Raw genomic sequence first — 72,089 nt, forward strand, 5'->3', positions numbered from 1 at the left:
GTTTTGCCATTTTAATAATGTTAATCTTCTGATACATGAGCATGGGACATCTTATCTTTTATTTAGGGCATCTTTAATTTCTTTCAACGATGCTTTTTAGTTTTCAGTGTATATGTCTTTTCTTCTTTTGTTAAATTTATTTCTAAGTAGTTTTTTATTTTTGATGTTATTGTAAATTAATTTGTCTCCTTAATTGTATTTTTAATTGTTCATTGAAAGTGTATAGAAATACAATTGATTTTGGCGTGTTCATCTTGTATCCTGTAATCTTAGTGAATTCATTCTTTAGTTCTAAGAGTTTTGTGTGTGTGTGGCTTCCTTAGGATTTTCTGTGTCCAAATTATGTCATCTACTAATAGAGTTAGTTTTATTTCTTTCTCCCAATCTGGACGACTTTTATTTCTTTTTCTTACCAAATTGTCTTGGCTAGAACCTTTAGTACAATGTCACATAGAAGTGATGAGAATGGACATCCTTGATTTTTCCTGAACTTAATTAAGGGTAAAGCATTCAGTCTTTCACCATCAAGTATAATGTTGGCTTTGAGTTTTAGCAGATGTTCTTTACCAGATTGAGCAAGTCCCTTCTAGTTCTAGTTAGTTGTGTTTTTATTGTTTTTGTCATGAAAGAGTGTAGGATTTTGTCAAATGCTTCTTTTGTGTCTTTTGAGATGCTCATGTGTTTTTGTTCTTTATTCTATTGATATGAAATATCATATTGACTTATTTTTTAATGTTAAACCATGCTTATATTCCTGAGATAAATCCCACTTGGTGATGGTGAAAAATCAATCCTTTTCTATATATTGCTGCATTTGGTTTGCTAGAATTTTGTTGAGAATTTTTGCATCTATAGTCATAAGGCATTTTGGTATGTAGTTTCTTTCCTTATGATGTCTTTGTCTGGTTTTGGAGTTAGGGTACCAGTGGCCTCATGGGATGAGTCGTGAAGTGTTTGCTCTGCTTTTATTTTTATTTTTTGGAATAGTTTGTGAAGGATTAGTATTGCTTCTTCTTAAATATTTAATAGAACTCACCAATGAAGCTATCTGGGCTTGGGCTTTTTTTGTGTGGAAATGATTTGATTACTAATTCAATTTCTTTATCTGTTATTTGTTTATTTAGATTTTCTATTGCTTCTTGAGTCAGTTTAATTAGTTTTTGTCCTTCTGGAGTCTATTTCACCTAGATTATGTAATCTGTTGGCATATAACTGTTCACAGTATTCCCTTATAAACCTTGTACGGTACCTATAAATTCAATAGTGATGTTCCCTCTTTTCATTCGTGATTTCGGTAATTTGAGTCTCCTCTCTTGTTTTCCTGCTCAGTCTAGCTAAAGCTTTGCCACTTTTGTTAATATTTTCAAAGAACTATCTTTTATTTCATTGTTTTTTTCCTGTTTTTTCGTTTTCTAATTAATTAATTTCCACTCCAGTCTTTATCATTTCCTTCCTTCTGATTATTTTGGCTAGAAATTGTTCTTCTTTTTCTAGTTTCTTAAAATGGATTGTTACACTATTGATTTGGAATCTTTGTTTTCTTTCTTAACATAGTCATTTACAGCTCTGACTTCCTGTCTGTGCGCTGCTTTAGGTGCAACCCCTGTTTTGGGATGTTGTGTTTCTGCTTTCATTCATCTCACAAAATTTTCTAATTTTTCCCTGATCCATTGGTTATTTAGGAGTGTGTTTTTAATTTCCATATATTTGGAATATCTTAGTCAGTTTGAGGTGCTATGACAAAATACCACAGACTGGGTAGCTTATAAACAACAAAAATTTATTTCTCACTGTTCTGGAAGCTGGAAGTCCAAGATCAGGGTGCCAGAACGGTCAGGTGAGGGCTCTGTTCCAACTTCTTTTTGTATCCTCACAGAGCGGAGGGGCTAAGGATCTCTCTGGAGCCTCTTTTATAAAGCGCTATTCTCATTCATGAGGATTGCACTCTCAGGACCTAAACACCTCCCAAAGGCCCCACCTACCATCACCTTTAGGGGTTAAGATATGAACATATAAATTTTGGAGGGACATTCAGACTATAGCAGGCATTTTCCAAATTTCCTTCTGTTATTGATTTCTAATTTCATTCCACTGTAGTCAAAGAATATACTTTGTATGATTTCAATCCTTTAATTTATTGAGTCTTGTTTTATGACCTAATATATAATCTATGCTAGAGAATATTCCAGGTGCACATAAGAAGAATGTGTATTCTGCTGTTTGGGGGTATGGTTATTCTACAATTATCTTTTAGTTCTAGTTGGTTTTTAGTGTTGATACTTGTTAGTCTTTTGCCTAGTTGTTCTAACTATAATTGAAAATGGGGATACTGAAGTTTCCAACTATTGTCCAGTTGTCTATTTTCCCTTTCAATTCTGTCCATTTTTGCTTCATATATTTTGGATCTCTGTTGTTAGATGCATATACATTTATAATTGTTATGTCTTCCAGATGCATTGACCCTCTTATTATTTTAAAATGTCTTGGTCTCTAGTAAAAATGTTTGTCTTACAGACTATTGGTCTATGTGAATATAGCTACTCTAGCTCTCTTTTGGCTACTGTTTGCATGATTTTTCTTCTTCCATAATTTTATTTTCAGTCTATTTGTGTCTTTGAATATAAAATGTATCTCTTTTAGACAGCATATAGTTGAATCATATTTTGTATCCATTCTTCTAATTTCTTTCTTTTTGTTTCTAGAATATTTTTATTAAATGCAAATCTGATCATGCAGTTTTCCCATTTAAGTTAACCAGGATAAATTAAACAGGATAAAATCAAAACTACTTACAATAGCATATAGACTCATTAAAATCAGACCTTCAATCATCTGTGTTACTTTCCTATCTTTTTATCTTTGTATACTATGGGAGAATATATATAAAATAAATTTGCTACTTTAATCATTTTAAGTGTATAATTTAGTGGTTTTGATTACATTTGTAATGTTGTGCAACCATCACCACTGTTTCTAAAATTTTTCATCACCAAAACTGAAACTCTCAACTCAAACAGAAACCCATTAAGTAATTGTTCTCCATTCCCCTCAACCTCCAGTTTCTGGTAGCCTCTAATTTACTTTCTGTCTCTATGAATTTGCCTATCCTAGGTAATTCATATAAGTGAAATCATACAATATCTGTCCACTTGTGTCTAGCTTGCTTCACTTAGCATAATGTTTTCAAGGTTCGTCCATGTTGTAGCATATATCGGAACTTTATTCCTTTTTGTGGTTGAATAATTGCATGTATATACTACATTTTGTTTATCCATTCTCTATTGGTGGACACTTGGGTTGCTTCCACCTTTTGGCTATTTTGAATAATGAACCTTGGCATACAAGTATATGAGCCTCTGCTTTCAATTATTTAGGGTATATACCTAGGAAAGAAACTGCAGAGTCACACAATAATTCTATGTTTAATATTTTTAAGAACTGCTAAACTATTTTCTACATCAGTTGCACCATGTACATTCCTATCAGTAGTGTCTGAAGGTTCAAATTCTCCGTATCCTCGCAAACGCTTGTTATTTTCCTTTTTTATTCTAATTATAGTCATTCTGGTAGGGGTGATGTGGTATCTCATTGTAGCATTGATTTGTGTTTCTCTAATGACTAGTGGTGTTAAGCATCTTTTCATGTGCTTATTGGCCATTTGTATATCTTTTTTGGAGAAATGTCTATTCAAGTCCTTTGCAAATATTTAGTTGGTTTGTTTGTCTTTTTGATGCTGTGTTGTAGGTCTTCTTTATATATTCTGAATATTAAACCCCTATTAGATATATGATTTCTATATATTTTCTCCTATTCTGTAAGTTGTTTTTTCACTTTCTTGATAAAGCCCTTTGATGCACAAAAGTTTTAATTTGGTGAAGTCCAATTTGTATATCTTTTCTTTTGTTGCTCATGATTTTGGTGTCATACCAAACAATCCAAACCCCAATACTAAACCTCAGATCAAGAAAACGTAATCTTCTGTTTTCTTCTAAGAGTTTTTTGATTTTGATGTTATGTTTAGGTCATTAATCCATTTTGAATTAATTTTTTATATGGTGTGAGGCAAGGGTCCAGCTTCATTTTCTTGCGTGTGGAAGTCCAGTTGTTCTAGCACCGCTGGTTGAAGAGCCTATTCTTTCCCCATTGAGTATACTTGGAACCCTTGTTGAAAATCAGTTGTCCAAAGATGTATGAGTTTATTTCTGGACTATCCATTTTATTCCATTGTTTTTTCTGGGCTCTCAGTTTTATTTGCCTTGGGTAGTACTGGAATCATAACAATATTAAGTCTTCCAATCTTTCCGTTTATTTAGGTCATCTTTAATTTCTTTCAGCAATGTTTTCTAATTTTTAGTACAATTCTTTTACCTCCTCGGTTAAATTTACTCCCAGGTATTTTGTTCTTTTAGAAGACGTAAACGGTATTGCTTTATTAATTTTTTTTTTTGTATCTATATTCATAAGGGAGATTGGTCTGTAATTTTCTTTTCTTATGATGTCTCCATCTAGCTTTGATATCAGGATAATGCTGGCCACGTATGAAGACTTAGAAAGTACTCCCTTCTCTTTTATTTTTTGGAAGAATTTGAGAAGGTTTAGTGTTAACTTTTTCTTTTTTAAATGTTTGGTAGAATTCACCAGTGAGGCCATCTGATCCTAGGCTTTTCTTTGTTGGGAGTTTTTTGATTATTGCTTCAGTCTCTTTAATTGTTATAGGTCTGTTGAGATTTTCTATTTCTTTTTGAGTCACATTAGATAATTTATGTGTTGCTAGGAATTTGTCCATTTCATCTAGGTTATCTAAGTTTTTGATGCACAATTTTTCATAGAATTGTCTTACAATTCTTCTTGTCATTAGAGACACATTTTAATTAATAAAGAGAAAAATGTGGAATTTTCCTATTTCCGCAACTGTAAAGAAGAAATCTTCCAGTTTTTTATGTTTATTATGTCCAATCTTTCAATCATAACATTATCTTTTCTTGGGGTGACTTTTGGTGGGCAACCGTCATATACAATGTTGAATTTCAGAATCTGATTTTGGAAATTGTTGACAAAATTCTGGCTAGTGTAAGAAAACTTTATTCTAAGTGAAAACATTCAATGAATCCTCTTCTTTTACACTAGTGCAATGAGTATTCATAAGCAATATGATAACTGATGACTATATGTCGGTGGCCCATGATGAAATATGGAATTAAAGACGTTTTTTACTTTCATCCACCTTTCAGGGAATCCTGAAAAATACAGAGATAATCTGGGATAAATCTCTCTTATAACCTTATCATTTGATTATGCATTACAACCTCTCCACACACTCTTTACACACACATGCACAGAGTCCTAACCAGAGACTGGTGTCTTGACACAGTAAAAATTGTCCTTCTTTTGAAATTATTTAACAAGTTCCAGTGTAGAAAATTTCAACATAAGAGAACACTTGCCCTGGAACATTTGGATGAATAATTCTATAATAAGGAGTGTTAGACATTCAGATGTATTGATCTTTGCCCAGCTACACAAATTGTTCAAATGCTTAACTCTACCACCTGAACAGTATCCTGTCATGTCCCTAAACTGTTCAAAGCCAGGGTGATCGGTAAGTTTTCCGTTAGGTGATGAACACTGACTGGATGGTGACTCAGAGTTTCTTCCAATCTTAAGTTTCTATCATTTAAAATAAGTCTGTGGTGTCTAGGTTATGAGATCAAATTGTGTTTCTTTGTCACTGGAAATCCCCACTTCAAATTCTAAGAACAGGCCATTCAAAAGCTCTCACTGAGGCAACACAGTTAACAGAAAAGCATGACTTCATTTTGGCATGAATCGTCTTCAAATCAGGTCAGTGATTTAGATGTGAATGAGTGGATTGTTCATGGGCACCGGATCAAATTAGACTTTCATTTATTTTTAGAAATTCATTAGACAATTATGACAACCACAAAGGGATGTCTTATGACTGAGAAGTGCAAATTATAAGAACAGTAATATCCATTGTTAAGTGTGAGATGAAAATTTCTGTGTAGCCTACTCATTAAAACCTGCTTCATTTTACAAAATGTCTTTTGTATGATGTAGATTGCAGGTAAAAGGCACTGTACCAAACGTAATTACTAACTGTACAACATACTGGTAAATTTGAATTGTTTGAAAAAATGAATTCAGGTCAGAATTTATAAAGAAAATTGAAAATACCAAGTTCCTCTTTTACCATTATGCTCTCAGTTGTGGAAATGCACTACTTGGGTTTCAAATATGTGGAAACAGAAACTAAAATTATTATATACTTGGGATTTTTATGCCCACATTTAAGCAATTCAGATAAAAATACTTAATACTACCCTAGTCTAGGAGAAACGGCATGGGCTTTGTAGTCTGACTCATTTATGTCTGATTCTACTGCTTTTTGACCTTGAGCAACTCTCTTAGATTCCTCAGCCTTAATTAACTCATTGGTAAAATAAGAACACTAGTCTATTTTTTAAGACTAAAATATCAATTAAGTGAAAAAATATGTGTATAAAGTACTTGGCATATAATTGATTCTATATGAATATTAGCTAATTTAATGTAACATCACATAATTATGTGCATATCTGTAGATGGAGAAATATTAACATACACTTTTTTTAGAAACCTTCAGAACCATCACAAAGCAAAGGTATACTCTTAACAAAAGTACTTTTCATTTGCTGTTGTTAACCATTCCCTAGTAGCTTAAATCTCTCCCTTCACAAATTAGAAAAGAATGTATAAGGATTTCTAAAAACAAATCATATTGGCATTGAAAAGAGGCTTCCCTGGAGTTTATATTTGGTTGTAACTGAAATCCTCCCTTTAGGAGAAAATGTTAATCATTTGCCAGACTGAGAAACAGCCTGCTAACAAACTCACAGCCCACACGAAAGGGTTTGGTGTTTAGAGAAATTTTTTTTAAGTTTGAAATAGCAATTGAAGTTTCTTCATGCTTTTCACATCTAAGTTATTGAAGCAGCCAGAAAAAGAAACTTCTGAGTAGCATTATTCTTCCTTAGCTATTATGTCAGACTCTGGAGATATCTTCATGCTTTGTTGTAATTAAACCATTTAATAAAGAACGGTTTAGATAACAATACCTTTTTTTCCATTTGATGATTTCAGTGAAAATGCCTGTATAAACAGCTTTTGCAGTACAATTACATTGTACATGTTTGATCTGAGGAGTTTTTTGTAATCTGATTACAGTGTTTGTAAGCAAATGTTTCGTTTTATCTTGAAGAAATAAAACCAGGCAGCATTTATGGGAATTATTCAGATTGAAGCCAATAACTATATAAGGTAAAGTTACCAAGTGAGATTGTCTTGGTTTCTCACAAATACAATTCTTGGTCTTAGTTCTGTTAATTATGAAACCTGTTTCAGATTAATATTAATATCTATATAAAAATTGGTGCTATTGTGTTATAGGCTTTAGAGTCAGATCAATATGATCTCAAATCAGGGATTCACAGGATTCAGTTGGTATCCGCTTCTATTTTCTGAGACTGAATAAATTTATGGATTTGTGGAGGAGGAGGATGATTGACAATGATCATGATAGACTTGTTAGACGGGTCACAGATTAAAAAAACAACAACAGAGACTATCTGTGCTCCTTTTACAGCTGGAGATGACTGCTCAATTTCCTTTTCTTAGTGTGTTGTCTATGAGTGAGTCAAGTATAACCGTCACTAAAATTTCCAAGGCCTTTACAGCTAACACAGAAGCTGTGGTTTCCATTGGTCGTACCCTTGGGTAGGCCTGTAAAAATGGGAAGTTGTTAAAAAAAAAAAAAAAAAGGAGAAAACTGCATGAGTAGCCAAGACAGTAACCAGAAAGCACATTTGCATGCAGATTTCTCAGTGGAATAAACTTGTCAAGAAAACACCAAAAATGAAGTTATACTCGAATGAGGTTTTTTTTTTATGGGAATGAAATAATATGTTTAAACAAAGCAGACCCAGTGTCTGTGTTGTACCTGGGACCTTGTCTGAATACCTGTAGTAGAACAAGGAAGAGTGGGAAAGACCAGGAGGTCAAAATCACTCTACACCCTGTGAAACATAAAGCGCTGTAGGAGAAGACACTGCCCTTCTGAAACTCAAAGCGTAGGATGCCAAAGTGTAGCAAAAGTTTACATTCCAGATAAGCAGTCAGAAAACTCAGACAGTCAGAGGGTGGAGTGTTCTAGAAGGCGAAGGTATTTGTCAAGAACACAAGGCCACAGGTAGAAGGCAAGTCCCTTCACAAATGTCAGTCGGCAATTAAGAAGGGAAAGTAGGGACTAGAATGCTCAGCACTTTACTAAAACAGGACCTTAGGTATAAAGCATAAGATTGAGGTCAAGGGCAAATTGTCAAAATCGTACACTTTTTATGTCTTAACTGATGAGAGCGGATTGCATACTTTCAGTAATTTAGACAACAGATCAGCAAACTTTTTCTACAAACGGCCAGAGAGTAAATATTTTAGGCTTTGTGGGTCATACTGTGCTATCACAATAGATAATTTGTACATGAATGATCTTGGCTGTGTTCCAATAACACTTGATTTACAAAAACAGGAAAGTGAGCCAGATTTTGCCAGTGGGCTGTAGTTTGCAGACCCCTGATTTAAATGCTAGAATAGAAATGTTACATGTCACATGACAACTTCGGTCAGTGCTACTTGGGCTAATGTGGTCAGCATATTCTGTGCTGGATTTTGGAAACAGAAGAAGAGAGTGCCAGGAGTAGTGAGTTACCACACCCCATTTCTTCTCTGGCCTCACCTATTAGTATTCAACCCCATGCTTGATCCATTCAGCCACACTTGCTGATGTTCAAATGAGAAGAATTTACTCAAACATCCAGGAAATCTATAACCTCGGAGTCTTTGATCTTGCTGTTACCTTTGGTCAAAATACTCCTCTCCTAGATACTCTCCTTTAAATATTTGTTCAGATATTCCAATATTTGTCAGGGGTGTGTCAGTAAATAGATTTCGCCTCAGATGTTCAAATGAGGAGAATTTAGTCAGTAATCTACTTACACAGTGAGGAAGATTAAAGGACCAGGCAAAAAACGTTACACAGAATCTAACAAGAGCAGAAAGGGAGGATCAAGGGAAGAATCAGGGTACTCTGAGCTGAAAGAGCAATGAGAGAGTCGCAGTACTTGACTAAGAATCAAGAGTGGAGTAGACACTGATCTTCATTGACTTGATTTCCCTGATTTTGGAAAACAATCATGTAGGTGAACACACAGGATTGGGTAGAAAGTGTGTGAATCATCTCATAGCAGTCACCATCAGAGGACACCCACTGAGAGTAGATCCGAAACAACTGGGTGGACAGGGTGACTTGTTTAGCAAATGTCAGCCGGCGTCTCTCCTTGGCCAAACCTCTGCATGCACAATGGGCTCATGATAGAGGTAGCCATGGTGATGGCTGGCAAGCCCAACAGCGTGAGCTCCCTCTTACAAAGGCTGATATGGCTACTGCTGCTGCACAATAGCCATTGGGTTATCACCAAAGACCAATGCTGGAGACTCGATATGGCACTCTCTCTTGAGCAGACCAACCAACCACTTGGTTGCAAGTTCATTATTTTAGAGCTTTTCCAAAAACATTAGTTGGTGCTAAGCAGGATCCACGTGAAAGTCTGCTTTTCTTGCTCACAGTGCCTAGGATAGTACCGCTACCTAAGGGTTCACAGATACACTGACATGGGATTCTGTGCTATATAACCTCACGCAGAGAAACCTGTTTTATGGTGAAAGAGGTGTAACAATGAACTCAAGCCATGGCATACTAAATACCACATCACCCAAAAAGCTGTGGCCTGAGAAAATACTGAAATAGCCTTTTCAAAGTGAAGCTAAGCACAGACTTGAAGATAATATCCATGGGGTTGAGGTGCTGTCCTTTGAGATGCAGAAAGTACCTTGATTCGATGGTCATTTAACCAATAAGACACACTATATGAGTCTAGGAACCAAAGGGTAAAAATAGGAGTGTTCCTAATTCCCCTACTCACAGTGGTCCAGTGCTTAGTTTAGCCAGTCCTGAAAACAAGCATTTCTTAGAAATGTGAAGGGTTTGAGCAACTCACACCTATTGAGTTAACCCTTTCTAATACAGTTATTTAGAAATACGGAGGTCAATACTAGGTGAATATTAAAAAGACAGCAAGAAAACGTGAAAGTGTCTGCTTCTATGTGGTAGAACTGGGGAGATGCAGAGTTGAACATGGAACTCCTGGTTTGGGTAATAAATCTTATGGAGTGTCAAGTCCAGAGACATTATAGTTTTAGCCATACATATATACAGTTATGTATTTCTCGATTACACATACCCTAAATTAAGCTATTATCTCTTGTATATTCTTGATTGAGATTGATATCTTCTTTAAAATGTTTCTTATAATAATTAAACTAAGGAACAGTATTTTCCATGTTAAAATATTTCAGTATATTTAACACACTGGCTCTTTCCTAGACATTTTCTAATCTCTTCCTTGATTCTACTTCCATTTATGCACAATATACTATTCTTTGGAAAATCAAAACCATACCTTAATATTTCAGCATGCTTCTAAACGTTTCTGAATGTATTTAAACAAATAATTTATGCTATTTAATTAATCTTAGTTTAACATTGATTTTTCTATGCTTTTTAAAAAACTACAGAAAAAAACTACACAGATATTTAATATTATCAAAGGTAAGATAGAAAACCTTTTCAGACAGTATGCAAACTGTTGGAAAGAGTGTCAATAGAAAAAGATATGCAATTTTAAGTCTCTCCTTTGGTCAAATGCAACCTATAATCTGAGACTGAGCCTTGCTAACTACTTGTCAGAGTTTCAAGCTTTTGCACCTGAAAAGGTACTGGTTACATATAAAGATAAAGGTGATGGAAATGTAGCTATGCAAATCACACTGTGGAGAGAAGAATCTTTTCTGTTGTGCTTTTTACCGGCATATCCATTTCCTTTGCCAGAAAATCTTCTTTAGCATTAGGTAATCAAATTTACATTTGCCACAAAGGAGAGAAATGCTTTTGATCTCTTAACAGTAAAAGGATTCTAGCCTGTAATAGAGTAGAGCTCTAATTAGACTCCAACAAAGGGTATTATTATAAGTTTGTTTATATCGGTTTTAAATGAAAAAAGAAATAAAGAACTGCTATTGTGGCTTGATGACATATTTTTAAAGTGTTTTTATAATTACCAATGATTCTTTCACAGTATTTAATATAATTTATTTGACTGTCTCTATAACTAAAAAGACCATGAAACATATGAGCCCTTGTCATTTTAATATTTGTGTCTATATGTGAAGAAATACAGCTGAAACTATTTTGTTTTTTTTGGTGAGGAAGAATGTCCTTGAGCTAACATCTGTTGCCAATCTTCCTCTATTTTGTACGTGGGACGCTGCCACAATGTGGCTTGATGAGCAGTGTGTAGGTCTGTGCCTAGGATCTGAACCTGCGAACCCCAGGCCGCTGAAGCGGAGCACATGAACTTAACTACTATGCCACTGGGCCAGCCCCAAAGCTGAAACTTTTAATAATAACATAAAGTATTTTATTCTTGTGTTATATTTTACAGTATATGTCCAAATACATTTCTAGAGCCAAATATTTCTTGGAGAAAATGACTTTGTCCTAATTCAAAGGACAGAAGTACTAATAAAAGCAACACTCTCATCTAATTGTTGGAAAATGCTACAACTCATACATACCAAAAGGAACAAGTGGACTTTTTAATGAAACAGGATTCCTAATATGCTGCATTGTTTTATGTTTTCATTAGTTATTCTATTTTTATTACTTTTTGAATTAACTTTCTCTTTCTCCCAGGTATTCACCTGGTATCAGAGCTAGTGAGTGCAACAAGAATAAATACAAGCCTGAGGCAAAAATGGACTCTGGGAAACTACATAAATGTTGGCAGGCCTTCATTTCTTATGAAGGCTAATCATCTAAAAAGATTAAGTAAATCACCTCGAAGCAGAAAAAAAATATTTATTGGAATGCCAAATGTGAAATGCTAATACAGAAACAGCAAATGTAATCCAAGTTTAGTTCCAGTGTACTGTATCTCAGTTCCAAAAGGTTTTCTTCTCTGGAAAAAGATAAGCATTTTAGATATGTCACAGAAATCAAATCTCTAATAACTGGTGACTTAGCAACGTCCAAGTTAATAAAGAGCAGTTATTTCCTTTGTGTATGTTTCAATAACTAAATGGTTTTTCTCTTTTCCTTTGATGAGGGAGGTGAAAGAAGCATTAAAGGCAAATTCAGCAAAATAGAGCTAAATCAGACGCATAAAATGACAAAAAGCATTGTTGACTGATGTTTGGGAAATGGTTTAATATCAAATGTCATTCTGTTCTTATTTCATGACTCTCTACTTTAAGAAGATGAATAATTATTTCTCTTTATTGCTAATAAAAAAGCTCATTTTTCTATCAGAACACTGGATTATTTTCTGCTTCTGAATCCCGTAATTTTACTTACTTCAATTTTAATGTGGCAGAGAGACTAAAATATGACCCTTCGCAGCCAACTAAGACTAATTAAATCAAATGTTAAATCTAAGAGATGTTTTTGCTTTTGCATATTAGGAAGGAATACGAATTTGAAAAAAAGCAGAGTATGATAAATAGTTGAAAAATGTCTTAACCAATCACCCCAAAGTATCCATTCAATTCATTTCCTACTGTGTTGTTCACAAATGCATTTCTTCATCTCATTCATTCTCCTGCGTAACATGATGCTAGCACTTCTGAAACATGAAGCCAAGGATTGCTGGTATGTTAGGATAAAGTCTGCTTCCAAAGAACAATACCACTTCACTTGTAGATTGTTGTTTACTTGTTTAATTTATTTTTAAATATTGGGTTTATACGTACAAGAAAGCAGGATCTCCCAAGAATTGTCTGCCACCTAGTCTAGTTCTGGATCAATGTTAGTCAGTAGTTTGGGACTGAGTTTGGGAGAGACTGTATTTTTTAATTTGTTACCTATAGCTGGCAAAATCACACAAATATCAGGATTTTTATTGCCTAATGATGTATTCCATCTCTTTTCTTTCCTCTCTCCCTTCTTCCTTCCTCTTTCCTTCCTTCCTTCCTTCCTTCCTTCCTTCCTTCCTTCCTTCCTTCCTTCCTTCCTTTCTCTCTCTCTTTCTTTTGGTAAATGATAATCATACAATAAAACAGCAAAGTTCTGAAGGCTGTAGCTAAAAAACGAAATGTAGGCAAGCAAATGACGTTTTGTGATGTCATTGAGTTGGCTTTGAAGATGAAAAAGATTGATACAGATTAATATCATTATAAATTGCTATAGGGGCCGGCCTGGTGGCATAGTGGTGAAGTTTGCACGCTCCACTTCGGCGGCCCCGGGTTTGCAGGTTTGGATCCTGGGTGCAGACCTACACACTGCTTGTCAAGCCATGCTGTGGCCGGCGTCCCACATATAAAGTGGAGGAAGATGGGCAAGGATATTAGCCCAGGGCCAATCTTCCTCAACACAAAGAGGAGGATTGGCAATAGATGTTAGCTCAGGGCTAATCTTTCTCACCAAAAAAAATATATATATAAAATAAGTAAATAAATAAATCACTATAAATAGCAAATCAACCGCATCACTATACGTGCTGTGTTACAGGAAAATAAATACAGCATTTCTGAATTCTTGTGAATTTTACGTATCTGTGGACATAAAACCACAGCAGGAAACAGGGAAGAAGCATTTTTAAATAACATTTACCCACCAGTATTTTACATCACAATGTTAAACTTCCTTAAATAAAGATTGATAGTAAACGTAATCTGTCTTTCAGTTTATGTCATCATTTGTAGTGAAATAAATTACTTGGATATATGATAAATGCTTAAATGATTTGTAACAGAAAATTACCTACCTAACTTATTTCTACCCTTTATAATGTTAAATGGCACCTCTATATAATGATTTAAATAATATATTTTTGGAAGCTACTCTGATAGGAATTCTTCTCATTCTTCCTTTTATCGGAAGAATTCTTAACAGACTTATTCTGCTTTTACTTTTTATCGTTCTTTATAACATCACAAATTGCTTCCATATTGTGCATTTATGTAAACAAATTACACTTTTTGTGCAATTTTAAGTGAAACACACTTCTCTTGGAGAATGAAAATGAACTTCTCTTCCCCTTAGAGAAGAACACTGTAATATTTAGCTTTAATAGACTCTCCCCAGAGTAAAGGAAAACCTTTTTATTTCTCACTATAAAAGAAAGAATGTGTCTGTGTCAAGATTTCTTTAATAACCAGGACCCATTCTCACTGTCTTTAAATGAACCAGGGTCAAGGGTTCACAAGATTTAATAACAGCATGCCACATTCTCTCCCAGGAGCTGAAACCATGAAAAGATATCTTGAGAGTAAAATCTACTTTATGTTTATTTTTAAGGTAGGTTTGAAAATATTTTATTTTTTTCCCATCAATCCGAGCTAATATGGAAATTTATACTGATTTTATTTATACTATATGACTTATATGAATTCTACTCCAAGGAAGAATATCATATTTCATTTTATTTTCCTTTTGAAAACTCACATGTACATTCCAAAGTGTACCTTATACCCAAAGCAACCACTGAAAAATTTGGAGAAATCAGGGATTAAAATTGAGACAAAACTAATGTGAGTTAAAGTAATGGAAATTGAAGTAATAGTTAAATTATTTGCTGATCAAACATTAAATTTATTTCAAACTTACTCATATAGTATATGAATTAACCTCAGTTAAGACTTTCAAACTTGTATGAGTTACCTACGTTCTAAAAACTAATCTAAATGTCTTGGTCAGCATAAGAAAAGTGCGAGACAATAGAAGTATCTAGCCACACTCAGAGCAAGGGAGAATCAAATAACAGTTGACATATTGCCTAAGATGCTACTCTTGGAAGGAAGTTAATTTTCTACTTAATCTACCTGACTAGGGAAAGTTTTAAAGTTCTTTGCTTGGAAATTCCAAATATCTGGCTTTGAATGTGCATACTCCAAAGGCTCCAAGCTCTGGAAAGATGTGATGTCCTTATTTGAAATCATGTCAGATTAATTTAATAAGGACTCTATCTTTTACTGCCAATACGTTTAGTTTAAGGCCCTGGTTATCCCCACACAATTTTGGGGATAGAGTTAACAAATAACACAGTGAGAATGCAGACATGGGGGAAAAACACTTTCCTCTCTTTGTCTTTAGAGAGATTGAAGGTGTCAAAGGCTTTGAGTATAAGAATCAGTGTATTTCAATAGTACATTTGGTAGCCAAATATCTTTCACACTCAGGGAAACTCCTTCCACCACCAGTCTTCCTATGGAGTTCCTTTAACTTACCCATATCTAGATTCTTTCTGCTCACATTGGCCCTCATCAGCTTTCAACTTTTTTGACAAATTATATGACAAGACACTGTGCTGGGCTACTCTTGGCAAACCCTCAAGTTAAACAAATTTCTAAAAGTTTTGTAAATCCTATTTTTCTGTTATTTCAGACTCCTGGTTTTGAAGTGATGACTTTATAATACAGTCATGTGTCACTTAATGATGGGGATATGTGCTGAGAAATGCATCGTTAGACGATTTCGTCGTGCAAACATCATAGAGTGTATTTACACAAATACACTAAATGGTATAGCTTATTACACACCTCGGCCTTATGGTACTAATCTTATGAGACTACCATCTTATATATGATTCATTGTTGACCAAAATGTCGTTATGTGATGCGTGACTGTAATATTGTTTATATTAGTATTATAATATAATATATGTCACATATAATGCATTATAATATATACTATATAATATATTATAAATTTGCCATTTATTGAATGTGTGTATATATGTGTACTTGTGTGTGTGCACGTATGCAGGTATATATTAATATATACCATGTACTCTTAAAGACAGTGTAGGTATAATTTCATTAATCCTCAGAGCAACTTTATGAAGAAACTGGTGCCCCAAGGCAGTGCTTCATGCATAATGGAAGTTTAGAGCTGTGGTCGCTGCTGTGATATACTGTCCAGTCCTTCTTCTGAAGGATTTATTCCCCCAACTACTGGGAATGCTTCCAGCAGAAAAGCTCTCAGCTTTAACCTTTTCAAGAAGTTGTCCCCAGGTAAAGAGCACTATTTTGTCCAAGACCATTCCCCTTGTCAGGACCAGACCCCATACAATGAGTGGGATGATGCAGTAATATAACGGCTCGGATCTCCTTACTCCAATGTAATCTCTCCAAAGAGCCATTCCAGCTTTGGAGCTCCCTGTGGGGTTGGCTGAGGCTTTTGCTCCTTCCTCTGCCCAACCTTGCTTTCTTTCCTTCACCCTCTGGTAGAGATCCAGAGAGCATTCCTCAATAAACTTCCTGCAAGTGAGTCTCTGACTTCAGAGTCTGCTTCTTGGGAAACTCAGCCTGCAACAGTGACCATATAACTCATTGTCCAAACTCAGACTTTTTTGCAAGTGAAAGAGTGTGCTAATCAAGTGGAATGCAGGTACAACAGGCATACACTAGAATAGTTCCAAGTGAACTGAGACTTATGGTCATTCTAGGTTTGAAGTAATACAACCATGGGTTCAGTACCACCTTACTAGTTGTGGAATGTTAAGCTGATTATTAACCTCATTAAGCCTCACTCTTCTCATGTGTAAAACCAAGATAATAATAACTATTTCACTGGAGAATTGGAAGATTTTGTTAAGATAATGCGCTTAAAACTTCAGTGTAATGCTTGAGACTTAATGGTTGGTAGCTCTTATCATCATTATATCCACTTTAAAGATGAAGATATAAAGCTCAGGGAAATTAAGTAAATCCAAAATTTACAGATCTCATTAAGTGGAACAGCCAGGATTCAAATTCAGTTTTCTGACTCCAAAACCCAGCTAGACTAACCAAGATAACCAAGCTGCTAGACTATCTTTTTTATACACCATTTCTGGTCATTTAAAAATATCTTTTAAAACCTAATGAACTATTCCTCAATTATCTGATGTATTAAGTACTCTTGATTCCAAGTGACCAAAAAAAAAAGAACTCAAACAAAATCAAAAAAGGAATTTGTTCACTCATGCAATGGAAAAGTTCAGGGGAGTTCTGTGTTCAAGCCTGGCTGCTTCCACGTCCTTGAAAGGTTATGTGAGAATTTTATATCTCTTATTCCATATCTGGGCTGCTTTTTGCAGTGCTGGCTTTATTTTCAGTCACACTTTTCCACATGTTTGGAAAGATGGCTATTAGCAGGTCCAGGCCAGTGTAGCATGTAATTCCAGAGTTGAGAAAAGCAAAACCCATTTTTTCCACCATCCATACTAATCCCTTAAAAGACCTTTTTGGTCCTAGTTCGTGTATGTGTTCATCAGAATTTTATAATTTCTCCTCTCTCCTTAAACCTCCAACACTTTTCCCCCTTCCTCTCGACTGATGGCCTCAGTTTTCAATTCATTGAGAAAATTAAAACAATCAAAAGAAAACTTCCTGATGCTCCCACCACCAGATCCATCAGCATACCTGCATCTGAAATCACATCCTTTGCTTTCCTTCCTTTGAGAGTGCTTAGTCTGTCAGTGCTCCTACCAAAGACTGAAGCACATCCCATCCTCTTACTGGGGAACATTTTCCTGGATTTTATCCTCTCTGGGTTCTTCCCCATGATTTCCCCCTTAACTGAATCATTCCCTTCAGCATTTATTTTAAAGGAAGAAATATGATTCAAATACCTCTTTTAGTGCAATGACTAAAAGAAAATTAATGGTTAAATTTGGCCTTAAAAATTAGTTCAGGTTATAAAAGTTTTTATATACTAAGTTTGATTCCAATGAAATACTGTCTTCAAAATATAACTCTCCATACATGCATGTCATTGCTCCTCCATTTTTCTGCCTTTCCTCCTCCAAATAAATGTACCTACTACTGTCCTATTTTCTGTTCTCTGAGGTCTTCATTTCTCCCTAACTGAGAGTGAACAGTAATGATAACTAAACAATTGGGTGGAAACCAACTCCTGTGACTGTGTGAGCTGCTTAAAAGGTAACATCTCCTGCTCAAGTTACAGAGATTCAACTTACTTTAAAACTACTGACTCTGAAAAAAGCTGAAGGAATAATTATTGAGGAGATGATTTTAGGTAAATGTGCTGAGTCCATCAAGTGAAGTTGTCCAGGCAAGATCTTAGGCCCCTATTTTTACCAGATTTGACACATATTTAGTGTAGAGAAGGGATGGGGGGTGATTAGTCAGAGATGGCTGCTTTGGAAAGTTAATTGAATATGTAAGCTTTCTCTTAAGTACACATAATCTTGGAATAAAATGGTGGTGGAGATGGAGGATGGGTTCACATGATGGAATTTGACCTGAAATTTATAATCTCTGAGGACAGAGAAAGTATTATTGAGGAAATGGTTGGTTTTCAAAGAGAAGAAGCTAATATCTCATGCCAGTATTAATAAAAACTGAGATAACTCATTAAGAGTTAGCCAATTCTTCATGTTGGTTATCTCATTCAAAAGTGATACAACCTTGTGAAGAAGTAATTGCTGGGTTTTCAAAACGTGCAGAAATTAAGGCCAAGAAAAGTTAAAGAACTGTCCCAAGGTCATCCAATAAGTAAAGCAAACCTAGGCTATAGGTAAGAAAAGTGGTCACCTTGCTGTACATATATATGCTCATCATTACAGCATGCTGCCTATAATAGCTACTTTCTAAAGAGGGCCCTAAATGAACCATACCATCCAGTATTCACAGTTTTATGTTGTCTTCACCCAAGGTGAATCAAGGCCGACCTATGTACACAATAGAATGTGACATGCTTCTTCCTTGCTCTCTTTGAATGTGTTCTCTGTGGAAGCCAGCTACCATTTAAGAAATTCAATTACTCTGAAACCCAAGCTGTAAGGAAGCCCAAGGCAGCCATGTGGAGAGGCTATGTAAAGCAAGAAAGCTCTTCCATCAACTCTTTCAAAGATCCTACCTGCGGCGTCAGACATGGACATGAAGTCCGTCTCTTGGATGTCCAGTTCAGTTGAAGCGCCAGGTGACTCGAGCCCCTGCCACCATCTGAATGCCACGTCAGGAAATACTGCAAGAGAAAAACACCCGGCTGAGCCCAGTTCCTACACATTATAATAAATAATCATTCTAACTTACCAAGTTTTGGGGTAATTTGCTATGCAACATTAGATAACCAAAACCTTGCCCATCTCCAGAGTTGGGAAAGTAGCAGAAATAAAGGGACCATATAAGGCAAGTAACAATAAGATGCATTATAAATTTTGGAAAAACGCTATTTAAAATATATGGATATAGTGAAATATACAGAGACTCGGAAGTTATAAGCCCTGACTTTAAATCCTCTTCTTGACATTTTCTCATCTTGTGACTCTTGAGTAAATCCCTCTCAAGCTTTCCAAGTCTAAATGTGATTATCAACGAAACTATGATAATAAAGCTTGGGTCTGTTCAGAGTCTCAGGTGAGAAAATTTAGTATTTAAATGTTTTTGTAAATTGCAAAGTCTTACAGATATGTGCAGTATTCTTATGGGTAAAAATACAGTGGCAGGAGAGTGTGGTCCTATGCAGAAGAGGCAAATTATATTTGAATTAATGGAATAGAGTTTGACCATGGGAATCTTTTACCATATGCTATGTAGCATGAGGAATTTTGCTCAGATCTGGCAATCTGATACTGAATAAAACTGATAAAATCATTGCCTGCATGGGGCTTAGACTCCAATGTTTATCAAATGAATGATGTCCATGTAGGCAGCTATTATTGACATAAAAAGAGTCAGTTATTTTCTCTGATTATTGGTAATCATCACGGTAGTACCGGTGGTGGCAGGGATGCCATATGTTGCGGCAATAGTGGCAGAGACTTTCTATTAGAGCCAGTCACAGCATAATTAGTCATTCATTAATTCCTATGAGAAAGTTTGAAAATTCTATCATACTGTCTGATTAAAGGAAGTGGGGGAAATCAACATCATATTGTTCTTATAAAATAACAATTCCCTAGAATGACCCTAGTTTCAAAATGGTGAAATGTGAAATTTGATGATGCTTATGAAAAAATAATAATATGGACATTTATCTGCAGAGATTACTTCCCTCTTATCAAAAACGCATCAGAAATTAAATACGGACTATTTTCCATGAAAATTTTGGCTTTCAATTCTTGAAAGTGCCTGAAAGGAAAAAAATAATGGGCTTATCAAGTAAAAAAATATACAGAATCCACTTTGGGGCATTCTAGGATTAGAGTATGCAATTTCAAAAATCATACCCTTGAAAAGAGTTGAAGCTAGTATGATGTGTTGTAGCCAAAACAAACAGTATCAGTTAGTGCCTATTACGAACCTGCAGATTTGAGAGAAAGAAAGAAATCTTGTGTCAGCTCCACAGAATGATATGTGGACACAATACCTCATATGTGGGAGGTTTCCAGACAAATACTTATATGCTAATAAGTCATTTCACTAGAGCTAACTTCAGAAAGAAGATAATCATGGGGAGTCAGATAATTCTAAAGTATCAGGGAGTTTAGAGGAAAGACATTTGTTGAAGGAAAGGAATAAGAATAGGAACTATATCCAAGTGTTTACAGCTAAATTGTGTAACTTAGGAAAATATCATGGCCTTATAAGCATTGGAAAGCATTTCCCAAGATGCCAAGTTTAAGACTGAATCTTGATCATAAATTGGATTTAAATTATATATGTAAAATAAGTTTTGCTTCATCTATAATTTGTACTTACTAGCAAGTATGAATAAAGAAATTTGAAGATATTTTCATTGCTAGTGATATTAAATTCTACTGTAATATGAAAGATAGAGAAGTGAAGTTGGTGAGAATGGTGGAGTAAAGGTATCTGAAAATGATTTCCTCCATAAAAGCAATGAAAAAACTGGCAAAAATAACCAGAACTAACTTTTTTAGAACTCTAGAAATTAACCAGATGCTTTCAGGATCCAAACTGTGTTTATTTTTTTTTAAAAAAGCTTAGTTTTGGTAAGAACAGTGAGACTTGTGGTGTTTTAATTTGCCCTATTCTCATCCCACTCCCACTCTCTATCATACCATGGCAGCCTTAAAAACAAGTAGCCTTTAATCATGGAATACTAACAGCCTGGCAGCCACCAGTCTCATTCCCACAGAATTGTCATTATATGACCTGGTAGTTGGCTTACTGGAAGACCTCACTTACAAGTCTGTCTTTATGTGACTTAACTCGGGGCTTGCCCAGTGTGAAAAGCCTTTTCTCTGGGACACTTGTTGAAACTATTTAGAAGCAATTTTTTAACTTCATGATAACCCGAAATGGTAGATAACAGTTAGAATAAATAATAGGCTAACCAGAAAGCTTAAAAGAAAATGCTGTAGAATGAGATGTCCATAGGAGTTTTGAATAGTTCTGACACATTACTAGGAATCTGCAAGTCCACACCCATGTATATGGCTGTGCATATTCCAAGCACAGTGACTATGCACAAGAAAGATATGAGAAGGCCCTAAACTCTCACCTTTGGCTGACCTGGAGGCTCTGTGAAAGCAGGAAGTGAAGGCTAAGTCAGAGTTTTCAACTGCTTGGCTGGGTAGTGGAGGTGTGGCCCAAAATGCACACAGAACCCCTCACCAAAGACTCTCAGAATTATTGGATCCAGGCATTTAAAGACATTTCTGTCCAGTCATTCATTGACTACTAAGCTAAATGAGCAGAGACTTCAGTGTCCAAACATGACAAAGAATAAAGACTAGAGAATTTGTTCAGAAATGTCACTAAACAGACAAACAAACTACAATGACAGCAAAACCAACAAACCCTAGACAGTGGGGAGAATATGATTTCCAGAGTTGCCAAATTTTCGTATTCAAAATGTTGTCACATTTTATTATTCAAATGCAACAAAAATTTATGAGACATACAAAGAAAGAAGAATGGCCTGTACACACAAAAAAAGCAATCAATAAAAACTGTGCATCAGAAAGTTCAGACTTTTGCCTTACTAGAAAAAGATTTTAAATTAGCCATTTAAAAAATGTTTAAAGAGCTAAAATAAACCATGTCTAAAAGAATTAAAGGAAGATATGAGAATAATGTCTCACCAAATAGAGACTATCAAAACACAGATAGAAATTATAAAAAGAACCAAATAAAAATAATGGAATTTAAAAATACAATAACTTGATTAAAAATTTACTAGATGATCTTAGCAGATTTGGGCAGGCAGAAGAAAGAATCAGCCAACTTAAAAGAAGAGAGATCAATGAAATTATCCAGCCTAGGGAACAGAAAAAAAAAAAAAGAAAAAAGTAAATAGAATCTCAGAGACCTGTGAGACACCACCAAGCATACCAAGATATGCATAATGAGAGTCCCAAAGGAAGAGGGAGGGAGAGTCCCAGAGTGAGAGAGGCAGGGAGAGCGAAAGGGGCATAAAGAAATAGAACAATGTTTATTACTCACAAGTCCTGGAGGGTACTTGGCACACTTGGGGCCACACTGAGAGGTCATGTGGAGAGAGAGAGAGAGTGTGGTCTTGGGGTTCTACTTTTTTATGGGGATTGAGGGTGAGGGCTTAGAGTTTTGTGGGCTCACTGTTTCTGGTGAATTTAAAACATAAGAACAGGAATTTAAAATGCAGGAAGAGAAAAAACAGGAGGCCCAAATTGTCAGTTATCTAAATCAATCAAGATCTCTGAAACAAAGGAGCCTTAGTGTAAAGTAGGGGAAGGCAGCTTGGCTCTTTATCCAGTCCTGTGGCTGGCAATGTGTTTTTTCTAAGATAGCTGTCTTGGAAGTGGGTGTCTTGGCAATCAAAGCTTAAGTCAGGCATTTGCATTACAAAAAGAGAGAAATCAACTGTCAAGGCTTACGCTACAAGGTGTAAATTAAATAACACATTAGTGAATAACCAAAGGATCAAAAAATAAGTTGCAAAGGGAATTAGAAAATATTTGAATTGAATAGAAATGAAAATACAACATACCAAAACGTGTGGGAGGTAGTGAAAACAGTGCTTAGTAGAACATTTATATTTGTAAATATCCATATTAGAAATGAGGAAAGATCTCAAATCAATAATCAGACCTTCCACCTTAAGACACTAGAACAATAAGAGCAAATTAAACCCAAAGCAAGCAGAAGGAAGGAAATAGTAAAGATTAGAGTGGAAATAAGTAAAAAAGGGCATAGAAAAACAGTGAGCAATATCTACAAAACCAAAAGATGGTTCTTTGAAAAGATTAACAATATTGATAAAGCTTTCAGTAAAATGACCAAGGAAAAAAGAGACAAGACTCACGTTACAAAAATCAGGAAAGAAAGTAAACACATCAATATTGAAATCACAGAAATAAAAATTATAAGGAAATACTATGAACATTTTTATGTCAATTTAGATGAAATGAAAATTCATCTAAGAAATTTCATATTCCTAAAAAAATGCGGGTAGGAATGTAAAATGATGAAATTGCTTTGAAAAACATTTTGAAAGTTCCACATAAAATTAAACATAGAATTACCATATGACCCAGCAATTCCACCCCTTAGGTATAAACGCAGGAGTGTTGACAATATTTATTCTATTTGTTCACACAACTTGTACATTAATGTTCATAGTAGTATTATTTACAATAGCCAAAAAGTGCAAATAACTCAAATGCCCATCAACTGATGAATGTATAAATCAAATGTGGTATATCCATACAATGGAACATTATGTGGCAATAAAAAGTAATGAAGTACCAAGACATGCTATACCATGAATGAATCCCGAAAACGTTATGCCAAGTGAAAGAAGCCAGACACGAAAGGCCACATATTGTATTATCCCGTTATATGAAATGTCTAGAAGAGGTAAATCTACAGAAAGCAGATTAGTGATTTCCATGGGCTGAGGGAAGGGTAGAGGAGATGTGACTGCTATTGAGTAGTGGGTTTCTTTTTGGGGTAATGAAAATGTTCTGGAGTAGAGAGTGGTGATGATTGCACAATCTTGTGAATATACTAAAGATATTGAATTGTACACTTTCAAAGTGTGAAATTTAAGGCATGTGTATTATATCTCAATAAAAATATAGGAAACGAGAAAGATAGAGGTAGTTGACTTAATGCATAATAAGCTCCCACTTAAATGGGAAACAATCAATAAAATGAAAGCCCTTTCTTCTGGACTAGCAATCTTTATTAGTCTGGGTCTCAGCAGGAAAGAAAGGGGTCACAAATTGGGTAATTGATGAATATTTAGCAAAGGGACTGATTCCAAAGTTGTGGCAGAATTTAGTGAAACCAAATAGGGATGACCCAGTAACCTTGAGTGAGAAAGACAAGGGAGTCCTTACCACTCCTTGGCCTGAAAATTTAGAGGAAGGAGCAGCTCCCAGAGCTATGTGAGAAAGTGTAGCAAGAGGGCTGCGTAACACAAACTGAGCTGTGGCTTTTAGAAAAGCAACACAGTCAACCTGCTGCTATCCAACAGGGAATAAATAAATACCCCCTCATTCTCTTCCCATCCTCCGTGCTCCTGCTAGTGCTTCCCATAAGCAGCCTGAAGCCAACTGGAAGCCAAAGGCCAAGGCAGTCTGTTGAGACAGCCCACAAGGTCAGCTTCCCCAGGGAAAGAATGGCGTTACAAAGGGCAAATTGAAAACATGGAGCACACCACGCTAGAGGAGAACCAAGACTCACCTTTTGAAGATAGGAGTGGAAAAATACTCTCTTAGAAGTATGAGTCCCAGACATGGAGCAAGGCTGCTGTAGAGCGTGTGCTGCTTGCTCAGATTCAATGTGGAGATTGGATTTGTTCCTTGGCTTTTCAGGAAGCAGCAGGTGAGGTTGGGATTCTGCAGTATCCAATCTCTAAGCTGAGGGGGCTCACTCTCAATATACTTACTACCAACAATATCCATGCTGTGGGTAGATGCCTGGATGCAGGGTGAGGAGGGCCCTGTCTTATATTAAGAGAGAGAAATTGGGACGGGAGAATGTGTGCTGACCTTTTGCATTTTAGTTGGCCAATTAATCTCAACAAATATCTGGGGTTTTTATTTATCTGTTTGTTTTTTATCCGGAATTAAGACTTTTAACATAACCCTCCGACATCTTGATTTCAGACTTCTGGCTTCTGCCACTGTAAGAGAATCAATATCTGTTGTTTCAAGCCACACAGTCTGTAATATTTTCTTAGGGCAGTTCTAGAAAACTAATACACTAGATGTGTAGTTTTATTACTAAAATGAATAAAATAACCAACAGACAAACAGTATCCAACATAGTTTAATGCCTTCTTTGTAGCCTCATGATGAAGAAAACACATGTAGAAATAACTGTCCTGAGGGGTTCTAGTCACTCATACCCTTGCTCAGACGTGAGGGGAACCATCAAAGTCAAGGTGAGTAGGTCAGAGGAGGATGCTTTGCAAGAGATGCTTATCCCACTATCCACAGCATCTCTGCCCATGGGGTCTGTTGTAAAGTCATGTACCACCTGTGTCTACATCAAGTTGGGATTGACCTGGGACAACCTCCCTTATGTGTCTGCTGGCACGTGGCAGGCATAGTTCACCCACAATCTGGGAGGCCGTGGCTTTGAACAAGCAACGTTCTTCATAAGAAGGATAGCTAATGAGGATGTTACTAAAGCCACCCTGCTCCAGGTTGAGACACAGTTTGGGAACCCTGCACTGGGCATCTGAATCAAAGCACAAACTCATGCAAGAATAGACCATCCTCTGTCAAGCCATATAGCAAGATCTCACACATGACTGTGGTTGGTAGTCTTAAAAGACTTAAATAGAGAAAGTTTTGAATGGCAAGGCTTAAATAGAAAGAAATATGTTTGTTGAGATCTTGCTAAAATATTAGAACACAAGCTTAGTAAGACCATAAATAAATAAATGAATACCCTCATTTCCTCAAAACAAATCAATCGGAAGTTCTTTGTACTGTACTCCTAATAAGAGAAGATAACTGCTGATAGGTATTTAGTCTGAAGTAAAAATTCTCTTAATGACTAAATAAAACATTACCTTTTACCAAAGGAAGAGCTATTCTAGGATGCAAGCAAAGACCCCACAAGTTGAAAAAGGACAACTGGCCCCTGCCTCAGCATCTGCTCTCTGACTTCCATGCCAGAGCACACAGCTATCCTGATGCTCTGCCCATTGCTACAGAGAAGACACTGTTGGGTGAACTGATGGTCTTATCTCTTCTGTTACATATGAAACTGCATAAGAGGACATCCTGTGTCTTTTGTGTATTAAAGCACTTTGACCTGGCAATTAATTTCCAAGGTGACAGTAGTTACTTAACTAGATGATAACAAAACACTAACAACAAAAATCAGCAGTGTGGATTAACACAGGAAGAACCACGGCACCAGGAGTGGCGGTGAAGATTGATGGGATGTAGTCAGCATATGTATATTGCCATGGAAATTACACGAAAGTAGAATTCTGGGCACTCAGCATAATTAACGACTATCACCAGCCATAACCAACCAAAGAACATGTTTAAAAAAAAGAAAAGAAACTAAGTATGTGAACTGGGAAGACTGATATGACACAACATGTTTCTGATAATAATATTGAGGGAGCTTCTTCCATTTTCTGAGACGAGCATCTAGAATGTTTAAAGACTGGAAATGATGGGGTTGAGTTAGACGACTAAGTTAGCACTAAAACCCTCTCATTAAAATGAAGATCAGCCTCTATCCTTATTCTCCTGATGATATTTTTTGGCACTGTGTCTACATCTCAAGGTCAGAAAACTCACTTGGAATTCTCATGACTAAGCTAATTTCACTGACTTGGTCAAAGGGGCGCTTTTCAATATTCTTTTTCAGCACAATCTTTGCTACAGAATGGCTCTTAAGGTTTAATATCTTATCCTAATTCAAATCATACAGTCCATAATTTCCTGGTATCCAAACAAACCCAGTGGGCAGTCACGAACAAAATTTGGCCACAAAAACTAGTAATCACCATTTTCTTTCGAGCTTTAATAAGAGGCCTGTGGCTACAACGCCATTTGCCAATGAACAGAAGCCCTCATATCAACCTCAGCTATGAATGATTTGTTTAAAAAAGGAAGAAACCAGGAGCCATCTGGGTAAAATCCATTGCCTGTGGTATGAACCTTGACCAATCTAGCAGAGCCACTATCCAGCACCAAAAGCTCTGAATAAAGGAAAAAAAAATCAACTAAATGATGAAGAAAATATAGGCAAAGAGATATGGAGCAAAATCTTTCAAATACTCAAGTAACAGAGTTAATGCTCCTTAGCTATAATATTTTTTTTTTCTTGAGAAGTAGAATTAGTCCTTCCACTTTGCTTTGTCCAGAAAGGAGGCTTGGAGTAAGTGATGATGATGATGATGATGATGATGATGATGATGATGATGATGATGATGACGACGACAAAATAATGGCAACCACCAATGATCATTGAGCCCAGGAACTGTAATTGCTACTTTATGTGTTAACTCTTCTGATCCTCACAAAAGAATCACAGAAAGGTAAATAGCTGGCCTAACGTCTCAGAGCCAGGCTGAGATGTAAATGATACAGCCTGATGAACCCTATTGTTTGGCTTCTAAATGCTTACTCTTAACCTTTGTGCTCTGCCATGTCTCATGTAATTCACATAAGTGGGAATCTATATAGCCGAGGGGAATTAACTTTGATATGTAAAATTTTCATAGTGGATAAAATAAAACTACCATGTAAGGGGTTTCTCTACATTCTAGTAAAGGAACATGTACAGTAGCCTAATGGTACCAAAATGCACTGGTCTTAGTCTTACATCATAGCCAGTAGAGAGCAGGGAATAGAGACGATCATTCTACTGTCTAGTATCTACGAGATGCTAGACATTGTTCTATGCATTTCAACATGATTTATCTCATTGAATTAAATAAAAAAAAGTAAGTTTGAAGAATGGTTAAAGGAGTAGGCGAGCAGCCTTGGCATTTTCTTGACACTATATGTATTTTGTAGTTGTTTACTTTATTTGTCTTTTTTTTTTGTTTTGGTAATTAAGCAATAATAAGTTTAATAACAGCAGCTTGATTTCAAAATCTGTGTTAATTTTTAGAATTTATTCAACCATTAGTTTTTACTAATGTACTAGGTATCTTTGTATTAGCCAGGATTCCGTCCTTGACTGTATAATAATGTATTCTATAGTATGCACACATTCATGTGCCTCAAATTCAGTTAAGAAACATAATTAGGTTGATGCTTCCTATTCCTAATAGGCTTCTTCAATAAATATATTTTCTTAATTTCTATTACTATTAATGTTCTTTATTTAAAATTAAGCATGTGATAACTATTTGCTGCTCTATCATGCAAAATAAAATAATATAATATCAATGATACCTCTTGTGTACTTGCTTTGTCTCGAGCTCTGATGTAGGTAAGTTAAGTCTATTAGTTAAATTAACCCCCAGTTGCCAACTTATGTACATTACTGTCATACCTATTTTACAGATGGGCAGAGAGAGGCAAGGAGAGTATAAGCAACCACAGAGCTAGTCATTGGAAGAGGATGGGACCAAGATTTGAACTCTGAGCCTGACTTCAGAGCTGGAAATCTTTTTTTTTTTTTTTAATTTTTTGTTTATTGCAGTAACATTGGTTTATAACATTGTATAAATTTCAGGTGTACATCATTATACTTCTATTTCTGCATAGATTACATCATGTTCACCACCCAAATACTAATTACAACCCATCACCACACACATGTGCCGAATTATCCCTTTCGCCCTCCTCCCTCCCCCCTTCCCCTCTGGTAACCACCAATCCAATCTCTGTCTCTGTGTGTTTGTTTATTGTTGTTCTTATCTACTACTTAATGGAGGAAATCATACAGTATTTGACCTTCTCCCTCTGACTTATTTCACTTTGCATAATACCCTCAATGTCCATCCATGTTGTCACAAATGGCTGGATTTCGTCGTTTCTTATGGCTGAGTAGTATTCCATTGTGTATATATACCACATCTTCTTTATCCATTCGTCCCTTGATGGGCACTTAGGTTGCTTCCAAGTCTTGGCTATTGTGCAGAGCTGGAAATCTTAACCTCCACACACACATACATACTGTCTTTGAGTAGTAACCAAATTTGAGATTATCTGATTTACAGGCAATTTGAGAGTCATAAAACTTCTTTCAATGATTTTGAAGAAAAAACTCAAAAATATAAGCAACTCACCAGCAGCTGAAATAGAACTAAAACAAGAGACTGCAAACCTGCTGGTCATGATGCTAAGAGAACACTGGTTTCACATAAGCCTTTATCAAATTCATGAAGACAATCCCCTGGAATACTTCGAGTACCTTCCCATCTAGGTAAACTCCATGGTTACATGGCAATAAGCAGAATTTCTTTCAAGCATAGGAAAGGCCAGCTAGTTTAGAAATGTAACACTGAACTAGAGTAATTTTAAATATATAAAATCCCAAAGTACACCTAGACATGACATTTACTTTCTATTACTATCAATCACATTTTAATTCAATCTTGTTCTCTATCCTAATTTACAGATAGGAAATTATGCAGTAGCTTTTTAGGCTGGCCTGTGTAAATTCTCTCTCACAATTTCTTTCTTACACAATTTTGGGAAAGCTTGTATTATGCCAAAGTTCTATACAGCAACATAGTTGAGTTGCTGAATAATCACTGTGTAATCAGTATTCAGGTTTCTCTTAATCATTACAGTTAAGACTCTGTAATCCCCTTTGTTACCTGTAAAGATTGTTTAAACAGTAAAAAAAAAGTCTCATTCTACCTCAGTGTTTAGCATTTGGAAACAGGATCTAAAAAATGTTCTTTATAAAACTTACATATTGAATTATTCGTCCACATATAATTTCCTGACACATCTTTTTCCAGCATCCTGGGTATAGATATTCAAAATTGTCACATGAATATATGCAAACCAGAGAAGAAGAAATGGTAAGACTTCTCCAGGTGATAAGACACTCTGTGCCAAAATTAACATTTTCTCCCACCTCAGAAGTTCTGTTGTTATTGTTCTGTTGTTTACTGCTCTTTAGTAAAACTGCATTCTGTAAATTTCTGGTAAGAGTGAGTGGCCATAAGATTGCTTTAGAGCATTGAGAACCACATAGAGATTCTCCAGAGTTGTGAAGATAAGTTTCCAAAAGGTCGCTCACATTAGAGGAAGACTTGGCTAGCTCAAAAAAATTGCTAAATATTTCCATGACTGAGATGTAAACCTAGAATTCCCCACCATTTTGGCTATCTACTTACTGTCTAAAATAAGAAGCTGGAACTTCTCATTAATAGACTACTCTGCGAAACACATCATTTTTAATTAATAAACTCTTACTATTTGATATAGACAGAGTGACTTTTGTCCATGCCTATATTGAACACATGCCAAAACACTTATGCCTGGTGTATACACAGTGCTAAGAACATTTTTTATCAACATCTACTAGAAAAGAAAATAAGAAAAGCACTACTCCCTACTGCCTTCCTTAGACCCACGCATTAGTTTCTTATCTGAATTCACCTTAGACTAACTACATTTCCTTGGATATATGACGGACCTGGTGCAAAAGGTTTGCCCGATAGTAAATAGTATTAGAAATAATTTCATGTAATGAAATTGCTCTTCAATTCCATGCAATTTCTATATATAAACATAATTGACAAGGAAAATTACAATCAATCAAGCAAGCAAGCAATAAATAATTTTTAGATGAGGAAACAGTCAAAAGAATGTCGGTTTGGAAGTTTTCTGCGTTTGTCAATTGTATGTGTCTTTAATCTGTCTTGATATTTATAATTAGTCATTTTATCTACTTTTATATTCTTAATGCATCAAAATCACCAAATAGGAAGAAGTAAATTTGCATCAAGGGGATACCTAACCCTTGAATTAAAAAAATATAAACCGTGTTGTAAATAAATGTCAAATCACTATGTTGTACACCTGAAACTAATACAATAATGTATGTCAACTATACTTCAATAATAATAAAACAATAAAAAATATGAACCTACAGTCTAAAATAAAGGAGAAATATGCACAAATATCAACTTTCTTTGCCTTCGACTACATTTTCTAGAGTATGATAAAATTGAAGGGTAAGTTAACTCTCCCTCCCCAATAATAACAGAACATATAAAAGTGAAATGTAGAATTGTACAAATCCATATTAAGTCTCTCCAATTTAAACCAAGCTTAAAAATTCAGCAATATTCTGAAATTCATTGTCTTCTAATAAAAAAAAGATGTAAGTAAATTCAAATTGAAGATACCCCATATGTTGTCATAATATAACAATAAAATCTATTCTCTGAAGAAAGATCAAGTTTTAAAAATAAATGAGAAAAAGACCAAGCATCATTTAGAAGCCAGTTTCTTATTTTCTCAGCACTGTGGGCAACTTTTATAAGAATGAGAAAATTAGATTTCCTGAAAATGAAATTTTGATGAAGTGCCATTGAAGTATAATATTCTACGAAATCCCATGTTATATTAGAAGGAGCTAATGACAACTACTGGATTATTATGAGACAAATATAATTTTACATTTGATTTTTTCCACTAAATTGTGGGATAGTGACTATTTTGGGGTTTTCTGTAATGTGCAACTCATATTACACAACTTTTAAGTTCAGATCTTAGCCCAGTGACTTCCTGAAACCTGGTTTTACTACAAAATCCTCCTTCTTCTTCCTTGGCCCCTGAAGAACAGTCGTGTTTAAAATATATACCGTGTAAGTATCTTCTATTCTGTAATAGTCTTTCAAATGTTCTCTTGTTTTCTCAAACTCTTGGGTCAAGTTTCGTGCCTTATACACCTCCTTTCCTTTTGGATCAACCTTTATGTTGCCAAGATAATAGTAATTTCTTAACAAGGATGTTTAGATTCATTGGTTGATTTATTAACTGTTATTAACAAGAAGATTGAAGCCTGTTCACTGTTGGAAGGAGTATGGAATAAGAAAATTGCCTTCCTTACAAAGTTAGGGAGAGTTTTGGTTCTTATTTTCTTCCTACGTAGACTCAACTACACTTTCCACTTCATAAGAAAACCAGTTTTATTTGGGAAACATCTTTTAAATTGTTGAGGTCTTAACATTGTCACCTTTAAACATTTACGCAGAATCTTTATCAAGATTGCACAGCAATGTCTAATACAGATATCTAAAGAGATTACATCTTACATTTAATGGACTTAGTGGGCAGAAGTCACCTGGATTTTTTTGTTTAAAGTGCAGATTCCCAAGTCAATCCCAGGCCCAGAGACTAATTCAATAGGTATAGACCATAACCTGGAGTCTGCATTTTATTTATTTATTTTTTTAATATATTTTTTAAAGATTTTATTTTATTTATTTTTTCCCCCCAAAGCCCCAGTAGGTAGTTGTATGTCACAGCTGCACATCCTTCTAGTTGCTATATGTGGGACGTGGCCTCAGCATGGCCGGAGAAGCGGTGTGTCTGTGCGCGCCCGGGATCTGTACCCGGGCCTCCAGCAGCGGAGCGCGCGCACTTAACCACCAAGCCACGGGGCCGGCCCCTGGAGTCTGCATTTTAAATGAATTCAAGGTGCATCTTAAATTTACTCAGATATAGGTGATTTCACTACCTGAGAAATGTCACTTGAGGTGTTTACAATCTGTGTTAAAAAATTAATCATGAGCTTAGATACTGTAAAGAAAATTGTGTGAATGACACACGTGCTCAGTATCTATTCTGTCAATCTCTGCTCATTTGTTTTTGCTTCTCCCTTTGTTCAACTTGATTGTTTTGTGCACTTGCTTATGACTTTCCTGAAAGCTTCAGCCATCTTCAACAATCCACATAATATGTACCTTTCATGGACCTTTTCAAATACCCTCTTCAAATATTCCTCAGCTGGATGAATCAATCCTCACTCTCTCCTTTGTAAAGTTTAATTTGAACAACTCATGACACTTATTTATACTATAATTAATGGAAGATTTCCTTATTTCATTTTTTATCTCCTCTCCTTTAATTATTTTTCTAGAAAAACAATTACATACACACACACAAATGTAAAGGGTTTCAATATGATGGCCTTGAAATAAGTTTTACTTTAATGCTATACAGATAAATAAGAGATGTATGGAGTAGATGTACTTAATCCTAAAATTAAGGGGAAATATTACTGATCAAAATGCATACTTTCTTGCCAAAGCTTAAACCTTTTTCTTTTTAAATTGAAAACCACAAAGATTTCAAAATCTTTAGTTACTTATTCCAGCAAAAATTTTCAGGCCACTTATTTTTAAAATTATAGTCACTACTTCATTTCACTTTTGTATAGTTAGGATAGGAAGTGGAGGTGGACGGGAAGACAGAATTACGGGAATAGGAACATCACCAAATGGTTTATTGATTTACTATTGTTCTAGCATATCTACTTGCATGTCATGATATATCTTCAAACAAATACAGAAAAGGAGTCATTTGCATTTAAAATCATCATTCAATCTTAAAATGAGTGTCTGAAGCCATGGATACTATAAGTCACTGAGTAAAACCATTTTATGTCTCACTCCTCTATTAAAACTTAATGAAAGCAAAAAAAAAGAAAGAAGATAAATATCTTTGGAGAAAAAATTATAGCCCCAACCCATAAACTGTGAAGCAAACCTGCCAAATACTGTGATATCTCAGCTAAAACAAAGAGAGATGGGAGTGCTTTCATATGCATAATCAATCTATGTTCAGAAAGATCATTTTGCCAAATGTCATTATCACTATCCTGGGAAGATGTATCTCAAAATCTTTTTCTTAAAATGGTAACATCTTAGGGAATGATTTGATCCTGGTAAAAGTAAGAAAGACACTGCAGAGCTACTCAGTGCTATTTAACCATAAAATGGAAGGAATTCAAAGTTGAAGGAGAATCTAGGCTGATGTACCATTTTTATTGCATATACCTTGGGTTCCAAGCAGAAGGAAACTCACAGATGTGAAGAGGAGTAAAAGGAAGAGAAAAAGCATTAACTTGCAGGTAATAATGCAGAAATCCTGTAGCCCCAGGAAACTACCTCTGGAAAGGTGAATGCTAATGGGAGGCATTTTCCCAGTGTTTAAGTAGGAGGAAAATCAGTGAGACACTGTTCCACAACAGAAACCTAGATACAAGATAATACAAACAACAGCCCCTCCCCTCCCCCCAGAGTATCCTTTAGCTAATACCTGGATCTATTCTAAGAGGAACAATGAGCAATAAATCAGTACAAGATCTATGCATGTATTCTACTCCCAAAATATGAAAAGAAAGAAAGAAAAATAAGCAAAATGAAATTGATGAAACTACATCACAAATAGAATTATCAAACAATTCTTCAAGAAAGAATTGAAGCAAATAAAACAAGTTGACTGATCTCAGGATAGAAATTGAAGTAAAAAAAATTATGGAATTATAGGAAAGAGGGTCTTAGAAACTATAACACCAGAAACTACATCCGAGAAAATGGTCAAGAACTAGAAGAAACCATACAAAGTGAAATGAACATGACAAAGGCCAATTTCAAGTATGCAATACAGTATTATTAGCTATAATCACCATACTGTACATTAGATCTCCAGAACTTACTCATTCTGTATAACTGAAACTTTGGACCCTTTGAACAACATCTCCTCATTTCCCTCACTCTCTAGCCTCTGGCAACTACCATTCTACTCTCTACGTTTGTGAGTTTGACATTTTTAGATTCCACGTATAAGAGAGGTCATGCAGTAATTGTCTTTCTGTGTCTGATTCATTTCACTTGGGATAATGTCCTCCAGCTTTATCCATATCGTCACAAAAGGCAGGATTTCCTTCTTTTGTAAGGCTGAATAATATTCCATTGAATGTAAGTACTACATTATCAATTCCTCTGTCTACAGAAATTTAGGTTGTTTCCATATCTTGGCTATTGTGAATAATGCTGAAATTCACAGGAGTGCAGATATCTTTCTGAGATACTAATTAATTTTCTTTGGATGTCTACCCAGAAGTTAGATTGCTGGATCATATGGTAATCCTATTTTTAATTATTGGAAGAACCTCCATACTGTTTTCCATAATGGCTACACTAATTTAGATTCCTATCAACAGTGTATAAGTTTCCCTTTTCACCACATCCTCACCACCACTTGTTATCTTTTGTCTTTTTGATTACACTTGAAATTTGCTAAGAGAGTAGATCTTAAGTATTCCCACCACATACACACACACACACACACAAAGTAGCTATGTGAGGTGATGGGTATGATAATTAACCTAATTGTGGTAATTATTTCACAATATATATGTATATCAAAACATCACTTTGTACACTTTAAATACATAAAATTTTTGTTTGTCAATTATACCTAACTAAAGCTAGGGGAAAAAAATACAGTGATAATAGGCTGTCCTGCTGCTACAAACTTCACATGGCTTATACAAACTTCACATTTATCATGGCAGAACCAGCTATCCACAGGGTTGTAGCACAGGAAAAAATTGAATTAAAAAAAACCGAGAAGCAGGATGAGACCAAATCTCTATGTAAACATCATTAATCAAACAAGGTGAATTCTCAACTTGGACGTGCATTTCCTCTAAACCAACTGAGAGAAGGAGCAGAAGGATAGAATGTGTCAGGTTGATCACAAACTGCAATATACAACATAACGTTCCATAAAAATTAATCTCCACCAAAAAAAAAGAAAAGAAAATGACGAAGGCATAACAGTCCTTTATAAGATGTTGATAAATATTGAAGCCTGATAATGGACACTCAACATCTGCCTAACTGGTGTTTTGAACAATAGGAATAAGCACTTCTAAGGGAAACATTACTTATTGAAAACTTTTAAGAAATAAAAAACTCTTGAATATATAGATAAAAATGTCACACTGATTTTAAGATAAAAAATATAGATAATGATCAACAGCAAGACTGACCTTGATTCAACTCCTAGATTTGAAGAATAAAAAAATAACACAGTTGGCATCTAGGCAGACAAAGCAAGTCTCTGAGACTTTCACTATTGCCCATGAAGAATTATTACTCCCAGAATTATCTTCCCTTAGTAAACATGTAAAAATACAGAAAAAGTATATGAACCAACTGTTTTCATGCATTAAACAATAGGCATCACAAGACTGTGAACTATGAGAGAAGGGAAACAATAACGTGTGCCCTGGACTGTGCCGAAGGACTCGCTGAAAGCAGTTTTCAGCGTGCTGCACGGGGAGGAGAAATCCAGAAGAGGACAGTCTGATTTGCAGCATGTAAGAGCCAGATATCAAAGTCAAGGGAGGCCAAAGCAGCGAGAATTAGCAGGACAGACTAACAGAGAGAAGAGGGCTTCACAAAGAGAACTGGGAGGATCTGCAGAGAGATTCCCTGGAGTCTTTGGGTGAGTGACGATCTGTACCTGCATTAAGTAAAATTACATGAGAGAGGAAAAACCACCACAAGCGACAGGCCAAAAGAATTTCTGGAGCTCATATGGGCCTGGGGAGAGTTCACATTTGTTCCAGCCAGAGTGAAAGACAGGGAATACACCAAGTATCAGGCAGAGTTCTTAGAAGAATCACACCTTAGTAGTGGGTTAGATTAGCTCTAGAGCCAAGGCAGCTCTGAATCCACCATCACCAAACTTACAGGCAAGCCACAAAATCATTCAACTCACCCCAAGTACCTTCACTGCCTACCAGAACAAACTCCATCTATCTTTAAAGAAATAGGATGAAATCCTTCACTTAATAGCATATAATTAAAAATGTCCAGTATACATTAAAAAATTACCAGAAATGCAAAGAAGCAGGAAAATTTGATCCATAACAAGAAGAAAAGTTAATTGATAGAAGCAGACCAAGAAAAGACAGAGATGATGGAATTAGCAAAAAAGAAATAGAAATTAAATCTTGTATCATCTATTACATATACTATAAAACACTCAAGTGCATAAATGAAAACATAAATATGAATGAAAGACAAAAAAGACTCAACTAGCACACATAGAGAAGAAATGTATAATATCTGAAATGAAAAATACTCTGGGTAATACTGAAGCACATTAGACATTGTAGAAGAGAATAATAGTGAACTTGAAAAGATAGCAATAATAATCACCAAAATGTAGCACAGAGAAAAAAAAGACAGAAAAAAATGAACAAAAATTAGTGACCTTAGAACAATATCAACTAGTCTAACATTGGAATCCCAGGAAAGAGGTGGGGGGCAAACAGTATTTGTGGAAGTAGTGGTTGAGATATTTGTCAAATTTGATAAAACTGTAAACCAACAGGTAAAAGAAACACAGTAGCTTCCAAGTAGAATAAATATAATAACCAAATTGAAGAAACTTAGTTATAAAGAAAAAATTAAAAACACCCCAAAAAAGAGACACATTATTGACAAAGGAACTAATATAATAAATACTTCTCATCATAAACATTCATATCATTAGACAATTTTAGTACTCAGAGCAAAACAAATGAATGGACAAAAAAGTCAATCTAAAAATCTATTCAAACGAAAATTTAAAAAATCAGGGGCCGGCGCGGTGGCATAGTGGTTAAGTTTGCGTGCTCCACTTTGGCAGCCTGGGGTTTGCAGTTTCGGATCCTGGGTGTGGACATACACACTGCTTATCAAGCCATGCTGTGGCGGTGTCCCACATATAAAGTAGAGGAAGATGGGCACAGATGTTAGCCCAGGGCCAATCTCCCTCAGCAAAAAGAAGAGGATTGGCAATGGATGTTAGCTCAGGGCTAATCTTCCTCACAAAAACAAAAAAAAAAATTAAAAAATCTTAAATGAAGGCAAAGCCATTTTCAACAAAGAAAAGCTGACAGATTTTATCACGAGCACACATGCACTAGAAGAAATGATAGACACATAGAAAGTGACAAGAGATGAAAGTGTAGATTTTCACAAAGGAATAATGAAAGTTGGAAATGATAAATACAAAAGACACTTTTCTCACATTTTAAGTAATATTAAAAGGTAATTGACTATTTAAAACAAAAATTATAGTATATTGTGAGATTTATAGTATATTGAAGAGAAAAATATATGACAATAATAGGACAAAGAACTATAGAGAGAACTGCAGAGGGAAATGGAAGGATAGAGTTGTAATGTTTTTAAATTATACTTGAAGTAATATAAAAATTATTTGAAGGTTCACTGTGCTAAATAAAAAATATATACAGATACAAAAGCAAAGACACGATCCATGAGAAAAATAATTGATAAGCTAGATATCATTAAAATGAAAAATGTCTGTTCTGTGAAATATAGTCTCAAGAGAATTAAAGGACAAGCTACAGACTGGGATAAAATATTTGCAAAAGACACATTTGATAAAAGACTGTTATCTGAAATATACAAAGAACTCAATACTCAACAATAAGTAAACAAACACCCTGATAAGAAAATGGGCCAAAGATCTTAGCAGATACCTCACCAGAGAAGATATAAATATGGCGAACAAGCATATGAAAAGATGCTTAACATCATATGTCATTAAGTAACTGCAAATTAAAACAAGATACCAGTACATACCTATTACAATGGCCAAAGTCCGGAACACTGATAACGTCAAATGTTGGCAAGGATGTGGATTAAGAAGAACTCTCATTTATTGCTAATGGGAATGCAAAATGGTACGGCTACTTGGGAACACAGTTTGGCAGTTTATCACAAAACTAAACATATTCTTACCATACGTGATCCAGCCATCTCACTCCTTGGTATTCAACCAAAGGCGTTGAAAACTTACGTCCGCGAAAACATCTGCACACAGGTGTCTGTAGCCGCTTTATTCATAATTGCCAAAACTTAGAAGCAACCAAGATGTCCCTCAGTAGGTGAATGGATAAATAAACTGCGGTACAGCTAGACAATGGAATATCATTCAGTGCTAAAAAGGAATGAGTATCAAGCCATGAAAAGACATGGAGGAATCTTAAATGCATATTACTAAGTGAAAGAAGCCAATCTGAAAAGGCTACATACTATATGATTCCAACTATATGACATTCTGGAAAAAGCAAAACTATGGAGACTGTAAAAAGATTAGTGATTGCCAGGAGTTGATGGGTGGGGGAGGGATGCATAGGTGTAGAACAGAGGATTTGTAGGACAGTGAAAATACTCTATGTGATACTATAATAACGGATACATGTTATTACATATTTGTCCCAACCCATAGGCTGTACAATACCAAGAGTGAACCCTAAGGTAAACTATGAAATTTGGATGGTGATGATAGATCAATGTAGTTTTATCAATTGTAACAAATGTACCATTATGGTAGGATAATAGGGGAGGCTATGCATGTGTTGGGGCAGGGAGTATATGGGAAATCTCTGTACCTCCCTCTCAATTTTGTTTTAACTTACATTTACATATGTAGGCAATAGTAAGGGAAACATAGCAATCAAAATAGGTAAAGGGCGCACATTCTTTTAATATAAGTAAAGAGTATGAATTATTGCACACACATAGAGATTCTAAACAAAAGATTTAGCTGTTTTCTCCCATTGGAAGAATGAGTTTCCCTGGCCTTTATGCCTTCATTAAGGTAGGTTCTCTTCTTATGAGATTGAGGTCCCTCTTGCCATCATTTCAAAGCTCCTTTTGCTACTGTAGTCTTTCGGGGTTCCCTCAAAATCAAACTCTAAGACAAAGACTTGGGGGCAAGTAGTTTATTCAAAAATTGATCTTAGAAAGCATTAGTGAAAATGGAGAAAGAGAGGGAATGGAGAAAAGCCAATGTGAATGAGTGACTAATGCTGTGTGCTCAGTCTTGCTGGGGACATCTAGAACATGTTTCCAAATCATTTCATAGGGGGACAGGAAGACTGGAGCGTTTCCTCACTTACTCTCAGCTTCCATTGGTTCGGAGTTGCCTAAGAGGCATTAACTCCTCATCCCTAACTCCCTCTTTGCCCCTGCTCTTCTGGGCAGAAATCTTCAAGTTCATGTGCAATTTCACAGTGTCTAGTCTCTGATCAATTAGCAAATTATGAAGTCAAACACAAATATTGTTCTCTAGAAAATTAAATAATCCTGTTAAACAACGCCCCAGGATGACAATGAAAGGTCATGTTACTCAATCTTGGCCTTACTTTCAAGTGTTGAATAATTTTTTACTATGTGCCCTTGAATTTTCATTACATTTCAAGTTATACCCCTTTGTAATAATATAAGAGATACTCCAAGTGGACTCAGGGCTTCATATTTCAGTCTTTATCAATTTATTCCTTTTTTTTTATCTGATAGCAGTGAATTTAAAAACTGCTTACTACTTGTAAACTCACAGAATTATAGACACTTTCTAATTTCAGGAAAGAAAAGCCTGATTAAGTTGCTGGAAAAATAAAATTAACCCTGGATATCAAGTTTATAAATGTAGTCAGATTGCCCCCATCTTCTAGTCTTCTGTGAAGAAATAAAATTGCCTAAAATAGTACTAATAAAAGTTGCCTTTTAATTTCAATGCATAATAATAAAAGATTTACCATTTCCTTAGCATTCTTCCCAATAATGAATGTATTTAACATACATCCAAGTATATTCCAAGCATTATATATATATATTTTTTTAATTATTGTTATTGTGGGATTTTTTTTTTTTTTTTTGTGAAGAAGATCAGCCCTGAGCTAACATCTGTGCTAATCCTCCTCTTTTTGCTGAGGAAGACCGGCTCTGAGCTAACATCTATTGCCAATCCTCCTCCTTCCCACCCCCCCCAAGCCCAGGTAGATAGTTGTATGTCATAGTTGCACATCCTGCTAGTTGCTGTATGTGGGACACAGCCTCCGTATGGCTGGACAAGCGGTGCGTTGGTGCACGCCCCGGATCCGAACCCGGGACGCCAGTAGCAGAGAGCTCGCACTTAACCACTAAGCCATGGGGCCGGCCCTCAAGCATTATATTTCTTAATGAATTTAAGAGCAATTATCAGAATCTTTGGGGATAAGGCTCAGCATCAGGAAATATTAAAAGCTTCCTAGGTCGTTTTAGTTCACAGCTAGGACTGCAGATCATTGTCGTGTTCATCGTGTTCCTTTACATTCTTCGCTGAGAAGGAATAAATAATTGGGTTTGGGCAGCTTCAACTTTCTCCAATAGCACAGAAATCTGCACACTTGTGAAGCCATACCTTCTCTGTAGTAGACCGGTATCATTTGTTCGTTGTCACTTGGTGAGACGGAAAGATAGTCTGAGAATTTGAACATAACTTAAATGATATCTAACTGTGGTATACTTTTCTGAATTTACATTCTACTGGCTTCTGTGTAAAATGAGTTGATAAAAAGATGAATTCAATACTTGAGTGTTCTGGAGGGAGTCAAGATGGTGGTGTAGGCAGACTCTGAACTCACCTCCTCCCGTGGACACAGCCAATTTACAACTACTCGTGGAAAAATTACCCCTGAGACAGAGCTGAAAACTGGATAAGAGGAACTCCTGCAACAACAGACAATCCTAACTGGGGTGGAAGAGGCAGAGACTCCCTTCCGGAGAGGAAAAACGCCGCCTTCACAAGCCGCCAGCGTCACGGCCGCCGGGAGCAGCTCACAGGTACGCAGCCTCCCTGGAGGCGCGGGGCCCTGAGCCGGGGAGCGCCCCTGCTGTGGGCATATTGTGGACCCAGCACAATCGACACCAGCGGCATAATATCTGACTTTGCTGCTACTAAAGCATTGGGTAGCATCCCCAGAAAACCCGGCTCACAAAGAAACTAAAACTGGCTCTTAAAGGGCCCACGCACAAACTCACCCGTTCCAGAAAGCATCCTAAAATCACCAGAAAGAAAGGTGCACACTGCTTTGGTGACAAGAGACTCACCTAATAGGCCCTGAGTGCATCTCGGTGAGGGGTGAGACCTCTCCAGGGACTGGGACATTGGCGGCGGCCATTGTTGTGGCCTGGTGTGAGCGTGCTGACACAGACGCCATTGGAGTTTTCCCTGAGACCTGCTAGCCCAGGGTCTGCTCCACCCGCTAGAGCACCGATCTAATCCAGCTCAGCCAGGGCAGGCAGCCCACCCTAGAGACTAGCCCCACCCAACAACAAGCCCTCAGGCAACGTGTGGGCCTGCATAGATTGGTGACTGGATTTTCTGCAGCCTGGCAACTGAGCTGACTTGAGCGGGGCAGGGTGTGCACAAGGAGCCGGTGGAGAGTGTGGGGTGGTGGCGGAGTGTGTGGGGCTCCCGCCGTGGAGAGACTGGGTCCGCTTGGGTAGGTCGGGGCGCTCACACGGGGCAGGACTGTGTTGACTGTGTGTGTGGACCTGTGGGTGGCAGGGCTTGTCAGCCACAGAAGACTTGTACTTCTCAAAGACCCACATAGGAGGTTTGCCCCACCTTCCAAAGCCTGAAACAATTGGGTGCTCCTGTGCATGAGGTCAGCCCCACCCAGCTGCAATCCTCAGAGAGCTGACAAGAGACCTAATAGGCTAGAGGTTTACAGCAATTCTAAGGCCCTGAGCCTAACAACCTGCCACGCTGGGGGCCTACTCACTTAAAAGAAATACTGCAACACAGATGTGGTATTAGAACTTGCAGCCAACTGTGCTGGGGCTCCTCACACCTGATAAAGAGACTGAAGGGCCCACAACAACTACAAGCAGCTGAGCATTACAACAGCTGGCCAGGAGCATAACTCAGCCTCCCTGGGCGCCTATAGGGAGAGCTAACAGGCCACAATAGAAGCACACACGTAGCCCACATAGGGGCCACCCCTGGAACATTGAGAACTGAGGGAAGCACACTGGAAGCCTCCTAAGCCATCACTTACATAAGGTCACCTATCCAAGAGCAGGAGACGTAGCTGACCTACCTAATACATAGACACAAGCACAGGGAAAGAGGCAAAATGAGGAGGCAAAAGAATACATTCCAAGTAAGGGAACAGGACAAAACCCCAGAAAAGGAACTAAGTGAAACAGAAATGAGCAACCTACCCGACAGAGAGTTCAAACTAAGAGTGTTAAGGATGCTAACTGATCTGGGGAGAAGAATAGATGAACTCAGTGAGAATGTCAACAAAGAAATGGAAGATATAAAAAGAACCAATCAGAAATGAAGAATACAATACTGGAAATGAAAAATTCATTAGAGGGACTCAAAAGCAGAGTAGAGGATACAGAAGAACGGATCTGTGAGCTGGAAGAAAGACTAGAAGAAATTACCCAAGGTGAACAGGTAAAAGAGAAAAGAATTAAAAAGAGTGAGGACAGTCTAAGGGACCTCTGGGACAACATCAAGCACACTAACATCCGTGTTATAGGTGTCCCGGAAGGAGAAGAGCGAGACAAGGGGGCAGAGAATCTATTTCAAGAAATAGATGAAAACTTCCCTAACCTAAGGAAGGAAACAGACATCCAGGTACAGGAGGCACAGAGAGCCCCAAACAAGATAAACCCAAAGAGGCCCACACCAAGACACATCATAATCAAAATGTCCAGAATTAAAGATAAAGAGAGAATCCTAAAAGCCACAAGAGAATGTCAAGTTACATACAAAGGAAACCCCATAAGGCTATCAGCTGACTTCTCAGCAGAAACCTTACAGGCTAGAAGAGAATGGCACGATATATTTAAAGTGCTAAAAGGAAAAAACTTACAGCCAAGAATACTCTACCCAGCAAGGTTATCGTTCAAAATGGAAGGAGAGATCAAAAATTTCCCAGACAAGCAAAAATTAAAGGAGTTTGTCACCAAGAAACCAGTGTTACAAGAAATGTTAAAGGGACTGATTTAAGGGGAAAAGAGAAGACAACAAATAGGAAAAATTATCTATTTCCACGATTAGAACGTAATGGATACAAATGCACAAAAAAGAAGTTGGATATGATATCAAAAACATAAAAGGAGGGAGGAGGGTAGTTAAAGAGTACAGCTTTCAGACAGAGGTCAAACTAAAGTGACCATCAATTCTGTATAGAAGAAGTAAGGAACAAAGAAGGACTACTAAAACACTGAGGGAAAAAAAAAAAAAAAGTTAAAAAATGGCAGTAAGTACATACTTATCAATAGCTACTTTAAACGTCAATGGACTAAATGCTCCAATTAAAAGGCATAGGGTGGCTGACTGGATAAAAACAAGACCCATATATATGCTGCATACAAGAGACACACTTCAGACCTAAAGACACTCACAAACTGAAAGTGAAGGGATGGAAAAAGATACTCCACGCAAATGGCAATGAAAAGAAAGCAGGGGTAGCAGTACTCATATCAGACAAAATAGACTTTAAAACAAAAACTGTAAAACGAGACAAAGAAGGGCATTACATAATGATCAAGGGAACAATCCAACAAGAGGATATAACACTTGTAAATATCTACGCACCCAATGTAGGTGCACCTAAATATATAAAGCAATTATTAACAGACATAAAAACAGAAATAGACAGTAACACAATAATAGTAGGGGACTTGAACACTCCACTTACACCAACGGATAGATCATCCAAACAGAAGATCAATAAGGAAACATTGGCCTTAAACGACACACTAGAACAGATGGACCTAGTAGATATATACAGAGCATTCCATCCAAAAACCGAAGAATACACGTTCTTTTCAAATGCACATGGAACATTCTCCAGGATTGATCACATATTAGGCCACAAAACAAGTCTCCATAAATTTAAGAAGATTGAAATAATACCAACCATCTTTTCTGACCACAACGGTATGAAACTAGAAATCAACTATAGGAAGAAAATCAGAAAAGCCACAAATATATGGAGATTAAACAAAATGCTACTGAACAACGATTGGGTTAACGAAGAAATCAAAGAAGAAATCAAAAAATACCTGGAGACAAATGAAAATGAAAATACGACATGCCAGAATTTATGGGATACAGCAAAAGCGGTTCTAAGAGGGAAGTTTATAGCAATACAGGCCTATCTCAACAAACAAGAAAAATCTCAAATAAACAATCTAACAATGCACCTAAAGGAACTGGAAAAAGAAGAACAAACAAAGCCAAAAATCAGTAGAAGAAGGGAAATAATAAAAATCAGAGCAGAAATAAATGAAATAGAGACCAAAAACAATAGAAAAATTAATAAAACCAAGAGCTGGTTCTTTGAAAAGATAAACAAAATTGACAAACCTTTAGCTAGACTCACCAAGAAAAAAGAGAGAAGGCACAAATAAGTAAAATCAGAAATGAAAGAGGAGAGGTTACAACAGACACCTCAGAAATACAAAAGATTATAAGAGAATACTATGAAAAACTATATGCCAACCAATTCGACAATCTGGAAGAAATGGATAAATTCTTAGAATCATACAACCTTCCAAAACTGGATCAAGAAGAAGGAGAGAATTTGAATAGACCAATCACCAGTAAGGAGATCGAAACAGTAATCAAAAACCTCCCCAAAAATAAAAGTCCAGGACCAGATGGCTTCCCTGGTGAATTCTACCAAACATTCAAAGAAGAGTTAATACCTATCCTTCTCAAACTCTTCCAAACAATTGAGGAGGGGGGGAAGCTCCCTAACTCATTCTACGAAGCTGACATTACCCTGATACCAAAACCAGACAAGGACAACACAAAAAAAGAAAATTACAGGCCAATATCACTGATGAACATCGATGCGAAAATCCTCAACAAAATACTAGCAAATCGCATACAACAATACGTTAAAAGATTATACACCATGATCAAGTGGGATTTATTCCAGGTATGCAGGGATGGTTTAACATTCGCAAATCAATCAACGTAATACACCACATTAATAAAATGAAGAATAAAAATCACATGATCATCTCAATAAATGCAGAGAAAGCATTTGACAAGATACAGCATCCATTTATGATAAAAACTCTGAATAAAATGGGTATAGAAGGAAAGTACCTCAACATAATAAAGACCATATATGAGAAACCCACAGCTAATATCATCCTCAATGGTGAAAAACTGAAAGCTATCCCTCTAAGAACAGGAACCAGACAAGGATGCCCACTGTCACCACTCCTATTTAACATAGTATTGGAAGTCCTAGCCAGAGCAATCAGGCAAGAGAAAGAAATAAAAGGGATCCAAATTGGAAAGGAAGAAGTGAAACTGTCACTATTTGCAGATGACATGATTTTATATATAGAAAACCCTAAAGAATCCACCAGAAAACTTTTAGAAGTAATAAACGACTATGGTAAAGTTGCAGGATACAAAATCAACATACAAAAATCAGTTGCATTTCTGTACACTAACAACGAAGTAGCAGAAAGAGAAATTAAGAATACCATCCCATTTACAATTGCAACAAAAAGAATAAAATACCTAGGAATAAACTTAACCAAAGAGGTGAAAGATCTGTACACGAAAACTATAAAACATTGCTGAAAGAAATTGAAGAGGACACAAAGAAATGGAAAGATATTCCGTGCTCTTGGATTGGAAGAATTAACATAGTTAAGATGTCCATACTTCCTAAAGCCATCTATAGATTCAATGCAATCCCTATCAAAGTTCCAACAACATTTTTCACAGAAATAGAACAAAGAATCCTAAAATTTATATGGAACAACAAAAGACCCCGAATAGCTAAAGGAATCCTGAGAAAAAAGAACAAAGCTGGAGGTATCACACTCCCTGATTTCAAAATATACTACAAAGCTATAGTAACCAAAACAGCATGGTACTGGCACAAAAACAGACACACAGATCAATGGAATAGAATCGAAAGCCCAGAAATAAACCCACACATCTATGGACAGCTAATCTTCGACAAAGGAGCCAAGAACATACAATGGGGAAAAGAAAGTCTCTTCAACAAATGGTGTTGGGAAAACTGGATAGCCACATGCAAAAAAATGAAAGTAGACCCTTACCTTACACCATACACAAAAATTAACTCCAAATGGATTAAAGACTTGAATGTAAGACCTGAAACTGTGAAACTTCTAGAAGAAAACATAGGCAGTACGCTCTTCCACATCAGTCTTAGCAACATCTTTTCAAACACCACATCTGACCAGGCAAGAGAAACAATAGAAAAAATAAACAAATGGGACTACATCAAACTAAAAAGCTTCTCCCCAGCAAAGGAAATCATCAACAAAACGAAAAGACAAGCTAACAATTGGGAGAAGATATTTGCAAACCATACATCTGATAAGGGCTTAATCTCCAAAATATATAAAGAACTCATGCATCTCAACAACAAAAACTACCAACCCAATTAAAAAATGGGCAAAAGACCTGAACAGACATTTCTCCAAAGAAGATATACAGATGGCCAACAGACACATGAAAAGATGTTCAAAATCACTAACTATCAGGGAAATGCAAATCAAAACTACAATGAGATATCACCTCACGCCTGTCAGAATGGCTATAATTAACAAGACAGGAAACAACATGTGTTGGAGAGGTTGTGGAGAGAAGGGAACTCTCATACACTGCTGGTGGGAGTGCAAACTGGTGCAGCCACTATGGAAAACAGTATGGAGATTCCTCAAAAAATCAAGGATAGAACTACCATATGATCCAGCTATTCCACTGTTGGGTATTTATCCAAAGAACTTGAAAACACCAATTTGCAAAGGTACATGCACCCCTGTGTTCATTGCAGCCTTATTCACGATAGCCAAGACTTGGAAGCAACCTAAGTGCCCATCAAGGGACGAATGGATAAAGAAGTTGTGGTATATATACACAATGGAATACTACTCAGCCATAAGAAACGACGAAATCCAGCCATTTGTGACAACATGGATGGACATTGAGGGTATAATGCAAAGTGAAATAAGTCAGAGGGAGAAGGTCAAATACCGTATGATTTCCTTCATTAAGTAGTAGATAATAACAACAATAAACAAACACATAGGGACAGAGATTGGATTGGTGGTTACCAGAGGGGAAGGGGGGGAGGAGGGTGAAAGGGATAATTCGGTACATGTGTGTGGTGATGGGTTGTAATTAGTATTTTGGTGGTGAACATGATGTAGTCCATGCAGAAATAGAAGTACAATGATGTACACCTGAAATTTTTACAATGTTATAAACCAATGTTACTGCAATAAACAAAAAATTAAAAAAAAAAAAAAAATACTTGAGTGTTCTGTAAATTAAGGGAATTTTCTTTTTTTTTACTATTTTATTGAAATCATAAAGGTGTATAACATTGTATAATTTCAGGTGTACATTATTATTTATCAATTTCTGTATAGACTGCATCGTGCTCACCACCAGTAGTCTAATTTTTATCCATCACCATACCTATATGTCCCTTTTCCCCTTTCATCTATCCCCCAACCCACTTCCTCTCTGGGAACCACTAATCTATTCTCTTTGTCCACGTGTTTGTTTATCTTCCACATGAGTGAACATATGTCACATATCTTTCCGTGTGAGTGAAATCATAGGTGCTTGTTTTAGTCTGTCTGGATTATTTTGCTTAACATCATACCCTCAAGGTCCATCCACATTGTCACAAATGGGACAATTTTGTCTTTTTTATGTCTAAGTAATATTCCACTGTATATACATATACCACATCTTCTTTATCCATTCATCCATAGCAGGGCACTTGGGTTACTTTCACATCTTGGCTATTGTGAATAATGCTGCATTGAACATAGGGGTGCATAAATCTCTTTGGATTGTTGATTTCAAGATCTTTGTATAAATACCCAGTAGTGGCATAGCTGGGCCATTCAGTATTTCTATTTTCAACTTTTTGAGAAATCTCCATAATCTTTTCCCTGGTGGCTGCACCAGTTTGTATTCCCACCAGCAGTATATGAGGGTTCCCTTTTCTCCACATCCTCTGCAACATTTGTTGTTCTTTGTCTTGGTAATTATAGTCATTCTAATAGGTGTAAGGTGATAATCTCATTGTAGTTTTGATTTGCATTTCCCGAAAAATTAGTGATGTTGAACATGTTTTCGTGTATCTGTTGGCCATCTGTAAATTTTCTTTGGAGAAATATCTGTTCATATCATCTGCCCATTTTTTGATCAGGTTGTTTGTTTTCTTGTTGTTGAGTTGTATGAGTTCTTTATATATTCTGGCAATTAACCCCTTGTCGGATGTATGATTTACAAATATTTTCTCCCAGTTGGTGGGTTGTCTTTTCATTTTGTTCATGATTTCTTTTGCCTTGCAGAAGATTTTTAGTCTGATGTAGTCCCATTTGTTAATTTTTTCTTTTGTTTCCATTGTCTGAGTAGACATGGTATTTGAAAAGATGCTACTAAGATCGATGTCAAAGAGTACACAGCCTATATTTTCTTCTAGGAATTTTATAGCTTTAGGCCTTACATTCAAGTCTTTAACCCACTTAGAGTTAATTTTTGTGTATGTGCGAGATAATTGTCTACTTTCATTCTTTTGCATGTGGCTGTCCATTTTTCCCAATACCATTTATTGAAGAGACTTTCCTTTCTCCATTGTGCATTCTTGGCTCCTTTAAGTAAGGGAATTTTCTTGTTGGTATAAAAGGTAAAATGAGATTAAGCAGCTATAGAGAAATAGAAAAGTGAAAATGAAATGCTAAATATTTAATTATCCAGCATTTAACTTTTTTCCACTGTTTTCATGACTAAGGAAAAATCTCGAGGAATACTCCACAAAAAATTATTATTTAATAATACATGCTATTGGAAGAGGGAGATTCCCCCCACCCTCAAAATTATAGGCAGAGAATTACCAAAAAAACTAAGCTATTTAATTTCAATGCCTTAATTTTAGTCATTTTTACCTAGTTCTTTTTCTTGTTCTTTGTTTTTTTCCTTATGCTTTTAAAGACAAGGCAACTTCCCAGATATAAAAAGATTTTAAACAAACTGGTGTTTACTCTACAAAAAAATTGAATTAAGAATTTGAGGTTTTGTTAACATGAAAAAAGTTGTTAAATTATTAATAAAGAAAAACAGTGTGTCTGCTTATTATAACACATATCCTTAAGTGGGCAGAGGCAGGTCCTGTAAAAGCTAAGATTCTGCCTGCGTTGGCTTAGAAGTTTATTGTAAAATGTTTCTGAGCCAAGGACATTTAGAGGAGCAATGCCAACTTGTATGAAGGTGCCAATGTAGAATAATCTTTAAAAGGTGGAGACTCCATCGTTGGAGTAACTGAAAGTACAATTCATGTCACGTCAGTTTAATTGGAGACATCTGTTACCAAGATACAGAGGCATATCTGTCTGTTAATTTCTAAGTAGAACTATTCAGGTTGTGCTCACCCACTTTGTTTTAATAAAGGTGCTATAAAAGCTTCTTTGCAAATGCTGTTTTTTTATGAAGCTATGTTTCAATCTCTGCTAGTTTTGTTCACTACTTCAATTTTAAAGTATAGGTAGAAAAGGAGAAGAGGGCTCAAAAAGAAAATCCTAACCCCTACTGGAAGCCTGTCATTTCTCAAGAGATGTTATTTTCTCTTTCCACAGGGAACCTGGGAACCTCCATGTTACCTTAGGGCCCTGTGCATTCCTCGCTAGTCTATTTTGTCCATTGTGAATCAGCTTTGAACTGGGCTTGAAATATGGTTAAGTTTTCAATAAATATTTATTCAATAGGTATCAATGAAAACCCCAGGCTTTTTTGTGAGAGTAGAAATGATGATCAATAGGCTAATGATAGAGTTTCTGAAAATCAAAGACTCAATAAATAAGGTAAAGAATTGATGGGAAAAGACAAGGAGACACATGAGCAGCAACAACTACAGTGTTTAGACAGATAAATCTTAGAGATAGATCAGCAGGTAGAATCCCAAGCTTCAAGATACAAACGTTCATACAAATTGTTTTCCTTCAATAGTTGATTCATCGGTATTTAATTTGGCTCACCAAATGGCACATATCTCACTTAAAATAATGGTTCTTCTCACATACAATTTGTGTTCTGATGTATTTCATAACCTGCAGATCAAGAAATAAGTCTCATTATCCATCATGAGACACAACAGCCCATCCCAAAGAACATAAAGGCAGCAATCACCCAGGAACTTCCTACCATCTCAGATGGTTCAGAAGATAATCCTGGTTTCAGTCATTGCTTCAGGCAAGTTCTTCAGTGAAGGCACTGACATTGGACAGGCAGCTCAGAATGTACTACTTTGTTCTAGTGTCTAATATCAGTACAAAGGTCACAAACCATGCATGTATAGATTGTATCTTTGTAAGATAAGTTTATTCGAAATAAGTCAACCTTACTTAGAGTAGCTCTGTTGACCCCCCATGGTCCACTGTTGAATAATTTTCTGTTCAATTTATGGCTAGTAAATCAGAAAACGACGTATGCTTTTCTTTGGTTCTAGAGCAGACTTTTCTAAACCTAGTATTTCAGTTAAATAAAATTATTTTAAAGTATTGATTAAGGCATTAAATTATCATAATTTGCTCTTTATGTCTGTTTAGATTTTATGTATTTCTGTCATAATATGAAGGGTTTTTTTTCAGTTAAGTATAGAACATAGTATTAAGGAACCATCAAAATCCAGATTTTCTCAACAAGGGTATAACTGGATATTAGTTAAAAGATCTTAAATAAAAACTTGTTTTTATTCTTTCTGGCTTCAAACTAGGATGTTAAGACTGAGTTTTCAGATGAGCTGCTATTTATTTAGATATTAACAGTTAATTAGAGGTTTGTGCATTAAATTTAGTTAGTTGGGCTGAAAAGTGACCTCAGATTCAGGGAAAAAAAAGTATACACTTCCAGTTACTTATGCAAACCACTGCTGTGAGGTCAAGGCTAACTTAACAGAACAAGACATGATTTTTATATTTCACTAGCATTTACCAATTTCTAGGCCAGGAGTTAGCTTATATAGGATAGTAAAAACCATATTTTGGTTTTAATTTTTAAATATTACTTTAAAATTAACTAGAAAACAAATTTGAAAAAATTTTATTTAACTATTCTTTAATATCAAGCTTTAATTTAATTTCCCCATGTAGTGTTTGAAATTATATTTTAAACGCTGGAATGACGTATTCACCAACACAAAGTAGTCACCAATCTCCACCATTCAGCAGGAGCCCCTTAACTTCATTGGGGAACTACATAATAAAGTACTTTTAGTGTGCTTTAAAAGAAAACACTTTAGTGAATTATGTGGAAAACCTCCCTGTAGAACACGCCAATATCAAGATCAAGCCATAAAAATAATTTTAGCTTTAGGCCCCCTTTATGATTAATAGGTGAATTATTTTATTGTGACTGTATTTAAAAGAGTAAACTGGTTATGTTTTCAACTTGTGACCATTTTTCTCTCTTATGCTATAATTACCAAAACCGCTGATGTCAGGAACAACAGCTCGACTGTTCTCCAGCCTCCCTTTGGGACTTGGGGCACAGAAATAAATCATCAGTTGCTACCGAGTAGACAGAGCTGGAATCAGAAGTTGCCTTCTTCTGAAAGAAAGGCACCCCACCACTAAGGTCACAGGAAGTGGTCCAAGTTAACCCTAAGTTCTGATTTAACCTCTAGCATAACCACACAGGTGTTGACATTACAAATAACCTCTTATTAGAAAAGACATGAAAAAAATAGTTCCTTTAAATAATGTGTTTGGAGATGAAGAAGACAGGAAAGGAAAAGACACCATAAAGCCTTATATCATTGTAACTTAAAAGGATAGAAAATACCTGCGTAGGAGTTATGCAATTTTGGTTCTAGCCCCTATCTGCTGTTCACTTATTGTACACCATTCAAAAACACGAGGAGAGGAATTCTTACTTTATAAAAATTTGCAGGGATATCAACCCTATAGGAAATCACAGAATAAGTGACTTATATGAATCAAAATATTAGTGTTAGAAATAAATCTATTGGTTTATTTAACAGATAGAGAAGAGCAGTTAGTGGTAACATGGAGCCAGGGGTGAATAGGTGGATAAATTATACACCCAGAAAAACATATTTTACTCCTAGTTAAACTGAAGGCAGAATACTATTGAGAAAAATGGATTTGGAGATCTGGAGATTGGAAGAATGGATTTTGTCTGAGCTGTGCTTACATGTAAGATCTTGGTAATCTTTTCTCCACAATGTTTCTCCTCTTTATCATCTTTCAAATGAAGTTCTTGGTTAAGACCATCAATGATTCTGGAATCACCTTTAATCAAACATATGAAAGATTTAATGTTAGTCTTTGATTTTCAACCTCTTCTTTCTGAATCTTCCTTTTTGAGATCGTCTTAGAAGTTTTTAGGCTCTTTTCACCTTTTGACCTCTAGTGAAGGTGGATCTGGATAACCAATTATACTTTATTTGTAGCTCATTCACATTTGCGTGTGGTGTTCACCCTTTAAGTACATAAATTTAATGATGGAGTGACAGATATTTTACATTTGTAAGGAAGTTTCAAACAAAATTAGAGAAGTTTTGAAGAGACGAAATCCACTGAAATTAAAGATTGCTGATATTGCTGATTTCAGAGTAAACTTAATTTTATTTTAAGGGTGACACATACATGAAGGAATGGTTCTTCCTTCCAGGAAGATTTCCTCTCACTTCCTAGGCAAGGCAGTGCTTTCCTGGGGAGATTGGTGCAAACTGATATAGGCTGAATTCAATTTCTGTTTTGAGTTTCTTTAATACTTGAAATTCCCCTAACCATGACCTTAACACAGGGAGCACCAATCTTTCTCTGGTTTTCCTTCTACTTTTCCAATTCATAATGCAAGACACCCTCTCCTTACATTTTAAAACCACTATTGTTTATTTTGGGGGGGACACATTTTTGTCCAAAAATTTTAATGTATATTTAATGATATACTTTTTAATATTATAACTCTCTTTTTTCCCTTTATCTCATACTCTGTAATGCATTCCTAGAACAGTAGATTATATATGTTTTGACTATTAAGTTTGAGAAATGTATTTGTCATTGGAATGCTACTCTTTTATTAATTGAATTTTTGCTATATAATGTGATTGAATATGGGGAAAGTGAAACTTGAAATACGTAATGTTAGAAAACTTAGTTTAATTTTCAAAAATAAGACTTTTACAAGAGTTTTATTTATTTCCTGAAGCAATGCATGCTTTGTTTAACAAGTGAAATGGCTATTGATGGCCACATAAATGCAGCCATTAAACTAGAGTATAGAGGCAGACCTCTCCTGCTACCTGGGGCCACATTCCTTTGGCCCACCAGTTTGAAGCCATGTTGGTCTTTTGCGTGAAGTTTTCCAGGTTTCCACCTCCAGCAATTATAATGGCAACTTTCTAGGCTTCTCTTTCTCAAAGCTTTTTTGGAAGCTCAAAAAGGCTGCTCCGTCTACGTATAGACACAGCCTGGAAACGCTAGGAAGTTAGAGCCTCTGGGAGCAAAACTAAACTAACGTGGGGCCAAAAATCAAGACATAAAAGCCCATAGTCTCCATTCTTCAGGGGAACAATTCTGAGGTGTATTCTAGAGTTCCTCAAAGGGTCTGCAGCAGGATTGATTCCATCTGCTCACAGTGGTAACCAACTCAATTCACCCTTCATTGCTTTTCCTCTTTTCTGTGTCTTACTCTCTCTACTCCTTTATGTCTGCTTCTAAGAACACCTAAATAAAATACCTGTGCCATGCTCCTTCTGAGGGTCCATGGAAGCCAAGTTAAGACAATTATACCTTTATACTATCCCTTTTTGCCTAGAGGAATAGAACCACTTATAACACTCTGCTTGATAAGCAGAGGCTCACATTATCGAACCATTAATCTTCTTGTAGCTTTGATAGACACCTGCTATGACAATTGCCATCACTAATACAATGTTACAACCATGAGTTCACTCCCAGACCTTCAGTCCCATGAAGGTCTCCCCGTATGTCTAATAAATGTCTTCAGAGTAAAGATCATGTCTTATTCAAGCCTGTATTACTACTGGTTAGCAAAAGTCTTAGTACATAATAATCATTTATAGAATATTTTATAAATAAGAGGATTAATTTGGTAATATTTTACTTCATGTTTATAGGATTAATTGTCACAAGATAGATAATGGTAGTGATCAAAATTAGATTCATTAAACTCAGATATGGACAAACATTAAGAATAGTTACCTGTTTAAAATATTGCATGTAATCAGACCTCTTATGCTTTCCTCTGTAAAAAATATTTAAAATTACTGGCTTCAATACTAAGTACATAAACACAATCTGAATTCAAACACCAAAGCATTATGCTATTCTCAGTAATCCATATACTATGATTATTAACACGTACTTCTTTAACTTTGGATTAACAGATTTAACTTTCATAGGCAGAAGATGTCCCGTTTTCTTATGTGCAAACCCTCTCTACATTCACACCAAAACAACAAAATTTCAGTAACTGTTGGGAAAAAAGGAATGTATAATTAACAGACTTAAAGGAATATTTTTAGAACTTCACCCAAGTTACCTCTTTAGAGGAAGTTCACTTTTGATTTACCTCCAAAATTCTAGATCAAATGTTATGTAGAAATAGAATTGACCAGGAATATAATCTTGAAGTTTGCTCATTCTTTTAAAAATTCTTCTTTAAGATAGGCTTTATATTTATTATTTAAAAAATTGCCAATAAATAACCAAACCAATCACTCTTGGATAAGATGAGTATGCAACAATGCCTTTCTCCATAAAATAATATGCAATAGCCTGAAGAGAATAGCTATGAATGATAAGAACATGTTTATTTCACATATAATCTACAAAATTACAGATTTAGTGTGAATATGGAAAAATATTATGCCATTTGTTAATTTAACAGAAGTACTTTCAAATGCAAGTAATATTTCTGAACATTCTTTCAGGTAAAAATCTAGTCTTTGAATGAGATTGGATTAGTAAGACAAATTAATGTAGATTGCAAATATCTGCAAAAAATTGCATATATTTCATGTCAGATAGCGTCAAGATGTAAAATGATGAAGCTACTTGTGAAAATATTAAATCTCACAAAGTCTCGTTTAATTTCTATGGCCCAAATGTATGACGTACTTCACAACACACAGTAAGTGCTGAATAAATATTTTCTACTTTTATTGTCTCTTTGACTCATGAGTAGGATATCTTACGTAATTATTCTTTTGCTGATTTCTAATCATTCTTTAGAACATTTTTTAGTTATTATCTTCACTTTTTTCCCTCAACAGATTTTGGGAAATATACTATATGTCTTATTGATTTTATAAAGAAAATATTTTCTCAGTTTAAAAAAAAGAAAAAAAAAAGACATTTGTTAACATTCTAATGTTGTCTACATGAGGAGATGATGTAGGTCATCCAAGTTGAGCTGAACGTTTTGGTCTTAGCTCCCAGAGGTCAAACCTCATGGCCAACGCAGCTGTTCATTTTATTGGCGCTCCATTGGATTTGAGTTCATGTACTTAAGGGTGTTCCAAGAATAACCTTCCAAGTTTTTTTTTTCTTTTTTTCAGTTTATTGTCAGGTTTTCTCATTGTATTAAATGCTACACCATATCCACTAAACTCTACTAAGATTTAATTATTAGAGGTCATACATTTATTGTGGGTACAAGTGTCAAAAGAGTAGTCAGTATCTTTGGCAAAAGCATCTGAGAATTTACAAGAAATGACAGAAGAATGATGGTCACATGGGCATAGAAAACTAGAGATTATAATCCTTGGGGAAGGATGGTCAGCTCTTTATCTTCTGTAGTATTGTATAGTTTTATATTTTAGTAGATGCCTAAATAATTTCTGTAAACGTAGTCAAATAGGATGATAGGTCTAAGAAATATTTAATGAGAGAAATGACCAATTAATTTACTAAGTTATTACATTATACCTCTTATGTTTAAGACAAACAAGACTTGGCTGGTCTAAATTCTATGTGAAGGAAAGATTTAACTATACATGAGTATTGAAATGTTATGTCCAAAAAGATTTAGTAAAATATTTGAAATTTGATATTTTTAGTCACATTTTATCAGTCTTAAATTTGATGTATAAAAGAATCCATTATAAGAGAATAAGTATAGAAGACATACACTTTTTCATGCTTAATACATCTAACTCTTAATAAACCTAATTCTTATGAAACCTATTACCTTCCAAATCCTAAACATATTATAAAGTATCTTGAAAAACAATGGAAGGATTTACAATGTTAAAATTTTCTTCTACTCTCTGTGGATTTCATCGCTGACATCTTTCTTTTTTCTCACTATATTTCCTTAGTCTGCACTGGTCTTGAAAATCTTTGAAAATTTATTTGGTGAGAAGCAGCAGAAAATGTGTCTCATGATAACAAAATCCAAATTTTTGTCTCTACCTTCTGCACTAAATTGGCACAGATGTCTCTCAAAATTTAGTTCTTCTCTTATACCAAAATTAGTCACCTAGATGTTTGAATGATATTTAGGATTATTATTGTCGATTAGAAAATATCTTTACACCCTTCGAGTCTCTTAAAAATTACTTCATCTCAAATCTCATGGTACTATGGCACTTGATAGATTGGTTAAACCAGTCTCATCTCTTCTTCACCTTTTATTATTCTGACCCTCTAAAGAGTCCCACAATCTACCTTTTTCTGGAAAAGTTATAGGCGTTTTTCCTAGTCAAGAATCTCTCTTTTCCTTAATGGTATAGAGGGTTGCCCAAATTTTCCCATTGGGTCATTTGGGTTATTCCTCTTGATTCTTTTCCCTGATTCAATAGTTGAGGATTAATTCGCACATTCAGTTAGTTCTTACTTTCTCTATCTTAGTTCAGATTCTTACCTCTCGCCTAAACGCTCTCGGTAGTTTGCTAATGAGCGTTTTCAGGATTTACGTTCTCCACATTCAATCCCTTCTTCACTCTGTGACTAGGATAATCTTCCTAAAATATAGAACTGTCTACAAAATTGTCATGCTTCCACAGCAAGAAATGTAAGACCTTTCACAATCTCACTTCAAACTTGTGCTGAATTCTTATTTCCCATTGTTCCTTATTTGCTTCTTTCCCACTCCTTACAAACACAACCAAATTACAGAGCCATGTGGTTATTAACAAGTATTCTGGGACTTTGCATGCCCATATATCTGTACTTTTGTATATGTTCTTCCCTATGTCTAAATTGAATATTCTCTTTCAACCTTTTGCACACAGCCCACTCCCACGTAAGGCTTTAAAGCCCAATGCAAAACCCTTTGTTCCATAACACCGTCTCTCAATGCCTAAACATAATTAATTGTCTCTTTTCTCTCTATTTCAAAGTTTTAAGTACACCACTGTATTAAAGTGCTCGTTATATTAACTCATAGACTTATGGTTAAAAATCTGCTTCCCTGTTAGATTCCAAGTATCAATAGAGCAGAAACTATGTATTACTGACTTATAGCTTCTCCTCTCTTTCTCGATTCAAGGTGATTTTTACACAGTATGTCTTCCACAAAGGTCAATTAAGTCATAAGATTCTAGAGAAGAAGTATCATGGTTTACATTTCTTTATATTAACTGCATTGAAGGCTTGTAAATAAAAAGTATTTTACAACAGTGCTAGATTCTAGGGAAAAAAAATTAAAATAGAATTGTCATTGCCATAGAGTAGTTCATGGTATAGCAGAGAGATTGCTAAATATTTAGAGTATGAAATAAAATGAAACATAGCACGTGCTATAATGTATAAAGAGGTATAGGTGCAGAAAATAAAATTTAGTTGGTTACTTGCGCATTGATTTATTTTTTTATTTTATTTTGTTTTGTGAGGGAGATCAGCCCTGAGCTAACATCCATACCAATCCTCCTCTTTTTTTGCCGAGGAAGACTGGCCCTGAGCTAACATCCGTGCCCATCTTCCTCCACTTTATGTGGGACGCCGCCACAGCATGGCCTGACAAGCAGTGCGTCAGTGCACGCCCAGGATCTGAACCCAGGCCGCCAGCAGTGGAGCGCGTGCACTTAAACGCTATGCCATGGGGCCAGCCCCTTGCATTGATTTCTTAACAGATCAAAACATATTTTAAACACAGACATTAAAGTATTTAAAATATTTGCACTATACCGTTATAAGCTTCTGTTTCATTGAATGGTGGTGCTGAAGTGGTATCATTTTGATTTTCAATATGCCAGGTATTGAACTTCACATGGCCTGAGAAAATATGCATATACTCCTCTTCAATTCCCTTAAACAAGTAGCCAAGATTTTCAGTTTGAAGAGACCAGTTTATTACTTTCATATACATTCGGAATACTTTATCAATAAAATCAGGAACATTGTAGCAAAATGCTTACATAAAATTCTCTGATGATTTGAATTAGAAAATCATAAAAAGTTTGATGTGAATAGAATTTTCAATATCATTCTTAAAGAATTTCAGTCATGAGGTGAACTCTAGTCCTAAAACTTCAAGGAGAACTAATTCCATGTGAGTGAAGAGAAGAAAATCTGACATATAAGAAACTGGAGAGTTTATGTTTATTCCCAAAATAGCTCAGGTAATATAGCCAATTAAAACATCATTCTTTGCCCATTCAACAGTTTTATCTTTTACCACTAAACAGATGACTTAGAATGTATAAGAATATTCCCATTAACGGGACAGTTTTGTGAGAATGATTGTACTTAATACTGTTCTAAAAACATTAGAATATATGGGGCTTCAATTTCTGTTAATATGTGATAGAGCTTAATGTATTAAACTAACTAAATATCGTGTTCCATTTAAATCCATACTAAAAATCCATATATCCACCAATTTTTTTTTTATGGGAGGAGGAAGATTGGCTTTGAGCTAACATCTGTTGCCAATCCTCTTCTTTTTACTGAGGAAGATTAGTCCTGAGCTAACATCTGTGCCCACCTTCCTCTAGTTTGTATATGAGACGCTGCCACAGATGGCTAGATGAAAGGTGCACAAGTCCGCGCCAGGGAATCGAACCTGCAAACCTCGGGCTCCCGAAGCAGAGCATCTGAACTTAACCCTTATGCCACTGGGCCGGCCTCTCACCTACTTTTTTTTATGTAATAAAGCATAAGGCAAGGTTAGGGGAAAAAACCCTAAATTGCTGGTTAATGTAATGGATTTTCAGTTTTAATTTATAGTGGTAAGATAGAATTTCACCAGTAAAACTTTTACAGTTATATTTGTACTTGAGGAAAACCATTGATAAAAAAAAATTAAAACACCTAATGACTAGAAATAGCACTCTTTGGAGATGTTAGCTTCTCTAACACAGAAAAGAGTAGGGTGGCGTCAGTTTTGCTGTTCCCATCTGTGCAGTGCAGGCTGGAAGGTGAAATAGAGTGATCTCACATTATATTCAAAATAGAGCCTTTCTTAAACAGTATCTTTGCTTTAAAATCATTTTGCATTTTGTTATAATTTTCCTTTTTTTCATTTAAAAAAATAATACTTGAGTATAGAATTCATCTACACTCCCAAAGATTTTTGTTTACTTATTTTTTTGTATGTTTACTTGTGTATATTCAACTACTAAAAGCTTTGATTTGCCACATATAAAATGTCTTGACTTATCACAGGGGAGAAATATTATACTGTCACTTTATAAATTTCACAGTTATTACCAAATAATTTGAAAATCATTATTAGTAAGGTATTAGGTAGGCTTTTGTCATAGGTATAATCCTAAAATGACCCTCAATGGTCCATACCTTTGTGTAATCCCATCTTTTTGAATGTGGGAAGGACCTGTAATTTACTTCTAACCATTAGAATATGGCAAAAATTATGGGATATAATTCCTGTGATTATGTTACATTATATGGCAAATGTGAAGAGGTTTTGCAGACTTAATTAAGGTCCCAAATCAGTTAACTGTATGTTGATCAAAAGAGTGATTATTATGAAAGTGGGCCAGACATAATCAGTTGAGTCTGTTAAAAGAGAGCAAAGATATTAGAAACAATAGACAGAGACTCTCTCTCTCTTGCTATCCCTGAAGAAGAAAACAGTCACTGAGGATAGAGTCACACAGGAGGAAATGGCAGGAGACTTCCAGGAACTGAGGGCTTTTAGTCCTACAATCACAAGAAATAAATTCCACCAATGACCATGTGAGCTTTAAGAGTACCCAGAGCCTTAGATAAGACCCAACTCCAGCTGACACATTGATTGCAGCCTGTGAGACCCTGAGCAGAGGACTCAGCTAAGCCATGTCTGGATTCCTGACCCATGGAAACTGTAAGAGAGTAAGTGAGAATTGTTTTAAGCTGCTCTGTTTGTGGTAATTTGTTATGCTGCACAGAAAACTAATACACTCTACATGAGCATCTACTCTAGGGACCCACAACCTTGATATTGAGCTACATTACATACGAATTGACAATATAATGTGAAATTATGTAAAGGTTCTTGGGAGAGATAAAAACAGATTGATGGGAATTCAAAAAAAAGGAGAAGTTCTTTCTGAAGGAATCGGGTTCACTTCATAAAGAATTCAATTCTGTGGTCATTTAAATGTGAAGGATTTCCTCTAGGTAAACATAGAAGGTCATCAGAGCTGGTGACTTACATGACTAAAGGCATATTGGCAGCTGCATGCAGTAAGCTATTTACATGGGTATGTGAAGTATGTGAAGGAGAATAGTGAGGATTCAGGTTGAAGAGTAGTTTGGAGACTTTTAGATACTGTACCTAGTGTGGGTTACTACTGAAAACGTTTTTGAGAAGGATGGAATTGAAGTCGTTTTCCACTTACTACTTTTGTGACCTTGCACAAATTATTTCCCTAAACCCTGCTCTTCTCATCTATGAAATGGGTAAAGAAAAGAACTACTCTATAGGTCTTTTGCGGTGTGGCTCATACAATGACAAAGGTACTAGTTGCTCAATACAGAAAGGGACTGGAGGTTATTATTTATAGCATCTCTGGCCATGGTGTGAAGGATAAATTGGAGAGAAGATGGTAAAGACAAGTCAGAAGGTACTGTGATGATTTGGGACTAGCCTTTGTTAGCAGCAGTGGGAATAAAATATGAGGGATAGATATGAGAAACTGGAAACATACAAGGAACCAAGCATACTTTCTTGCCAAAGAAAGAAAAAAGAAAGCATCATAAGATATTAAAAGTTCAAAAAATGTTTTAAAAGGTAAAACATCCTCGTTTTCATTCCTGGGTCTAATCTGTTGTTTGATGTGGTTATTATATCCAATGTTTTCATTCTTAGAGCTGCCCTAGGCAGAGTTGGTTTAATTTGCTAATAGAAGTGATTAAACATTTGGAAACAGGAAATGATGTGATCCCATCTTTTCCTGGAGAACGTAAATATCATGACATGCAGAAGGCAGACAGGAGCCAAGTAGGGCAGCAGTGGGTAGATAGGTTTAAGTCCTACTGTATAATCTGGTAAAGAGACCACGAGGCCTATATGAAAGTCATGAAGGGGAGAATAGAAAGAGTATAGTCATTCTAGACGTAATCCAAAGCGAGAATTTATGGAGTTTGGTGAATTATTGAATACGGGCTATAAATATGGAAGAAAAAGAGGTGATTCCAGTGATATCCCACAGACAGTTACATTGACTCTCAACAGCAGATTTTGCACATCTGTCCCCAACTTCTGTTCAGCGACACCAAATTGTTTCTTGAATCAGCCATGGTGTGAGTAATCACAACACTACAACTTAGAACTTTTTAATGGGAAGCTGGCTGTTAAGCACATACCAGCATACCACTGGATGATTTTTTGTTTTCAAATGAAAACTAAGCAGCTAATGATACTGGCTCAAGACAAGGTTGACATAAGGGAAGCCATATTGTAGAAAAGAAATCCTATTGTAACTTTGAATGAACTTTGACTAACTAACCCAGCTGGATCTGCACCCTCCAGGAGATCTAGCTGCTCTGTAGAATTTACGACCTCTGCTTGTGCATGTACCTCCCAGCTGCGATAAGATGATAACTTTGTTCTTTTGAGTTCTCTAGGAATGTGATGACCCCCAAACAGAGTCTATGCTGATAGCCATTATCAATGAAAACTGAAAGATCTGGTGTAGCACTCCTAGTTTTTAACACCAGAGGTTCAACATTCCTAATCTCCTCCCCTGTAACCCACTGGCCTATATAACTGCTGTAAGATTTTGTGCCCCCTTAAGATGGTTCTTTCAGACATTAGTCGGCCATCTTCCCCCTTGCTAGCAAGCTGTAATGAACTGCCCTTTCTTTTCCACTATCTTGCCTCTTAATGATTGGCTTTTGTCTCATGGTGAGCAGATTGTGTCCTTTGTGCGGTAACACTAGGAAGATGGTAGTTCTATGAACTTGGAAAGGTAAGTCAAGAGAAGGAAAAGTTAAATTGAAAAAAAATGTAAATGAGGTTAACGAAGCATGACTTCCTGGTGGAGATAGGGGAAATGGTGATAAGTTTGCTTGAGGATCTCTTGGATTTGAGGTTCCAGAGGTTCCCAAGGTGCTTAGCACTGATTCTACATTTCACTAATATTTGTTAAAGGACTGACATGTGTGCCTTCCAATGAGGAAATCAAGTAGGAGGCTGAAAATGTGAAATTTGAAGGTAGAACTACATATACCACTAGACACGCACACGATATAGAATCATCTATATAGGATGGTAATAGAAGTAGTAGCAAGAAAGGAGATCATTTAACAAATATCTGTGGAGTTATAAATAGGAAAATGAAGGGCGGAATTTTGAACAATTTATGACCAAAGACATTTGAAAAGAAGGAGATAAAATGGCATTGTCAAAACTCTAGAGGAGGGAGGTGGGACTGGGATGAAATGCTGTAGATCAGACAAGCATCAAATCTGAGGATCTGCCAGAGGATTTGATGAGTAGTTATCTGTGGGGTGCAATGTTAGTCAAAGGGTTGAGGCAGAATCTTCATTTAAAGTGTCTCAAAATGTAGTCGTGATAAGAATCACCTGGAGGGCTTGTTAACAACGCAGATTTTGAGGCTCCACTCTCAGCAATCCCCATCCAGTAGTGAGTTCTTGCAGGAAGTCTGCAGCCTGTTGTCTCAGAAACACTGTGGGAGGGATTGAGGAATAACAGGAAATAGGATATGGAAGTGCAAGGCTAGGACCATAGGTTTTTCTTTCTTGAATTTTGGCAGTAACTAGTGTAGGGGAGCCATCTCAAGATATGTCTTTTTGGCATGAGGATTATTTTGGGCTGGTTCTTTTTTTAAAAAATTCAGATATGGGAGAAACTCTGAAAACCCAGTAGAAGTTACCCTTTGTAAGAGACGTTTACATTTGTAAGGGAAATCTCCATTTGTAAAGGTGTCTCCTTCTCTGTACCAGGAAGGGGGGGATGACTTTATCTATAGAAACTCTTATCAATGCGGAAGGCAAGGATTTAAATCTGCATGATAACCTTACTCTTGTTTACTGTGCTTTTTCTGGTAATCTCCCATAACTGACTCCCCTACCCCCAACATCCTCCTTTGTCTTTTGATGAAGATGGTATTTAAGGTGGTGATTTTGGCCATTCCGGCTAGTTATTCAGTTTTCCTGGGTTTCTCCCATGTATACATGTTATTTAACTTTATTTGATTTTTTTCCTGTTATTCTCTCATGTCAATTTAATTCTTAGACCAGCCAGAAGAACCTAGAAGGTAGGGGAATTGTCTTCCCCCCCGACACTAGAGAAGAGAGAAGCATTTGAATTTTCATTGGAAATGGGTTCATGAAGTATATTTTCAGGTTAGGAGTGAATGAACATGTTGGTTAAAAGATGGTGAGAATCAGAGAAGAGAAAAAGTCCAATTATGTGCAAGAAAAAGGAAAAATAAGGAGTGGGGCCATGGAGGAAGGAAAGTGATTATTCTCTTTTAGAAATGGCCAGGGAGAGAAAAGGTGTTGACATTTAAAATAAGTAAAGAAATTTTTATTAAAAGAAACATTTAAATGTTGAGCACCTTGTACCATATTCAGTTGATAAAAGTGACACTCATCATTTAATATTTCTATCTTAATACCAAATAAAATATACTTGAAAGGAAAATGAGAAGTTTTTCTTTTAGAACTTAGATTAATTTTCCACTTAGGTTAAAAATTCCATTCATACTCAAGACTTTTTAATACTTCTTTTTTATTCAAATTAATATAGCTAAAAGCAAAGGTGCTCCCGTAAGCCTACCCTGGCCAATGATCTAGAGGCACTGCCACTGAAGCTGCTGGTGGTACCACCATTGCTGCCGGGTGGAGCCAGCTCTGCTGCTGCTTCTGGAACTGCTGACGCTGCTGGGACCTACAGGCCCAACTGCTGCACCTTCCAGAGCTGGAAACATCCTAATGTGTCCCTTTCTCCCACTTCTAATTTATTGCAAGTATCTCACAGGCTAAATCCAGCTAACTTCCATTTTTCAAGAGAGTCTTGGAAATACAGTTTTCAAGTGTTTAACCCCTGTGATCCTCAGAAAGGTTAGAGTGGGGCTCAAAGCTGATAGACAATATCTGACACACTCACCTACACCTCCCCAAAGGGGAAAAATAGGATGCTTGAGAACCCATAAGGATAATTTGAATAATATAAGAAATGCTTTGAAGAAACAGTGTTATAAGGGACTGGCTGTATGTTACTCAAGTTGTATGATTCAGATGTCTCTTTCTGCCTTTTTTTTGTTATATTTTTACTAGTGGCCCAATCCAGAGCTTTTCTCATGACCACCAAACACACACGCACACACACACACACACCACACACAAACATATCTATCTGTCTGTCTATCTATCTATCTATCTATCTATCTATCTATCTATCTATCTATCTATCTATCTATGTCTTTATATTTGTGAGGCAATACATTTTTGAAAAACTTTCTAAGAAGTGGCTTATTTATACGAGTCATAGCATAGATTTGATAACTCATTGAGTTTTTCAGGAACTATTTATGGATAGTTTGCTAATTGCATCGTACTAGGTCCAATGGGGAGTAAAATAATCAATAATATCAGCTAACATTTATTAAAAACTGATCTTGGGCTGGCCCTGTGGCTTAGCGGTTAAGTGCTCGCGCTCCGCTACTGGCAGCCCGAGTTGGGATCCCGGGCGCACGCCGATGCACCGCTTCTCCAGCCATGCTGAGGCCGCGTCCCACATACAGCAACTAGAAGGACGTGCAACTATGACATACAGCTATCTACTGGGGCTTTGGGGAAGAAAAGGAGGAGATTGGCAATAGATGTTAGCTCAGAGCCGGTCTTCCTCAGCAAAAAGAGGAGGATTAGCACGGATGTAGCTCAGGGCTGATCTTCCTCACAAAAAAAAAAAACAAAAAAACTGATCTTGTGCTTGGAACTTTTTCAAGCAGTTCATATATAGTATTTCATGACATCCTCACAGCTACCCTATGAAGTAGGTACTCTTATGATACCTATGCCCCAGATAATAACAAAAAAACCCATAAACAGCAACAAAAGAGGAATCACAGAGCGTTTATGCAGCTTGCCCAAGACCACATTTCATAAGTGATAGGGCAATAAGAATTTTACAGTATGTAAGGGAAATGCAATATGTATAAAAACGTTTTAGTATAAAGTAAAAGCTTCTATGCATTGTATGAGTTAAACAGAATGGGTTGAAGAAGTACTTACTCTGAAATAACTTTTTTCCATGTCAGTATGAATTCCAGTTGTGTAGTCAATATTCAATATCCTTGTCTATATTCAAACGTATTTTATGACATATTCTTATTAAAATGACCTAAAAGGTGGGGCCGGCCCAGTGGTGTAGTGGTTAAGTTGGCGTGCTCCGCTTCTATCCCAGGGTTCGCAGGTTCGGATCCCAAACGCGGACCTACACACTGCTCATCAAGCCATTCTGTGGTGGCATCCCACATCCAAAACAGAGGAAGATGGGCACAGATATTATCTCAGGGACAATCTTCCTCAAGCAAAAAAGAGGAAGATTGGCACCAGAAATTAGCTCAGGGCACATCTTCCTCGCCAAAAGAATTTAAAACAAAAAGTCACTAAAAGGTGTGTGTATCTGTGTGGTTGTGTGTGTGTGTGTGTTTATGGCAACATTTTTCAAGACCATTTTTCTGAAGTGTTTCCTTCAGAAGTGATTGGAAATTTGCAATATACTTTTAGTGGGACAGTGACATCATATTTAATGCTGAGACTATGATGGAATTTCTAAATTTAGAAAAGGAAATGTTTTTGTAAACATTAAGGTATGTTAAAGTCTTGACATCATTGCTATTCTAGGAAGAAAAACTAAAGAGGTCTCTGAAGTGGTATTTTTATATGCATATATACACACACATATACTATGTGGTGTTTATATATATATATCTATGTATATGCCATGTGGCATAGAGAAAAGCCACAGAAGAGCAAACAATACCACCCCACCTCTTTTGAGCTCATACAATTCTCTGTAAGTTTTTCCATGCTGACCCTTTGCTGCTAACCAGGCTCCTGGTCACTGTCTTAGACAGTAGCTAGCTGGTCGATTTAATTGTTTCCGACAGTTGTGCAAAAAGGACAGGATGTCTCAGAAAAATTAACCAGATGATGTTCAACAATAACATTTTTTAATTAAATTACAATGCTTAGATAATCACTTATTTCAACTGCTGAAGTGATGTTTTTGTCCCCTAATTTTAAAACTGTGACCATCTACACAACTTATACATCAATTCATGGAGGCAAATTTCATGAGTCTTTCTTTTTCCTGTGATGAGGACAAAAAAACGGAAGCAACTATTTAAACATATGAGCCCTAGAACATCAAAGAATTTGTGGTTAAGAATTAGGATGGATAGTAGAGCTTGGAGAAATTGTGGAAGAGAACAAATTAAAGTGGAGGAGAGAATGGTAAATCTAGGCTTTTGGGGAAGAAGAAGAGTGTAGAGGGGTGCAGGCAGATGTGTGCCTGTGGGTGTGGGGCTGAGTATGTGCAATAAAACATTCAAGTACATGTATTTGTACAAAGATTAAAAACAATGAGTAAGCTTGAAAATGAGAGAAGAAGAGAAAGAGAGAAATTTCCTCTGAAATTTTGATAAAATATAACTGGTGTTTTGGTTTTTCTATTATCTCAGACCTTGGGTTACATCGTATATATAATACCTAAGAATGAATCATCCACTTGGAGGGTTTCTAGCCTTCAAAGAAAGGACCTCTTCCTTTTAAGGATAATAAGATTGGATCTGAAGAATTTTTGACCCTTATAAGGGCCAAGGAGAATCAGTATTAATATCTGTACTATTTTATATATCTCTCTGGGGAACCTTCACATCTGTTTTTCTATTTTATCCTCACAATAACTCTGTAAAGTAGGAAAGACAAATATTACACTCCTCATTTTATAGGTGTGAATCTGGGGTCCATTAAGGTCAAATGACCTGGCTAACGTCAAACAAACAAGATTAGAACCCAACACTCCTAGCGCTACATCTAGAACTATTTCTAACACACTCTGATGCCTCCCATTAAGGCCTCTTGAAAGCAGCTTTGTGACATAAGTGTAAGTCAACTTTTCTTGCTTTGGACAAGTTCTTTTCATTCGCTTTATTTTCCTGAATTAGGAATTTTGAGAGAGCTAACACCTTAGCGTATGTACAATAGATTTTTCCTATTAGGTAACGTTGTCCTTTGCTTCACCCACCACACAGCTGGACTAAGTAATTCTAAAGGAATGTTGTCATGCCAAAGACTCAAGGAAAAGTAGCTTGAATAAAAATCAATTTATTAAAACAAATCCAGGTTTTTTTCATTGGTTACACTTTTTAAGAGTCCCTTGGTTAAACATTAAGGTGTTTTTACCACAGAAATAAATAATAATTTTATGTGTTTGGATATATAGCAAAAAAGTTAAAAAGATTACGGCTTCTGAAAATGTGACTGTTTACAAAGTCCTAGAATGTGTACTTTCAAAAAGCTTAGAAACCAAACTCATAAAAACACAAACAACAGTGCTTTGACACACAGAGGTATTAGACTGTAGAAGAATTATTTTGACTATTAAATAATAATGCTATATTTTTTCTCATAATAATTAACTTAGGTAATTTGGGAATTTCTATCAGACAACTCTCAGAGATGGATTTGTTTCAGGTGTTTATTAAAAAAAGAAAGATATTCATCAAGTAAAGATTAAGGTCCAGTTTTGTTTTCCTCTGGCATAGATCTTGGCTTGTTTTGCTCCACCTGAGATGAAACTCACATGATTTTTCTCCCCCTGCAATCTAATCTGTCAGCATACAGAGCATTCATAGTAATCGGTTCTAAAAGATCTGGTACTCCCAACAGTCTGTTCCCTTTAAATAGAATCCACTGGAAATAACACTGGGGTTTATATTTCACTCATGGTAGATAAACATTGACAACTGAATTAGAGTACTAGATTTTCTTAGATGTTTACAGTAATTTACAATGTTGAGTGAACTGAAACCTGAAAAAGGAGAAAATAATACTGCTGTTCTAATAAGAGCTGGGGAAATAATATGGGTCCCTTTAATTGTCCAAGGATAGGCAGTAATGTGTAACAATTTCTAAAACTATACTGTGACTCTAGGACCAAATTGTCTACTAGGTAGTATTCTATGCTTTAGTATTTAGATAGTTGGGTCAGCAGAAGGCAGTAGCCAGGATGTCCCAGGAAGAGACTGATAGACTGATAGACCAGAAAGTGGGCAAAACAAGAACTCAAGATCCTGGGAACATTGTGTTGGTCTGTGTGTTTATTTTGCTTTGCTTGACAAATATGTTTATGTTCATTGGGTAAAAGAAAGAGATAACAAACTGAGACATCGTAATTTGGCCTTCTATTGTTTAAATAAATAACTAATGGTGAATTTTATAGTAATAGTATAAAGTATGTTTGGAAGCACAACAGATGTCCCTGGCAAATAATACACTACCAGAACACACTATAGCCTGCTCAATAGATGCAAAAGAGATTTCTATTCAAAAAGTCCTAGGAAAAGAATTCTCAGCTATTATTATACTCAGAAGTCATGACTGGGGGTGGGTTTCTAGGAAATCTCCATGTTCACCTGACCAAGAATCTTAGCTAGGGATTTTCACATTGCACTGCTTCTCAAGGCATCCTAGCAAATTTAGGATGTCAGTAACATCCTCTTCTTGTGCAATAAGGGCAGTTTCTCCACTGATGGCCCATCTTTGGTTTTCTGGCATTTATTTTTACTCTTGAGAGGAGCTACACATTACAAAGTGGATTGGGATTTTATGGTGGCCTGGGTAACAGGTGCTTCTCTTGAATCATTTCATGGAGATCTGGAAAATGATGATAGCTAACACTGGTATAGAACATCTTAGATGCCAGATTCTATTCCAGGTGCTTTCCACATAACTTACCCTAACCCCTCACAATGACCCCAGTTTACAGAGGAGGAAATTAAGACACAGAGAATTTGAAGAGTTTGCTCAAAGTCTGACAATTAGTAAATGACAGAGCTGATGCTTCCTCCCAGGCAGTCTGGTTCCAGGGTCAATGTTCATCCCCAATGGTCTACAGCCTCCCTGGAAAGTGTGGGAAGCAGTCCCAGTGTGTTATATGGAAACTTACTACCTCTGTGACGTAGTAATTCCACCTCTTCACATACTCTGTCCTCTCACCTGGAGCTTTCTATACTAAATCTGCCCTTTGGTCTACTCAAAATTCCCTAATATTCTCCAATAGAAAGGTGTTTCCATTACTTAAGTTTTCATTCTCCAGAAATACAAGGAACAAAAGAACCCTATTCCCTCGATGAAGTGGAACACACAGACGTAGGAGGGAGGAGGATTCTGATTAAATTAACTCACCCTGAATGAGAACGGTTATGGGCAAGCTTGTATTTGTATTATCAAAGGGAGCAAGAACTACTAAATGAATCTTTAATCGAATTTGAGGCAAGCTATACATGGTTTAAAATATATAAGCATGTTAGGTTAAACTATATTTAATGGCCATTTTTAGAGCAAAATGATTGAACATCAGCAATCTTATTTGGTTCAACCTAACAACATAGGATCAAGGAAAAACTTCTGATGTCCCCTAAAACCAAGAACACTCAATCAGATTCACCTGATGACAAGACTAGTGGTTAAAACCAGTCCAGGCACAGGCGGGAGCCTATGATGCTGGATCCTAAGCCCTCAGGGTGTGTTTTTTTTCTCTTTTTTTTGCTGAGGAAGATTCACCCTGAGCTAACATCTATTGCCAACTCCCTCTTTTTGTATGTGAGCCACCTCCACAGCATGGCCACTGACAGGCAAGTGGTGTAGGTCCATGCCTTGGAATCAAACCCAGGCTGCTGAAGTGGAATGTGCCAAACTTAACCACTAGGGCACCAGGGCTGGCCTACCTCAGGGTGCGTTTTTGAGAGCTGCCATTTTGTCATACACACCTGTTTCATTGGCCAAGGGAGAGTGAAGGAATATGGCTTTGGAGTTAGCTGCCTCACCAGTGGGAGGCCACCTTGAGAAGTGGCTTTGTGAGCACTGCTTAAAATGCTAGACCCTTATTCTGACCAGAGAGACACTTCCTCAAGAGGCTGTGAGCAATAAAAGCTGCCATTTGCTCAGCTATCTCACTCGGTCTGTTAGAAATGCTTCCAGTGACATTTGGATAAACCTGTAGTGGAGAGAATACAGGGACATTTGAAAGCTTGCTAAAAGAGAAAAATATTTCATAACGTCTGTGAAAAACTCCCATGTTTTAACTTGTGAATATTTGTATTGTCAAATATAAATGACCATATATTTGCTTGTGTGCACATGTGTTTGTGTATGTTTGTGCACACGTGTATATATATACACTCACAAAAAATGTCCTCAAAATGACCCCAAAACCTAGAGGTAAACATCCGTGTATCCAGATGTTCAACACAGACTAGATTATTCTGTAGTTCGTGCAAGGATAATTCAGCTTCATGAGAATAAGAAAGTTCTGAAACCCTGTTAAATCACTGAAGAAAAACAAAATTATATTCTGTAAGATTTAAAGGTTAATTATACTTTAAACAAATATATTTTTAGGTAGATTAAATTTTTGTCTACTCATCGTACCCCCAGAAATTTCTGTTCCAGAATCATTCTTGATTAAAGAGTCTTTTGCCCTTTCTTTTTTCAAAAGTGGTTAGGTTGCAGCTGAGTAGTGCAGGTAGGGTCC

General features: G+C 36.2%; 1 long non-coding RNA gene across 1 annotated transcript; it reads right to left on the reverse strand.

Annotated features, from left to right (window-relative positions):
- Positions 1-3,237: 3,237 nt before the first annotated feature.
- LOC147913432 (uncharacterized) lies at positions 3,238-42,044 on the reverse strand. Its single transcript, XR_015548718.1, has 3 exons — positions 41,927-42,044; positions 19,031-19,138; positions 3,238-5,237 (listed from the first exon to the last, which is right to left on the reverse strand). It is a non-coding gene; the product is annotated as an uncharacterized LOC147913432 (long non-coding RNA).
- Between the last annotated feature and the right edge of the window lie 30,045 nt (positions 42,045-72,089).

This window comes from Ceratotherium simum, chromosome 27, assembly GCF_057802395.1.
Source record: "Ceratotherium simum simum isolate JZ-2026a chromosome 27, ASM5780239v1, whole genome shotgun sequence".
NCBI lineage: Eukaryota > Metazoa > Chordata > Mammalia > Perissodactyla > Rhinocerotidae > Ceratotherium > Ceratotherium simum.